The sequence below is a fragment of the Salvelinus namaycush genome, chromosome 11 (assembly GCF_016432855.1).
Source record: "Salvelinus namaycush isolate Seneca chromosome 11, SaNama_1.0, whole genome shotgun sequence".
NCBI classification, from domain to species: Eukaryota; Metazoa; Chordata; class Actinopteri; order Salmoniformes; family Salmonidae; genus Salvelinus; species Salvelinus namaycush.
Window position 1 is genome coordinate 17538735 of NC_052317.1, and position 63861 is coordinate 17602595.

Here is a 63861-nt window from a genome sequence, read left to right on the forward strand (position 1 = left end):
CACACAGAGATCAGAGAGGCAGGGCAGCGTGCTGTTTGCACTCTTGTGGCTTTGGGCTCCCCCCTAAAACAGGCCCCTGCAGAGTTAGGGCAGTCACCCACACGGCCAGCACCAGACACGCACACAGATGAATGTCCACTTGCTAGCACTCATAAACACACACGCACATACACATAGAGCACAGACGCACACACAATCATACCCCTAGAGGATAAACTATAAAGCGTGATGATGTGCTTATGTTTTAGTTACATACTTTAGATTTTGCTTTATAAACCACAATTGGTGCCAGAGGAGGGGAATTTCTGTTGGAACGACCAAGGAACAACCTTCATGTTTTTAAACAATTATAAAACCCACAACATACCTCCCCTTTCCCGGCTCACCCTCATCCATGTTTGGGTGGGACTTTTACTGTAAATCCAGGCGCTACATAAGGTAAAGTAAACTCCTATCTCTTCTTCTCTCTGCTCTGTTTTATATCAAGCTAGCCGAACTACAAACTGCCCAGAGTTATGGGAATCATTAAGCACTAGAAATATGAACAGTGCCAGACATGTGTAAAAAAGTCAAAGACTTGACACATGCACTCACCAGGCATAGCACTGCGCACAGACATGCCAGGCCCTTCCGACAGGGAGTTGCCCACTGTTTATTGCTTTGGCTCATCAAAACCATGCAGTCTAGATATTTCCTGTGTCTGGAACCCGTGTCTTGGACCTTTTCGTGTTGGAGCAGAAGGTGCTTTACAAACGCAAATGTGAAAAGAATGTATCCAAGAGGAATGTTTTATGAAGCAGATCATTGAAATGACAGTAATTATAATTACCAAACTCTAGAAAATATGATACACATCAACTGCTAAAAGGATCAGCTAAAGCTGTGGTTCCCAAACTTTTTATAGTCCCGTACACCTTGAAACATTCTACCTCCAGCTGCGTACCCCCTCTAGCACCAGGGTCAGCGCACTCTCAAATGTTGTTTTTTGCCATCATTGTAAGCCTGCCACACACACTATACGATACATTTACTAAACATAAGAATGAGTGTGAGTTTTTGTCACAACCCAGCTTGTGGGAAGTAACAAAGAGCTCTTATAGGACCAGAGCACAAATAATAACATGATAATAATCAATCATTTTGCTCTTCATTTAGCCATCTTGCATATGAAACCTTATTTGTTCATCAAAAATGGTGAATAAGTCACCACAGGTTAATGAGAAGGGTGTGCTTGAAAGGATGCACATAACTCTGCAATGTTGGGCTGTATTGGAAAGTCTCAGTCTTAAATAATTTTCCACACACCCCAGGTCTGTGCCTGTATTTAGTTTTCATGCTAGTGAGGGCCGAGAATCCACTCTCACATAGGTACGTGGTTGCAAAGGGCATCAGTGTCTTAACAGAGTGATTTGCCAAGGCAAGAAACTCTGAGCGCAGCACAATCCAGAAATCTGGCAGTGACTTCTGTTAAAATTAAATTTTCACAGAACCGCTTGTTGCAATTTCGATGAGGCTCTCTTGTTCAGATATCGGTAAGTGGACTGGAGGCAGGGCATGAAAAGGATAATGAATTTAGTTGTTTCTGTCATTCGTTTCGGGAAAGTACCTGCGTAATTGCTCACCTAGCTCACTCAGGTGCTTCACTATATCACATTTGATATAGCTTGAGTTAATTTGCACACAAAAAAATCATACAGTGATGGAAAGACCTGTGTGTTGTCCTTGTTAATGCAGACAGAAAAGAGCTCCAACTTCTTAATCATAGCCTCAATTTTGTACCGCACATTGAATATAGTTGCGGAGAGTCCCTGTAATCCTAGATTCTTTCATTCAGGCGAGAAAAAACATCACCCAGACAGGCCAGTTGTGTGAGAAACTCGTCATCATGCAAGCGGTCAGACAAGTGAAAATGACGGTCAGTAAAGAAAGCTTTAAGCTCGCCTCTCAATTTAAAAAAATTTGTCAATACTTTCCCCCTTGATAACCAGCGCACTTCTGTATGTTGTAAAAGCATTACATGGTCGCTGCCCATATCATTGCATAATGCAGAAAATACACGAGAGTTCAGGGGCCTTGCTTTAACAAAGTTAACCATTTTCACTGTAGTGTCCAAAACATATTTCAATCTGTCAGGCATTCCCTTGGCAGCAAGAGCCTCCCGGTGGATGCTGAAGTGTACTCAAGTGGAGTAACGGACATATACCAGGAGCTGTGCCAGGCCCGCCACGTCTGTTGACTCATCCAGCTGTAACGCATAGAATTCACTGGCTTGTATGCGAAGTAGTAATTGTTTCAAAACATCTCCTGCCATGTCACTGATGCGTCGTGAAACAGTGCTGTTTGTCTGTATAGTTTTTTGGTTATTTTCCCCCAGCATTGTCCAAGCCATATCTGCGGCAGTAGGAAGAATGAAGTCCTCCACAATAGTATGGGGCTTGCCTGTCCTAGCCACTCGGTAGCTCACCATATAAGACGCTTCTAGCCCCTTGTTATTAATGGTATCTGTTGCTTTTATACATGTCTTACTACTCGAAAGTTGTCTTTATTCTCGCTCAAAAAACTCCCGTGGCTTATTTTTCAATTTGCATGTTTAGTTTCTAAATGTCTGCGCAAAAGCGAAGGTTTCCCGTGAGAGAGTAACGGTTAATGTGATTGGGATGTTAATTATTTGACTAGGCTACCTGTATTTGAAATTGTGTTGTTATTTCCCTGAACACTAGATGGTTTCATTTTATTTTTGGCAGTGAAACGAGGCTACTGAGGCGAGAAAAAAACCTCACCCAAATGTATAGCCCCGTTGTAAAAAAAGAAATAAAATAAAATAAATATACAGTATATATATTTTTTATGTGAATCACGTTTTTATTTGGCGCACCCCCGAAATACACCCTCCTTTTCTCAAGAGTAAAATAGTTATATAGTTAACCTACATATCACTTGTCACTACTTCTCCCATAATCCTTAATCTTTCGGGCAGAAGATAAAAGGAGTGTTTTCATACTGCTCAGCTTGTCCAAACAAGAATCTCACGCTTTGTGCTATGCTATCATTTCGGGGAATCCTGTGAACGACACATGTCCTTTTGCTGCTGCCTGTAGGAGAATAAAATTTGAAAAGTGTGGACGTACAGACAGGCTCAGAGAGTATGTTTATCTATGTCATCGGTGGATGACCGTGAATGGGCCTGTTTTTGTTTCCATGGCAGCTGTGGCCCCAACGCTGGCCCTGGAAGTGGCGCAAACACAAACCACACTGAACATGTTGTGCTTCAACCGCACTGCAACTCAGAGGGAGGCGGAGGTTGCCCGAGACAAACTCCCTGGGTGGTCTGTCCGGTGAATGTTTATGATCTAAACCAACCTAATCCAACTGGCTTGTTTAAGGGAATCGAGAATGATTTACAAGAGCTGCTAAAGCCAGGAATAGGAAATCTGAGGAAATCACGGCAGCCTTATGGATCAGGCAGGGCTTTTGCTCTATCTCTTTATTCTTATTATGGCCCTAAAAGAGTTATTTACATCAATGCCTTTGATTGCCAAAATGGTCAAGCTTTGATTGTCATGATCTAGGGCTCAGTGGATTTGCAATGGGTTATGAAGTTATGAAGTTTTGCACCTGCATTTCCATGGTTTCGTATCTATCAAATTACCCACAGAAAGAGGAACGACAAATCTTATTAGCGGCTAGGTTTTTTCTTTCTTTCTGAAAATACAATGACATGTGTTGAGTCTGTGCAGAGTTTGAACTTGATCGGTAAAAACCACAACTTTAGTTCTAACACTCCCTCTTAAGTTGCACATTCTAACATAGTAGATCTAACAATTGGAAATTAGATATTAAATCATTAGCCTAAATGTATAGGAATCATTGCCCTCTGGCCAGGGTTACTACAGGATATTAATAATATAAAAAATACATCTGATATTTTCAAAGCACTAACATTTGTTTCGGAGGTATAGCAAAGCCAGAAAATAGTATGGTCTCATAATACCTCTAATAAACGTTTGTTTACCCTTTAAAGACACTGCCTTGGTCTGTACTTTGTGCCACACTACTAAGAGCACATTTTCTGCTACTTATATTATTATGAGATTTCAATTGAACCTCACAGTTGCCTCTTCATGTTTGGGGGCCAGAAATGTCATGCGAATGTTGTAAAAAAGGAAAGGGGATAATCTCACAGTGTCAGTGCTATGGGTTGACTTTTATGATAGCCTTAGTTTTAGCCAGAACCCCTTTTTATGACAAGAGTAATGCCATCTGCATGTAGAAAACACCTTGTAAAGGGGTTGATGGTGAGGACCAGAAGAATATAAAGAAACCATTTGTAGTAGAAGCATGTCATGTGAGCTAGATTTGAATAATGAAGATCTTTGGTCCATGGCTTTTATTCCATCTCAGATTAATACATGCTGCCATATTCTACATCAATCAACCATTGTGAATGACAGGATCATCAGGGCAAATACAAACGTTGTACTTGGATGTTATGCATGGCTCTTCTCTATTTCTTCAATTATACTTGAACGTTTTGGTTGAAACAAGTTTAAAGTGAAAGTTCACCCAAATTACAAAGTTACAAATTGGGTTCCATACCCTGTAGGCAGTCTATGGACAAGGTATGACAGGAATAGATGCTTTGGTTTTGTTTACCTGGCCACTGTTTCAAATGCTAACTTCTTAGCATTTGTGGCACAAATCCAATGGAAGTCAATGGTACCAATAAAAGCATTTTCACGCTTCATGTCCAAATCATCTATAAATAACTTAATTGAGTTACACAATCAGTTTTTCGATCCTTTAGGTCAGATGATTTGGACATTAAGCATGAAAATGCTAATTTAATGTAGGTACCATTGACTTGCATTGGATTTGTGCCACATATTCTCAAAAGTTGCCATTTTAAGTAGTGGCCAGGTAAACAAAAACAAATAATGTATTCTTGTCATATCTTCTCCATAAACTCTTTACACGTAAAGGAAACCAATATGTAATTTTATAATTTGGGTGACCCTCCCTTTAACCTTTCCCTTTTCTTTCTGATAGGCTACCATGCAGTGATTTCAAATTCATTTTTAAAGGATGAACTAATGATTTCTGCCTTCCATATAATAAAAATAAAATGTGTGTGTTTAGTTGGTTATAAAAATGTTAGTACTGTACAACTAATATTTATTTGTGATCATTAAGTGGGATTTCATTGGCAAAGTGTCAGTGGACCAGTTATGTACCTTTGTATTGAGGAGGTAAACTACTACAGTCCCTGCCAGTTGGCAAACTTCGCTCCCATCATTAACACATGATTATCCTGGTGGTCTAACTGCTGTTTTTCACCACAGTAAACATTCTTGTGACTAAGCAGCACTATGTCAAGGTGACCAGAAGGACTTTAAAATGCATTCTCATAGTTGTGTCAGTGAACATTTACACAGTTCTCCTCTTTCCCTTCCCTCTCTTCAGAGTGAACTGTGACAGCTTGTCTTGTTATTTCAATGCTTCCACTACAGGCAGCTACCAATGAAGCTCATCTCCAGTCCAGAGAAAACAAAGCCACGCCACATTCCCAGAGTTAAATTTGCTGTTACATCGGAGGTCTGAGAATTGGGGTTTGGGCTCTGTCTGGAGGAGCTGGGTGGCTGGTAATCTGCACTGGTGGGGGCCTCAGCCCAGCCTGGAAATTGCTGGTGTGAGTCATTAGGAATCTCCCTGTAAAGACACACAAAGTTAATTTTCAGCTTTCCTTTCCTACATTTTTTTATGATAAAATCATTATAATAAACATCATGAAAGCATTTTTAAACGTCAACGTTTTCAAATGAGCATGTCAACCAAACAGCAAATGAACATGGTGATAGCCTAAATAAAAATATGTGATAAGAATAAAATGCAAAACAGCAGACATGAAAAATACAAAAGTTATTTAATTCTCACAACAAATAAACAACAAACATATTGATGATGATACTGATAGTGTTGGTTTTGTTGAATGTTTAAATCCTGAAATTTTTAATTCTGACCAATGACTGTATGAACAAAATATCTGATTTTAGATCTAGTTTTCTCCCCGACCGATTTTTTGATGATGATGATGATGATATGGATTTTGTTGTTTTTGTTGACTGTGTAAATCCTTGAATTGTTTCATTCTGACCAATGACTGTAGGAACCAAAATATCCGTTTTTAGATATAGTTTTCTCCCGGACCGATTTCATCAACGGTAGGAAGTGTCATCATACAAGTTAGCATGGTACTAGTCAGTTTATCGAACTGTCTCTAATACTATTTTATTGTTTCACAAAAAGTTGTTACCACGTATTGGTGAAGGTCTGTACATATTATAATAAGCTCATTAAACTTTTGATCTCGTTTGAGACTGTGGAACATTTCAGGATAGCGAACTATTGGTTAGCTTGTTAGCGAACACTAGTGACAGCACAGCGCTGTCATATTGTGGACAAGTATATTGCTGCTGAATAAACCCGTTGACGTTCTCCAAAAGGTAGGTCACGTGATTTGCTTTATCTACTACTGGGAGTCAACCTGACAATTGGTATTACTGCTTGCAAGTACTTAATCCGTTTGTTAGCGATTGAATTGTTGGCTTGTAAGGTAGCTAACGTTAGCTAACTGAACATGTTTGTGTGCGTCACGTTTTTGGGATAATGTAGGAACTTACTTACTGTATGACGTCAGCAAGAGAGCAAGCACAATCATATTGATGTGGTCATATAAATTGGACAGCTGGTGTGTGTATGTATAACAGAAGATGGAGCTGCAGGCGGTATTGATGGCTGCTGGTGGTGGTTCTCGTATGATGGACCTGACCTACAACACCCCCAAACCTCTGCTACCTGTAGGGAACAAGCCCCTCATCTGGTACCCCCTCAACCTGCTGGAGAGAGTGGGGTTTGAAGGTAATATTCTCTACATTTATGGCTCGATCCAATCAAACCCACTTTGGTGTATTACTTTTTTTCATGTTCAAATAAAATCCCAGAATCATGGTGTTGGATACTACAACTACCAAGTGGACTCCCTCTGGTAGATGCTTCCTGTTTTCAGAATAAGAGGTGTGTGTGTGTGTGTATGTGTATGTGTATGTGTATGTGTGTGTGTGTGTGTGTGTGTGTGTGTGTGTGTGTGTGTGTGTGTGTGTGTGTGTGTGTGTGTGAGAGACACTTTCAAGGTAACACAAAGGAGCTAAATACTTCAACAATGTAAAAGATATTCACATTTCTTTGTGACCTGAATGCAACAGATACCACTTGTCCATGTTATTTAAGACTGTATGGGTAACACCGCCAGTGCCACCTCACCTCATCCCACATGACAGAGCAGCCCAGCATGGGAATGCAGTGTGACCCAATAACATCCCCATTCATGCCATATTTCAGGGTTCCCCAACTGGTGGTTTTTCTGAGCAAGAAAAAACTGATTTTAATTTTGGAAATCTCTTCCCAAGTATTCCAACGCATAATAGAGACACGTGATCGTATACAAATGTGAGCAAGGTTTGAAATTATTGTTTTAGTCCAATATTATAACTTATATTCTTGCTATCAATTTGCAGTCTACAAATTATTTGTAATTATGTTCTGGCCCCCTTGACCATCCGCTCAATACAAATTGTCCTGCTGCTAAATTTAGCTGATGACCCGTCACATATTTGTTGATGCATGAACCAATGGCGCAATAAAGGTCACTTAGGGACTGTGAATTAAAAAGTACTGCTCTAGTGCTGTCAGTGGCAAAGCCATTATTTCTAAAAGGATGTATACCACCTTTACAACACCATGGCCTCCTACTCCTATGTATGTTTCTTAGTATTTGTTTCAGAATATAATGAGTTGGCTTATAGCCTAGCTAACATGTTTTTTTGGAATACATGAGTCTAGCTAAGAAACTTGCAGATAAGACAAAGTGAATGCATGGGTAGACCTATTTACAGTGTTTATAGGTCCCTGCAGTGGAGTCAGTTTGCTGCCAGGCCTCTATGTAGCTCAGACAGTCAGGCTGCATTTGGGTAATGATAAGTCAGAGGTAATTATTGGGGGTTAAATGACTAAGATTGTTATAGAGAGCACAATTTTCTCCTCTAATCATGTGGCCCAGGGCTTGATATAGGACTCCTCTCGGCCTAGTTGTAATAGCCACCACTGTGGTCTGAGAAAGCTGTTCTTGGCCACCTCTTTGCTTCAGTAAAGTGCACATGAGGGCCCTCCACTGGAGTGTCAGTCTTCTGGAAGGTGTGGTGTGTCTGGTTAGGAGTGAGTGGATTTTGGGGGATTTTTAAAAATTATTTCTTGTTGAGTTCCTCATTATCCTTAGTGTTGAAGTAGCCTAAGGTAATTTCCATGTAAAAGGAGCCATGAGCACCAACGTGAAGTTCACAGGAGCATGTCAAATTGGGTGTCAGATGAAAGCTAAGAGTCTATATTTTTGAGAAATGAAATTATATGTACATTTTCAACCATTTTACATCCTAAAAATCTGGAATAAGCAAAGGCTTTGATTTCTTGTCAAAAGATGGAAAATAGATAGAAAACATCTACCATAAAAAGTCTTAGACGTTATTTGAAATACATGAAAACAATAATGTTGAAGTAAAGACCCCTGCCAACTAATATCAACACTTTTATGTTTAGTTTAGGATCATTTTTTCTGCCTTCTGTATGTTTAAGAAACATTGCCTTGTGCTTTGAAATTCCATGACCAAAAACCCACATCTTTCAGATATTTTCTAATTTCTCTTCCTCGTGAGGAGGGAGGATAATGACATTTCACAGAAGTAACAAGTAAAGGTAGACCTATCAGTTAGTGTTTTTATTGATATCAAGTAGAGTACAGTACACAGTAGAGCACACTAGAGTTGAGTACACTGTACTGTTCTGTGTTGTACTCTACTGTACTGAGCTCTCCTGTGCAAATAATACCCAAATATGCAAAGGAGAATATTGCATAATTTTACCTTTTGTGTACCTATTTAGGATACATCACCATGAAGAGAATGACATTCATATCCATAATGATGTATTTCTGTGTAGTATAGATCAGGGAACTATGATGAAATTCCTTTACCACAATTCTGTTACCTGATATAATTCAATAACCAAAATTGTTTTCAAACTCAATGTGTCATGCCATAGCTGACACCATTCTTTCTCAGACATCTTGAATCTTAATTCAGAGCAGATATTTAAGAGTTTTTGGGAAATGTGTTCACATAAAACTGAGGGAGATTTTAAATCTGCATCTGCACAGTTCTTTCAGTAAATGTGTTTAGTAAAATTTTCAGTGTAAATTGTCAAAGTAGGCCTTGTGCATAGAATTGTATGGTTTGTTAAACTTTGTTTGGCATACATTTTTAAGTAAAAAATCTGATTCTTCCTTAACCATGGAATTGCCCCTATAGCGGGATTGCCCCTTAAAGCAAGGTTTTATCATACACATTATGGGAATTTCAACATAAAAAAAGCTAACTGCTATTATTGTTAATAGAGTCCAGTTTCACTAATTAGTGCATAGAAGTATGCGATACAGAGTTTTCAAATGGAGATACTGTAGTTGAGGTTAACATACTATTCCAAAATTGTGTAGCTGGTCCACACTCAAAGTTTATTTTTAGTATTTATTTCATTCAGGGGTAGGTAGATATACAAACGTTTCGGCCTAAACCTTCGTCAGTGTCATTAGCGTCTCCTCTGAAGGTGTGCTTCTTTACTGTGGGCTCGTTAAGGGTAACGACTGACAAGTGCACACACATGACAATAATGCATCTAAAAAAACAACTATTTTTATAATAACGCATTGCAAAAACATCGGGCTTTAGGCTGCTAATACACCTATTTCTTTCAATATTGTCACCTCTACGTTTAGCCCAAATCTTTTCTATACCAATACACTGCAAGTAATCAGTTATATGGCCCGCTTCCATAACATGTCTGGAAACAGGACAAAAAGGAGGAAATCAAAATCCAAAAACAAATCACGGCCACCAAAAAAAAAATAACATTTTAAATTAAGTGCTTAATAAAAACAGCGCCAATGTAACATTTGTTTTTGCAGGGAAACATTAGCAAATAAACTACATGGGTAGTGTTGCAGGTTATACAACAGTTTATATTATATTTACGGTTGGCGATGGGACACATTAAAAAAGGGTTGGTGATTGGGTTTACAGTGCCTTCAAAAAGTATTCATACCCATTGACTTATTCCACATTTTGTTGTGTTACAGCCTTTTTTTTCTCACCAATCTACACACAATACCCCATAATGACTGTAAAAACATTTTCATTTATTGAAAATGAAATACAGAAATATCTAATTTACATACAGTTGAAGTCGGAAGTTTACATACACTAAGTTGACTGTGCCTTTTAAACGGCTTGGAAAATTCCAGAAAATGATGTCATGTCTGTAGAAGCTTCTGAAAGGCTAATTGACATAATTTGAGTAAATTGGAGGTGTGTCCTGTGGATCTATTTCAAGGCCTACTTTCAAACTCAGTGCCTCTTTGCTTGACGTCATGGGAAAATCCAAAGAAATCAGCCAAGACCTCAGAAAAAAAAATGTAGATCCCCACAAGTCTGGTTCATCCTTGGGAGCAATTTCCAAACACCTGAAGGTACCACGTTCATCTGTACAAACAACAGTACGCAAGTATAAACACCATGGGACCACGCAGTCGTCATACCGCTCAGGAAAGAGACGCATTCTGTCTCCTAGAGAATGTACTTTGGTGCGAAAAGTGCAAATCAATCCCAGAACAACAGCAAAGGACCTTGTGAAGATGCTGGAGGAAACGGGTACAAAAGTATCTATATCCACAGTAAAACGAGTATTATATCGACATAACCTGAAAGGCCGCTTAGCAAGGAAGAAGCCACTGCTCTAAAACTGCCATAAAAAAGCCAGACTACGGTTTACAACTGCACATGGGGACAAAGATCGTACTTTTTGGAGAAATGTACTCTGGTCTGAAAAAACAAAAATAGAACTGTTTGGCAATATTGAACATCGTTATGTTTGGAGGAAAAAGGGGGAGGCTTGCAAGCCAAAGAACACCATCCCAACCGTGAAGCATGGGGGTGGCAGCATCATGTTGTGGGGGTGCTTTGCTGCAGGAGGGACTGGTGCACTTCACAAAATAGATGGCATCATGAGGCAGGAAAATGATGTGGCTATATTGAAACAACATCCAAGACATCAGTCGAGAAGTTAAAGCTTGGTTGCAAATGGGTCTTCAAAATGGACAATGACCCGAAGCGTACTTCCAAAGTTGTGGCAAAATGGCTTAAGGACAACAAAGTCAAGGTATTGGAGTGGCCATCACAACGCCCTGACCTCAATCCCATCGAGAATTTGTGGGCAGAACTGAAAAATCGTGTGCGAGCAAGGAGGCCTACAAACCTGACTCAGTTACACCAGCTCTGTCAGGAGGGATGGTCCAAAATTCACCCAACTTATTGTGGAAGGCTACATGATATGTTTGACCCAAGCTAAACTATTTAAAGGCAATGCTACCAAATACTAATTGAGTGTATGTAAACTTCTGACCCACTGGGAATGTGAGGAAATAAATAAAAGATGAAATAAATCATTCTCTCTATTATTATTCTGATTTCACATTCTTAAAATAAAGTGGTGATCCTATCTGACCTAAGACATGGAATTCTTACTAGGATAAAATGTCAGGAATTGTGAAAAACTGAGTTTAAATATATTTGCCTAAGGTGTATGTAAACTTCCGACTTCAACTGTAAGTATTCACACCCCTGAGTCAATACTTTGTAGAAGCACGTTTAGCAGCGATTACAGAGTCTTTCTCGTTAAGTCTCTAAGAGCGTTCCACACCTGGATTGTGCAACATTTACCCTCTATTCTTTAAGATATTCTTCGAGCTCTGTCAAATTAGTTTTTGATCTTTGCTAGACAATCATTTTCATGTCTTTCCATAGATTTTCAAGTAGATTTAAGTAAAAACTGTAACTCGGCCACTCAGGAACATTCACTGTCTTGGTAAGCACCTCAAGTGTAGATTTGGCATTTTAGGTTATTGGCATGCTGAAAGGTGAATTTGTCTTCCAGTGTCTGGCGGAAAGCAGATTGATCCAGGTTTTCCTCTAGGATATTGCCTGTGCTTAGCTCTATTCCTTTTCTTCTTCTTTTTGTCCTGAAAAACTCCCCAGTCCTTAACAATTACAAGCATAACCATAACATGAAGCAGCCACCACTATGCTTGAAAATATGGAGCGGGGTACTCCGTAATGTGTTGTATTGGATTAGCCCGAAACATAACACTTTTTTTATATTCAGGACATAAAATGAATTGCTTTGCAACAATTTTTGCTGTCTTACTTTAGTACCTTGCTGCAAACACAATGCATGTTTGGGAAAATTTTATTCTGCACAGGCTTCCTTCTTTTCACTCTGTCAATTAGGTTAGTATTCTGGAGTAACTACAATGTTGTTGATCCATCAGTCTTCTATCACAGCCATTAAACTCTAACTGTTTGTGACTTGTTAAGCACATTTTTGCTCCTGAACTTATTTAGGCTTGCCATAACAAACGGGTTGAATACTAATTGACTCAAGACATTTCAGCTTTTCTTTTTTAATATATTATTTTTCTTAGAGATGGGGTATTGTGTGTAAGTCAGTGACAAACATTCTTTATTTTAATACATTTTAAATTCAGGCTGTAACACAACAAAATGTGGAAAAAGTCAAGAGGTGTGAATACTTTCTGAAGGCACTGTAGTTGATTTGGGTATGTAGCACACAAATGCATACTATCCCACCTGAAAGACGTAGTCTAGTCAGAGCCCTCCCCGTCCCTATAGTAACTTCATGTGTGGCAGTATTTACTGTGAGCAGCCAACTAGCAAAGCCCTGCAATTAGCTTTTACAAGGCTAAATACAGCAACAGTAAGCAAACTACTTTGGAAGGAAAATTTCTGCAGTCAAGACAACCCTTACAATGTTTTCGATGTGTAAAGAAGCAAGTATTACGTTTTAAGTGTTTTGAATGATTTTTTTAATACATATATTCTGCCATCTGTCCCATATGAGTGACTGGGTTTAGTATTCCTAAACGTCTTTGTTGGTCCTCTATAGAGGTAATTGTGATCACAACCAAAGAGGTGCAGAAGATGATTAGCACAGACCCCAAGACGAAGCTGGATGTGAAGATGAAGTTAGACATAGTGTGTATCCAGGAGGATGCTGACATGGGCACCGCAGACGCCCTCAGACACATTCAACAGAAAATCAAGGTGGGTCACAGACTCAAGACAGTTGATCTCATAAATTGCATCTCAAATGGCACCCTATTTCCTATGTAGTGCACTCCTTTTGACAAGGGCCCATAAGGAAGATTAGATGCCATTTTTGACACATACACAGACAGTTGACCTCATAGCCAGATTGTCTGCTCTCTCTGCCGATGCATTGGCTGGATCTAATGTGGGAGCTCCTGGGGGTTAAATCCTAACCTTGACTTATGGGTGTATTACTAGGAAGTTGACGTAAATCATCCAATGAAGTCAATGGGAGATTTGCCCAAAAAATAATGTGGAGTTGAATAAACTGATTTCAGGTTGAGATTCGACTTTCAGCAGTAAATACTGTTTAATGTATCATCCCTATTGTAAACTGGAGATTTTAATTTGTTTAATGTCATTTTGAATGTGATATATCTATCAATATACTGTACAGGCCTATCAATGCAGACCACATGAGTGTACTGTATGTCCAAGACAACATGGTCTCATAGTAGAGCACCTTGTTGATAAGGTGGAATCAATGATTAATTGCTTTGGTATTTGGGGGGCACAGAGTCAGCTGATAATGGCTGATCATTTGAAAGAATGAGAAAATGGGAGAAAATGCCTGGACAAATGTTCTCAGTGTGTCAGTGTGGGTAGGGCTGTAGCTGGTGAAGGTGGTTCATCCAGTGAGGGAGCGAGGGTACTACTAGAATGAGCCTATAGAAGACAGGCGCCCCATGTTTCACCTGGACACGGTATGGAAAGACTGAGGTCAGCGAGGCTATTAAAGCAGGAGATCCTGTGTGCCTCTGGGTGACCACTGACCCGTGCGTTCCTGGCCCCGGCTAAGCGAAGGGCCTCATTTCACCTGCTGCAAACCTGCCTCCCCCACTCTCTCCCTACAGCCGTTCCCCTCTCTCCCCCTCCCCTTGCTGCTCTTCAAACAGATGATGTCAGAAGCAGCCCGGTGCTGTCCAACGCACGGAGTGGATCACTGAAACCCACCCTGGTCTGTAGCATTCTGGAGCCAGGACAAGGAGACATGTTGAGGGGTCTGGGATCGCTGGGGTACAGAGGGGAGGGATATGGACTGTTGACTGGATGGCCTATCTTTCTATATTTTGTAATTTTTTTGTTGTCCAAATTAGATCATATTCAATGATTTTCGTTATGGTTTTATACACATTGATTTATTCTAGTAAGGAGTAAGTAAACCAGAGATGTTGTATTGTAACTGTATAAAGTATTAAGACAAGTTCAGACTCATGAGCCCCTATTCAGACTCTGTTTGCATTAAACTTACAGTAAAGCCACATTACAAAAACACAGACATATCCATTGACTGTCTGGGTGCAAACAGAACCAAGCGGGCTCAGCTGGCCTCCAGGGAGAGAAGGGGGCTGGCTCCAGCATGCTCCCTCCCTCAGTGCCTCCACATGCTTTTATACCTAATCCAGCACAGTCACGTAGATTAAAAGCATTGAATTGCACAGTCCCCCAGCACACAAACCGACCCTGAGGTGATGAGAGAGGAAACCCGGCAATGGTGCTCCAAATCCCCGCATAGGAATCACTCTGTTGTCTCTCCACTCCCAGACCATCCCATCAACACGAACACACTGCACCTGGGGAATGATGGGTGTATCTGACTAAATACTGTAAATTCCATTTGCCTAAAGTCACATATTGAGAAAAAGATTAGTGTACAAGGACTTTGTGTTCAGTGCAGTGATTAAGCATTAAGCCACATTGATGTCTGTGATTTGGGCAGTAGGTGAGTGTTATTGAGTGGGGACACAGGAGACATGGTGGAGTGAGAGCGGGAGGTCAGGAGTTCTTGCTATTCCCTCCCATACATACATACACACACACACACACACACACAGAGCTTTTGGTAGAGCTCCCCCCTCTGTCATAAGTGCATACAATAAAATAGACTACTCTTGAATAAGACTAAAACAAGTTTGAACCAGTCTATATTTTTCTGATATTTCATTTTTGGGCAAGTGTTGGTGATGAGGTATGAATAAGAATGATTAGAAAGTAATTGTATTGTAACTATTGTGGGATATCATTAGCCTTAACTACGGGACAAAATGCATATTGAAAAAGGCATCCCTCCGTGTTATTATTCATGCACACATAACTGTTAAATCGAGATCAGTTGTCACTGGAATGTCTCAACTGTAAATGCCAAGTTAAGAGTGCTCAGCAGAGACTTAGCCTTATGAAACCAGAGGTGTCTGGCTGATTGATTAGTCCGCTCAATGAGCATGCGTGCGTGTTGTGTGTGCGTGCTCCGTGTATGTGCTCAATGTGTGTGTTTGTGCGTGCCGTGTGTGTCCGTCTATGGACTGTGTAGAGACAGCAGGAATCGAGCGGGCAGGCACTCCTGACAGATAGATGGATAGAGAGAGCACACCCTCTCTCCTCTCTAAAGTGCTGCGTGCAGGGTGGTCTCACCTGGCTGAGAGTGGAGGGAGCCTGGGAGGGGGAACAGGGCCTTGGGGCAGCCAGGCAGAACCAGGCAGGGGAGGCAGGCAGTGTGGGTGGCCCTGACCTAACCACCAGAGATCAGGCCTGCTGAAAGGCCACAAACCCTGTCAGATAATCCTCCAGCTGACACCATTCCAGTGTCACATTTTACGTCCCAAAGGGCACACTACTCACTATCTAGCGCACTACTGTTGACTAGGGCCCATAGGGCTCAGGTCAAAAGTAGTGCACTATATAGGGAATAGGGTGCCATTTGGGACAGCCACAGAGTTGCCTACTGACTGTCTGACAACCCTCAGCCCTCAGTCCGCCTCCAACCCACCATCCGACCGCCCGACCGGACAGCGTGTGGGGCGACAGACAGACCGCTCCCTATTGACCGGCAGTAACAAAGGGCTTTTTGCCACTTTTGGTGGTTGGTTAACTTGGGACTCAGAAATAGAAATGAGTGCTGTGTGTTTAACCATTAGGAGCTGTCTAGCAAATCAGTTTACTCTGATATTGTGACTTCACCTAATGGGGTTTATCCCCGCTGTTGACAGTATACAACATTGTACAGCCAGATGTATTAGATGCATATGTAGTTATGTGACCTGACCTGAATATAGTAAGTGTAGCCTATTTCTATTTTCATCGTGGTAATTTAATTTATGCCTCAAAGAGACACTCAACAGGATATATTTCAAGCAAACGTTATTTTGTCACGATTTACTGTGAAAAGTTTTACAGTGCTTCAAAGTCTTTCTTGACAATATATGTTGAAACCAAACCCTCACCCCCACACATGTCTGTTCTAACAATTAAAACCGGTCTGAAAACCTTAGTGTTGGGATTAACAATAGGAGAAGATGCTCCGGTAGTCTTTCTCCAGTAGCACAGAGACAGACAGTGGGATTGGGGCCCCTGGCTCTGGCCTGGTTGTTATCTGTTGACCATGTGTGCTGTGGACTGTGGAGCAGAGCAGAGCAGAGCCTGACTGCTGAGCTGCGTGCCCCTTGTGCAGAACGTCACGGCAGGGCCTCTCCCCAGGCCTCCCCAATGAGGCATGCAGCCTTTATAGAGCCAGGCATGCTTTAACAGGCCTCACTCCTCACTTGCCTTCCCTGTTTATTTATCCACAGGCCCAAGATGGCCAGTGCAGATGGGAACCAGACATCTCAAACAGAAACAATGGCAAATGCAGCGCAAGATTTATCGCTGGATTCCCCTGTGCCCCTTGCTACACTATGCTAGGCTGCCTGGGAGTTAGGAGAGCACAATGTTTATCAAGGAGGTTCACCCTCCTTTAACGCTCCTTCTCTCTCTCTCTCTCTCTCTCGCTTTCTCTCTCTCCACCTCCCTCTCTCTCTCTCTCTCTCTCTCTCTCTCTCTCTCTCTCCACCCTCCCTCCCTCCATCTCTCTCCACTCTCCTCTCTCTCTCCCTCCACTTTGCCCACCCCTCTTATGAACCCATTTTTATTGTGACTGTCGTTAAGAAAAACATGGCCAAACTTTTCATGCACTAAGGACTTTTTGAGCATCGTTGGCTCATATGTTCATGCATATATGCACGTCGTTTGAGATGAATGTCACAGCAGCGAAGAAGCTCGGGTGTTTTGAGCATAAACGTGAAGCTGGGCGGAATAAAGTGTATTTCAAGGCTGGAGTGCGTGATAACTTGTTGAGCATTGGCTAGGGACAGCTAAATGTATTTTCAATTTCATTTGAAGGGTGTTCCTCCTATTAGGCAGAATAATGTCACAGACTCTGATGTGAAAGGGTCCTGGGCATGCTGTAGAAAAAGTTTAAGAGGATATTGTCCTAGGTCATCACTGTCTTTCTTTGTTTCCTTTTAGAGATAAATGAATTATAACTTGTATGCCCGTTTGACTAGTGCCAGCTGTGATATTCTCCTATCCAAGTCATGAACTGCTATGTGTTCTGAGTTCTCTGTTGTATCTGTGATCCAATACAACTGTTTAGTGGGGCCTGACTGTCTTGAGTGAAAACCCATCCTCCTCTTCTCAAGCCACTAACTGTCTTAACATTAGTGTTGTTTAGGCTTGGGCGATACCCCAGTATACAGTATAAACGGTATATTTCAAAATACCGGCGGTATGATTTTCAATACCGTAATTTTGTAAAAATATATTATAAATAAATGATATCCAGCTCAGCGCTCCAGCTATGCATTTGATTTGCTAACTTGCTAGCCAACCAAGCTTCTTGGTTACAGCAGAGACATTTAATCTCCTCCTGTATCAAGATCCCTGTTGCCTAAATTGTTTTGTGCGTCAAAAAAAGAAAATCAAGGTAAAGACATGATGCTTATGAATCTCTGTGGTCCTCCTCCATGTCTCCCTCCAGACGGACATCTTGGTGGTGAGCTGTGACCTGATAACGGACGCTGCTCTCCACGAGGTGGTTGACCTGTTCCGGGCTCACAATGCCACCCTCTCAATGCTGATGAGCAAAGCCCACGAGTTCACGGAGACTGTCCCCGGACAGAAGGGCAAAAAAAAAACGGGTACACAAGATTCACAAAATTACACAACTGCCAGTATTACACCAGATCTGCACAAAAAAGTGACACACTGCACTACCTCGTCATATAATCTGGCAGTAGTTTTATGGATGACATCGTAACTTTCGAAGTTGCATTTCCAAATAAGGCTATTCCTCGGTTAACTGTTCATTTGCTTGTAATATTCTACAATCAAACTCTTTAACGTTTTTTAGTAAATCTGTCGTATTAAACCCAGTGAACATCCATAGGCCTAGATGTTAGTTTACAAGCCGGGCAGATACCAAGCTTGTTAGCCGTGTGGTGAGATCTTAGCCATTGCTGTGTGATTGTTCATCTGGTGTCTTCCTTCTCCCAGGGGAGCAGAGGGACTTTGTTGGGGTGGACGGAACAGGGAAGAGGCTCCTCTTTATGGCCAACGAGGCCGACCTGGACGAAGGTCTAGTCATCAGGAAGTCCATCATGAGAAAGTGAGTATTACTTGAGCAGCACAACCAATGGTTAACATTGGTTATTACTCAAATGCATTGCTCAGAGCCATAATGTAGACTCCATAGGCTATATTGCTCTGATACTGCTCATTATCTACCAGGTGATGTATTTACTCTAATGAGATGTTATTGGATGCCTTGTAGGATTTTCATTCAAATCTTGTCGTTGCTGTGTTGAATCAAGTACTTTTCACACGATGAATGACGTTTCAGATCATTTTTAAATAATGCGACCTGGAACTGGGAAGCACAACAACTAACACCTCTCCGGTTTAGCAATTCAGGGATACATATTTTATATCTACTCCTCTTCTGACTGCTAGCTTGCTATTTTTCTCCCAATCCGTATCAAGCCACCAGGGTGTGTGTGTGTGTGTGTGTGTGTGTGTGTGTGTGTGTGTGTGTGTGTGTGTGTGTGTGTGTGTGTGTGTGTGTGTGTGTACAAGGTAAGACGTGGGAGTGGAGGAGTGTTGGAAGGAACAATGCAAACTTGCTCAGCTCTGACCCTTCATTTGTGTGGGATTGCTAATAAAAACACAGCACTCCCCAGTCTTGACTGTCATGAGACTTGCCAATTACTCCAGCTATACAGGGATTTGCTCCTGCTTTGGCTGTGTTCTGCTGTTTTTCCACGGCAGACCCCCTGTTCCAGCTGAGCGCATGCTGTGGCCCTTTTTCTTTTCTTTCACTTGTTCTCTCTCATTTTCCAACATCCATTTAGATGTGTTTTTTCAAGAGGCTTTAGGGTTGAGGTGTGTGCTTTCTTGCATTTGGCTGTTCCTAAGCCTTCTAGTTAAGGTCTTATTCCATCACCACCCTAAGTCTTAAAAGATTTCAAGCAGAATTAATGTTTGTTCAATTGCCAAAGGTATAGCCTAAATCCTACATGTATACCTGGCCAGATGGATAAAATGACATATTGATGTAAAATACTTGTAGATGTGCTGCCCACCATGAAATACATCTTGGCATTAGGCTGTTTAGAGCTGATAGAACACCATAAGCTATTTATTTAAAAAAAATAATGACTATCTCAATAATCATCAAATACTGGTGCGAACTAGTGTGCGCAAAACGTATCATGAACCCCTTTTTAGCATTATGTTGCGTCCTCAGTGTGGCATGTGTGTATGATGTCTGGGCTGCAATAGGAAGAGGCTGTGAAAGCTGTCAGCACCCTACCTGGTCCTGGACTGCAGCCCTGGGCCCGGATTCACACAGCATCTCAGAGTAGTGATATAGGATCGCTTTTACCTTCTAGATCGTAATAAGTTTACGTGGACAGGTGGGGACTTGATCCTAGAACAGAGCTCCTACTCTGACACTATACTATAGATGCGGCCCCTAATCCTAGATCAGTACTCCTACTCTGACACTATAGATACGGCCCCTGGTCCTAGATCAGCACTCCTACTCTGAGACACTGTAAATATGGGCTCTGGTCTTAGGCTTTGGCTCTGGGTTATGGTCTGTGCTTTGGTCTTGGGGTGCTGGTATTGGGCTGTGGACTCAGGTCCTGGGCTCTTGGCTGGGCTGTGGGAGCTGGTCTGTTGGGAGCTCGTAAATACTTCAGGGAGCCAGAGCCACTGTAAATCCTGCCCAATAAGAGAGGGGCCGCAGCAGCTGCAAGCACGCTTCCCTGCAAAAGGAAATCAGCCACACACACACACACACACACGCTAATGTGGAGATACACACACGCACACACACACACGCTAATGTGGAGATACACACATGCAAGCATGTATGTACATACTAGAGCTGGGACAATAAACCAAAAATTATCGACACCGACCATATCAATCACTTATTGTAAGCACTTTTCTGATATTGTTCATTACGATAAGTAGCCTATACTAGAGAAATGTCAAGTTTGAAGTTAATATTTTGCTAATATGGGTGATTGTGCAGTGCAGTCAAAAAGGTGATTTTCCTGTGTTTTATATATACAATGCCTTCGGAAGTATTCAGACCCCTTGTCTATTTCCACATTTTGTTACGTTACAGCCTTATTATAAAATTGATTAAATAGTTTTTTCCCCCCTCATCAATCTTTTCAAAATACCCCATAATGACAAATCAAAAACAGTTTTTTAGGAATGTTTGCAAATGTACAACCCCCCCCAGAAATATCACATTTAAATAAGTATTCAGGCCATTTACTCAGTACTTTGTTGAACCACTTTGGCAGCGATTACAGCCTCGAGTCTTCTTGGGTATGACACTACAAACGTTGTACACCACCTGTATTCGGGGAGTTTTTCCAATTCTTCTCTGCAGATCCTCTCAAGCTCTGTCAGGTTGGATGGGGAGCGTCGCTGCACAGCTATTTTCAGGTCTTTCCAGAGATGTTCAATTGGGTTCAAGTCTGGGCTCTGGCTGGGCCACTCAAGGACATTCAGAGACTTGTCCCGAAGCATAGGGTTGTTTTCCTGTTGGAACGTGAACCTTCGCCCCAGTCTGGGGTCCTGAGCACTCTGGAGCAGGTTTTCATCAAGGATCTCTCGTACTTTGCTCCGTTCATCTTTCCCTCGATCCTGACTAATCTCCCAGTCCCTGCCACTGAAACACATCCCTACACCATGATGCTGCCACCACCATGCTTCATTGTATGGGTGGTGCCAAGTTTCTTCCAGATGTGATGCTTGGCATTCTGAACAAAGAGTTCAATGTTGGTTTCATCAGACCAGAGAATCTTGTTTCTCATGGTCTGAGAGTCTTTAGGTGCCTTTTGGCAAACTCCAAGCGTGCTGTCATGTGCCTTTTACTGAGGAGTGGCTTCTGTCTGGCTACTCTACCGTAAAGTCCTGATTGGTGGAGTGCTGCAGAGATGGTTGTCCTTCTGGATGGTTCTCCGATCTCCACAGAGGAACTCTGGAGCTCTGTCAGAGTGACCATCTGGTTCTTGGTCACCTCCCTGACCAAGGCCCTTCTCCCCAGATTGCTCAGTTTGGCCGGGCGGCCAGCTTTAGACTGCGTCTTGGTGGTTCCATACGTCTTTCATTTAAGAATGATGGAGGCCACAGTGTTCTTGGGGAACTTCAATGCTGCAGAAATTTTTGTGCCTCGACACCATCCTGTCTCGGCGCTCTACGGACAATTCCTTCCACATCACGGCTTGTCAACTCTGTGACCTTCATATAGATAGGTGTGTGCCTTTCCAAATGATGTCCAATCAATTGAATTTACCACAGGTGGACTCCAATCATGTTGTAGAAACATCTCAAGATGATTAATGGAAACAGGATGCACCTGAGCTCAATTTCGAGTCTCATAGCAAATGATCTGAATACTTATTTACATAAGGTATTTCTGTTTTAAATTTGTAATACATTTGTCAATTCATAAAAACCTGTTTTCGCTTTGTCATTATCTGGTATTGTGTGTCGATTTTAATGAGTAAAAAAAAAAGAAGAGTATCCATTTTAGAATGAGGATATAACGTAACAAAATGTGGAAAAAAGTAAACGGGTCTGAATACTTTCCAAATGCACTGTATTTCCACACTAGTTGGAATAATACTGTGAAATTGTGAACATGATTTTCATGCCCTTTTTAGTGTAAGAGCTGCTTGAAAAGACCACCTGAAATTTCAGCCTGTTTTGGTGGGATGGAGTTTTTTGGTCTGCATCACCAGGCGGTAAATTAGTTAATAGACCAGTAAGAAAGAGTTCCAAACCTCTCTGCTAATAAGTAATTTTTTTGTTTTCCCTTCCCCACTCAGACCACTCCTAGACAGTAAGGTACTTAATTGTTACCCAACAATTATTTGATATTGAGATAAAAACGGCACATTGGACCTTTATTGGGACCATTGATGGCTACAACCATCAAATTAGTAGTTTAAAGGATAATGAAATAAAAACTGTTGTGCATGTTGTTATAAACGTATCGTTCTATTTATCATTATCACACCAATTCAGGCTATTTTATCGAAATATGTTTTTTGTCCATATCGCCCAGCTCTAGTAAATAAACACACATGTATTGACACACACCAGGACGTTACATGCTGAAATACTTGTGTATATAGGAAACATTTGAACATCAAGGCCTACCCAAGATGTAAATTGTATCCACACATAAACAGGCACAAACATGCACAACTTCAAAAATCTTTTATAGGACTGCAATTTTATTTGCATTTTTTTAAACATTTGAAACCTACCCAAGTTGAGCTTTAAAAGAGAAGTTGTCAATGAGCGCTAGACCACTTATTGAGAGACTGAGGTGTAGTGAGTTTTATGATATCTCAAAGCTGTCGGCTAGCCTAACTCTTAAGCTAACCTAAGTATCGACGCTTTGTCGCTTATTTCAGCCTAAGATGTCAAAAGTCTCTGTTTTGACTCCGTTTCCCTCATTAACCCTCTTTTTCCTGAGAGTAGGAAGTTTGAACACGGTGTTAGACGTCTGAAAGTCTCCAGTCGTTCCCTGGCTGTTTGTCTAAGCTGTCTCCAGAGTCTTTACTTGTCTGCCGTTGTATTTATACAGACATGGGCCGCGTGACGTATGGAATGGGAACGCTAGGCTGCTGTCACACATGCTGCTGTCCTGTCCTGTGGTACTGCTAACCTGGGACCTTTGATATCAATGCATGAGTTATGTGAATGGGCAAGTTACAAACGCTGATCTTGTGTTAGGATCTTAAGTTAGTATCCAGCCCTTAAATATAACGATCTCTTCAGTTATCTTACCGGTATTTGTTTTTTTGCAGTCCTCAAACTGCATGTTCTTGACCCCTGTCCTAGATTACCACCACATTTTCCCCATGCTAGTTGTCTGAGTGGTGACACCTATCACTACCCATTTCCACATGTGAGCTGAAATGGAAGCTGAAAACCTTCTACACATGTGATATGAGTTGGCCCCTGAATTGATTCGACAGTGTGAAGGCTCCTGCAGATTCCTCTCGCATACAATGTTGCTCCACTGTAAACTCTGCAGAGGTGAAGTCATAGTCTTTATACAGTATGTACTACCATACAGTGGCGTAGCTTCAGCCGGTGCGGTTGCACCAGGACCCGCGATGTACATGGACCCGGATCTGCGGTCCCCCTATGTAATTTGAATACCGCCCCACCATGCCCATGTATTAATTGTTGACGCCGGTCCATCATGTCTAGAATTTGACGAGAAGATCTGTCTTTAACCTAGGGTATGATAAATGAACCCTCTAATGGTTTCACCAACAAAATGTTTTTTGCCACTACATAAGTCAGCATGATATTTTAGTGTATTGATGACAATAAAAACATTTTAAAAATTGCGAAATAAATCATATTATTCGATAGTTTCAATACCATCTTAAGATAATGAAATGCATTCCTGGATTCATTATGCAAATACTCTCCAAAGCATTGTTGTTTTTGTCATCGTTTTAAGCAACAGTTGAGCTAGCTATCAAGAGATAACGGACAAAAGAAAGAAAGAAAGAAAGAAAGTCGAGAATAGAAGATTGCTGATTTTTAAATCCGTAATGTATCAACACAAAAGTGGAGTCCAAAAGAGGAAGGCCAAAAATGAGAAAGCAAAGGAGGGACAGTATCACAATTTGTTTAATTAGATTCCTTTTTCAAGTGCAGTTCATGTGCAGCCATTGCTAGCACAAGCAATGTAGCAGGACCAGAAGAGGATGTAGGTTTATCATCGCCAGCAGCAGCTTTTAGCGGGTCAAGTGAACCAAGGCCAAGCTGTTCCATCGTGCCAGAGAAGCAACTTTGACAGAGGATACAGGCTGTCAGGTATCGGCGGATACGATCCTGAGCACAAGCCAGGCCGGACAAGCTATCCCCGGGCGGGGAGGAAGAGGAGCAGGGCGAGGCTAGAATCGTGGCGGCTGAGGAAACAGGTGGAAGTGGGACAGACAACCCACTTCCACCATTCCCAAGAGATGACAAAAGGCAGTCTTTTTCCGTGTCGTATTACACCACTACAACCAAGGCTGGAATCAAATTACCACGTACATGGCTATGTTATTCGGCCAAGCTAGATTGTGCATATTGTGAGCCTTGCTGTCTGTTCGGAGAATGGAGTGCCCCTTCTCTGACGCGTGGGTGAATGGGGTGAGAGATTGGCGCCATCTAACATTTAAAATGGCATGTCATGAGACATCCCAGATTCACATGGGTGCCTGTTTGGTATATGAGCAATGGAAGCTCAATGGCACTATTGACGCAGAAATGGAGAGAGGCGTGCGTAACGCAGCACATTTCTGCCGACAGGTGTTGGAGTGCATAGTTAATGTAACTCGCACATGCATCGTGTAATTTGGCGTTCAGAGGGCACCGTGAAAAGCTGGGGCAGGCCAACAGTGGGAATGTTCTCAGTATAATTGAACTGCTGTCATTTTACGACCCAGTTCTGAAAGAACTTTTAGAACGCCCCGCAAGATCTGTTAACTATCTCAGTCCTTAACCGAGCGAGTGAAGTGTGACATTCAGAGAGAGATGCAGGAAGCCCCACTTGTTTTCTTCTTTATATTATTATGGACACCATACCGGATGTATCCAAAGTAGACCAGTTAAGCCAAGTTTATCGCTATGTGAAAGTGATAAGGGATGCAAATAATGTCGCCACAGAGCTGACCATCACAGAGTCGTTTTTGGGATTTCTGGACACTGCTGACACATCAGCAGCTGAGCTTCAACATAAAATCCTGGGCAGCATAGAGGATAATGGGCTGGATGTTTCAAAATGTTGTAGGCAGGGGTATGATGGAGCTACTAACATGAGCGGGGTCTATTCGGGTGTGCAGGCCAGAATATCCGAAAAAGAGCCGCTTGCTGTTTATGTGCATTGCGCAGCGCACAATCTTAACCTGGCTCTCAACGACAAAAAAATGTGCCAGAGATTAAACAGTTTTATGATACTGTTATACGCCTTCGGGCATAGCATAAAGAGATGGTCAATGTTGAGTGGTATATTTGATTTTGAACTAGAAAAAGAAAATGTAATTCTAAAACGACTGTGTCCCACCCGCGGGTCATCTAGATATGAGTCCCTTGCCCCCCTGAGACACATATGTGGACGTAATGAAGGCCCTCACCAAGATTGTGCTTTTAACCTTTCTGGCGCAGGCGTTCCGCTAGCGACCCACCTCGACAACATCCGGTGAAATTGCAGAGCGCCAAATTCAAAATACAGAAATAGTCATAATAAACATTCATAAAAAATACAAGTATTATACATCTTAAAGATGAACTTCTTGTTAATCCAGCCGCTTTGTCAGATTTCAAAAAGGCTTTGCGGTGAAAGCATACCATGTGATTATCTGAGGACAGCGCCCCGCTTACAAAAGCATACAAACATTTTACAACCAAGTAAAGGAATTATAAAAGTCAGAAATAGCGATTAAATTTATCACTTACCTTTGAAGATCTTCATATGGTTGCAGTCACAAGAGTCCCAGCTACACAATAAATGTTTGTTTTGTTTGATAAAGTCCCTCTTTATATCCCAAAACCTCTGTTTTGTTGGCGCGTTTTGTTCAGTAATCCACTGGCTCAAAGGCAGTCAAAACATGCAGACGAATACATCCTAATAGTACCGGTAAAGTTCGTCGAAACATGTCAAACGATGTTTAGAATTAATCCTCAGGTTGTCAATTGTCTAAATAATTGATAATATTTCAACCGGACAATAGCGTATTCAATAAAAAGGAAAAACAATGAAGGGCGCACACTCGGTCACACGTGCAAACCAGCTCTGCATTCTTCCTCAGTCCACTGACCAAAAGGTCTCATTCTTCTTCATTTTTCAGAAAACAAGCCTGAAGCAATGTCTAAAGACTGTTGACATCTAGTGGAAGCCGTAGGAACTGCAATCTGGGTCCAAACCCATTAGATACTCTATAGGCATTCAATTGAAAATACCCACATCAAAAATAATCCACTTCCTGGATGGATTTTCCTCAGGTTTTTGCCTGCCATATCAGTTCTGTTATACTCACAGGCATTATTTTAACAGTTTTGGAAACTTTAGAGTGTTTTCTATCCAAATCGACCAATGTGAACGTCGTCTTCAAAATGCTACAGGCCAAAGACGCAGACCTGCACAGAGCGGTTAGCCTACTCAAGGACATGATAGAGGTCCTGTCCGGATTCCGACAGGATTTTGAGAAGGCCAAAGTCACTGCAAAGACCCTTGCCGATAAATGGGGAGATCAGAACGCATTTGAAGACACTCGGAGAAGGAAGGTGAGGCATCATTTTGATGAGCTATGCGAGGATGAGTGACTGTGTGATGGGGAGAGTAGTTTTGGAGTCAACGTCTTTAATGCAAACCTTGACATCGTTATCCACCAGCTGTCAAACAGATTTAAAAGTCTGCGGGCAACATCGAGTCTGTTTGACTCCATTCATCCCACTACCCTGGCCAACGCAGATGATGATGATGCGCTCTACAAGACCGCCAGGCGGTTGGCTGAACATTACAGCAAAGGTGTATCAGCAAGCTTACATGGCTAATTAATCTCTTTGATGGCCTGTTTTAAGAAGGAAATTGCAACGCACACTACAATGAGAGACCAGGCCAAGATGCTCATTGTGGATTACAATTCAGTCACTGCTACATTTGGGGAAGTAGTTACAGCGACGCTCCTTTTTATGACTGCCTGTAAAACGGTAGCCAGTGCCAAGTACTCCTTTTCCAAACTGAAAATAAAAATTAAAAAAATTAAATCATACCTGAGGAGCAGCATGTGACAGGAGAGACTGAGTTGGCCATTCTGTCCATTGACAACACCAGGGCCAGGACCATGGATTTAAATGCCATAGTCAACGACTTCGCAGAGTGGAGACAGAATGTCCTGTAAGGAACACAGTAGTCCAGCTTGTCTGTTGATAGCTCCTCTTATCATTTGTTTCACACTTGCACCCTGCTTACGTACTAAAAAGGAACAAAAGGTCATTGTTCTAATTCTGACTAAAACTACACACATCATCAGATTTATAGTTTTATGATTCTAATAGATGTCATACAATTATATGGTTTCAGGGTGGAATATTCTAATCATTACCTTTAAGCATATAATTCCCTTATCAGGTGAACAAAAGGACGTCTCGTTGATCATAAGGCATACACCCCCGCCCTTCTTACCAGAGAGATGCTTGTTTCTGTCGGCGCGATGCGTGAAGAAACCAGGTGGCTGTACCGACTCAGATAGCGTGTCTCGAGTGAGCCATGTTTCCGTGAAACAAAGAACATTACAGTCTCGGATGTCTCTCTGGAATGCTACCCTTGCTCGGATTTCATCTACCTTGTTGTCAGGAGACTGGACATTGGCGAGTAGTATGCTCGGGAGCGGTGCGCGATGTGCCCGTCTACGGAGCCTGACCAGAAGACCAGACTGAGTACTGGGTCATTAGCTGTTTTTCGGTGTTTCTGTCAAGAGATTGATCTATATGTTTAGGTTTTATAATATAGGCTATTGCCTATTATTTGCAGATAAAATAGGGTGTTTTTTGACCGCTTTGTGCTTTCCTTGGTGCTGATCGACTTATACGGGTTAATTTCTGACCGCCGTCCATGGTGCTGAATGTATTGGCTATATTGCGGCTTCTTTGGTAACCGCTTCAATTGTGCCCATAGATTAGGTTCTGCTCTGCTGTTACAATGCTTAACAATATTAACACACAGCATTACCAACAAAATGATTTACATTTTAAGGGAAATATGGATGGGGATAGGGTCCCTTAATTTTTTGGGGGCACCTGGGCCCGTCATGATTAAGCTACGCTACTGCTACCATAGTTTAATTCTCTTTCCGGATGAAACCATGGATTTAGTCAATCACTTGAGGTCTACAGTACCTGGTTCCCGCAACACTAAATATATTTGAAGAATGTAGTACCATTGCAAAACTAGTAATACAGTATGTGTCTTGTCCCCTGTGTGCCATGAAGCACACTCCTCAAACATTCCTCTCTTTAAATAGCGTCAATGTATTGTCCGATGGCAAGGAATCTATACATTTAACTGCACATTTTCCCAGCTAACTACCCAAGTCTGGACATTTTGGGGCCGTTTGTATTTACCTTCTCTGCTCAGACACGAGAGAGGACAAAGAGCCAAGGTTTTTATAGTAAAGCGAAATGTAGCTGGATGCGTGAGCAAATTTGTCTGGGCCTTGCAGTGGTGTTGACTAAAGGTCGACCAATTATGATTTTTCAATACCGATACCGATTATTGGAGGGCCAAAAAAAGCCGATACCGATTAATCAGCCGATTTAAAAAAAAAAAAAAAAAAGATATAATAATAAAATAAATAAATAAATAAAAATACAAAAAAAAGTGTAATAATGACAATTACAACAATACTGAATGAACACTTATTTTAACTTAATATAATACATCAATAAAAATCTATTTAGCCTCAAATAAATAATGAAACATGTTAAATTTGGTTTAAATAATGCAAAAACAAAGTGTTGGAGAAGAAAGTAAAAGTGCAATATGTGCCATGTAAGAAAGCTAACGTTTAAGTTCCTTGCTCAGAACATGAGAACATATGAAAGTTGGTGGTTCCTTTTAACATGAGACTTCAATATTCCAAGGTAAGAGGTTTTAGGTTGTAGTTAATATAGTATTTATAGGACTATTTCTCTCTGTACCATTTGTATTTCATATACCTTTGACTATTGGATGTTCTTATTGCCAGTGTAACAGTATAGCTTCCGTCCCTCTCCTCACCCCTACCTGGGCTCGAACCAGGAACACATCGACAACAGCCACCCTCGAAGCATCGTTACCCATCGCTCCACAAAAGCCGCGGCCCTTGCAGAGCAAGGGGAACAACTACTCCAAGTCTCAGAGCGGGTGACGTTTGAAACGCTATTAGTGCGCACCCCGCTAACTAGCTAGCCATTTCACATCGGTTACACCAGCCTAATCTCGGAGTTGATAGGCTTGAAGTCATAAACAGCGCAATGCTTGAAGCACAGGGAAGAGGTGCTGGCAAAACGCACGAAAGTGCTGTTTGAATGAATGCTTTCGAGCCTGCTGCTGCCTACCACCGCTCAGTCGACTGCTCTATCAAATATCTAATCATAGACTTAATTATAACATAATAACACACAGAAATACGAGCCTTTGGTCATTAATATGGTCGAATCCGGAAACTATCATTTCGAAAACAAAACGTTTATTATTTCAGTGAAATATGGAACCGTTCTGTATTTTATCTAACGGGTAGCATTCATAAGTCTAAATATTCCTGTTACATTGTACAACCTTCAATGTTATGTCATAAGTACGTAAAATTCTGGCAAATTAGTTCGCAACGAGCCAGGCTGCCCAAACTGTTGCATATACCCTGACTCTGCTTGCAATGAACGCAAGAGAAGTGACACAATTTCACCTGGTTAATATTGCCTGCTAACCTGGATTTCTTTTAGCTAAATATGCAGGTTTAAAAATATATACTTCTGTGTATTGATTTTAAGAAAGGCATTGATGTTTATGGTTAGGTACAGTCGTGCAACGATTGTGCTTTTTTCGCAAATGCGCTTTTGTTAAATCATCCCCCTGCGTTGCATCGATTATATGCAACGCAGGACACGCTAGATAAACTAGTAATATCATCAACCATGTGTAGTTAACTAGTGATTATGATTGATTGATTGATTGTTTTTTATAAGATAAGTTTAATGCTAGCTAGCAACTTACCTTGGCTTCTTACTGCATTCGCGTAACAGGCAGGCTCCTTGTGGAGTGCAGTGAGAGGCAGGTGGTTAGAGCGTTGGACTAGTTAACTGTAAGGTTGCAAGATTGAATCCCGGAGCTGACAAGGTAAAAATCTGTCATTCTGCCCCTGAACAAGGCAGGTAACCCACCGTTCCTAGGCCATCATTGAAAATAAGAATGTGTTCTTAACTGACTTGCCTAGTTAAATAAAGGTGTAAAAAAAAAAATCACACACAAAAAGAAAGGCAAAATCGGTGTCCAAAAATACCGATTTCCGATTGTTATGAAAACTTGAAATCGGCCCTAATTAATCTTCCATTCCGATTAATCGGTCGACCTCTAGTGTTGACACAGACTAGGTCCAGAACAGCAGTTAGCACTGTCCCCTCAGAGAGAAGCACAAGGACTATTACCTCACAGCACTGCTGCCATGTGGAATGTGCTCATTTAAGAGGTACTACATGCTGAGGTTTTTAGTAGTCAGTCATAACGCTTGGGAGTGAATCACCATAGCCTGAGGAGTTTTGCAACAATGTTCTGTTTCACTCTTCAGCCAGGCCCCCTAGACTACCAGGAATCACACATTAGACTTGTTTGGGAAATGCAGTGGCTTATGGCCAAACGATGTGTATTGTATTTCTACTAAAATTATCACCCAAATGGGGATCCTTCCATCAGCATGTAGGCCGTCCCATTGGACGGACAGACTAGGCCTGTAGCCGCTCCTGCTTGTGTTTAACCATGGTGTCCTGCTCCATAAAGGGCACTTGTCGACCCTCCCCCCAACCGCTCCCATCCTCGCCACACCACACCTGACCCCCAGCCACCGTACACTGATCCCTGGGTATCTCTCCTGCTTGGCCTCCCTCCCTGCCTGCCTGCCCGGCCCCACAGGTGCCAAACAAGGATGTCAGAAGCTGGGTGTTCCAATAAATCTTGTTTCCTTCTATCTGCATTTGGCGTACAGTTCACACACAGGATATGACAACCTGTTTGCTCTGGTCTGTGTGTGGACCGGAGGACCACATTGGGACCACATGTGGGTGGTGTGATGTGCTAGAATATTCCTGTTTTCAGCCTCTTGTTGGTGGATTCAACACATGGCCCCTCTGTGAGCTGGTTAATGGAATGGCTCAAAGTTGTCATAATTTACCTCTTGCCTGTTTACCCTCCTCCCCCTCACAATGTGATTTATACGGCCCAGCATCTGGTTCTGAAATCTGCATCGCCAAACAGACCTCCTGACTTATTCTCAATGTTTTAAATCGCATTCTTCACCCAAGAAAAGGCGGAGAGGGGAGGCTCTCACATAAAGCTCCGGAGATGAGATGGTGTTCTTATGGTTTCGCTTCATAAATGTCACATTAAGGGGAGACGGGGGGTATGGGGGGCTCAGTTGAATGTGACACCACCAGGCAGGCTGGATAGCCAGTTTGTTATGGTGGTGCTTCACCACTCTGATCATGGTGGGTGTTAGGTGGAGGTTTCATTTGTTTCACCTGGTGCTCTGATCCAGAGGTCTTATAGAATATAGACTATTGAGTGTATGGATATGGCCTTTTATGATCCATTGCCTTGGTTCTGTCCAAGGAACTGTTTATGGAGTCGGGTCTCCTGGCCACTATGTGAGCAGTGCTTACAGAGGCCTTCTCACAGGATGAGGTCTGCTTTCACCATGGTCATATCTACTGTGAATACAGTGCTAGCTTTGCTAACTGACATCACTGTTTTAGAGAATTGATGTTGGCTTCTGTAGGCATTTTCGACTGTAGGCTTAGATTTAATTCTGTAACTAACCACCATTCGGCAAGTATAGAACGTTATATTATCATGATCATTTTACCCGAGGACTTCAAAAATAAAACCCAAACAGCAATTATTCTCAATTAAAGCGTTTCTACACGATACCACCACAATCTCTGATCCTGTGAGTTTTTCCCATCTCTTTCTTCCTGCCTGGTGCAACAACCTTTGGTTTGCCTTCAGCTGCAACTCAGAGACTTCCCACATCACTCAGACAGCCTGGCTGCTGCAGCTCTCAGATGAATTAGACTGGCCTCCAGGGCAGGCAGGCAGCCGCCTCTGGCCTGTGTCCCAAATGGCACCCTATTGCCTATTGTAGTGCACTACTTGTAGTGCGCTATAAAGGAAATAGGTTGCCATTTTAGCCCTGGGCTCTATAGCAGCCTGCCCTGCCTGAACACAGAGGATCTATACCCAGAGCATTGTCATGTCAATTGCATGCTGTAAAACAATTGGGGGGTCCGCTGGTGTTGGCATCTGACCAGTTAACGCAGCACTCACTGCAGTTCAGACTGGACACGGTTGCCATGACAGCCATGTTTCTGGGGCAGGGCCTGTGGACAGAGGCTGGCAGGGGACAATACACAGATGCAGGACTTTTATATCACCTCTTTTTTTTTATCATAACAGATGTTCTGTTCTGTCACATACTGCTTTCAACAGAGTAATTAAGGAGGTAGAATGAAAAGCTAAATTAAAGACTAGTTATTTTTACTCTTTGTCATCTAATTAAAAAAACATCTGGAGAAGAAAAACAAAAAGTGGTTTTGCTCATGTAAAGAAAGAGGCTTGGTGCCTCAGTGTCTGCTACAGGATACTTTATAGTGTGTTGTGCCATGAACAGTGACATTAACTGTGGTACTGGCACCACCTGTGTTCTCAGTAGCCAGTTACGGTTCCCCTTAAACCTGTGTAGTAACACTGTTATTACTCTAACAGTTGACCTACAGAAGTGAAATAGGGAATAACCCTAAGCCCTCTCGGGTGATAGCAAGAATTGCTCTCGACTCCAAAGCAATTGCTAGAGTATGTGATAAGACATGTTAGTACAATGTTTCTATAACAACTACCATGTTACGACACAGTGATAGAGGTAATGCAATCTAAAACATCCCGTCTCCGCTGGCTTTTTAGTTAACATGTGATTTGATTTACCCCCTCCGTCTCTCTCTCTCTTTCATTCAGACATCCAAGGATGCACATCAAAACTGGCCTTGTGGACGCCCACCTGTACTGCCTGAAGAAGTCTGTGGTCGACTTCCTGGCTGATAACAAGTGAGGTCATTTTACTTTGGTTGCTTCCTAAATGGCACCCTATTCCCTGTAAAGTAGTGCACTGTGTAGGGAATAGGGTTCCATTGGGATGTGCATGTCATTTTCTCACAAATGTGCTCGTGTTTTATGTTTAATGTATATCAAATTAGTTTTTAAAAGGTACCGATAACCATCCACATAAATGTGAATACAGTGTATTGGTATACAGAGGTGAAATATTGAACAGCACCTTTCTTGCCAAGGTTCATGCGTGTTGAATTTGAGTTAATATGAGAACAGGCTGTGACTATGGAGGCTTTGAGGCTGGTAGGTATTCTTGTCAGGTGTTAATTTGTTTTACAATGTGCCACTTGAGCAGTTTATTAGGCTTTTAGCCCCCTTGTGCGTTAGTATCAGAGGTACACCTCAATCACAACTGTGTTGATCATCTCACTTCCTCATACTTCTGGTTTTCTTTTAAACTGCAATCACTTTGGACCAATCAGAAAGTCTTGTTTATTGTCCATTGTACTTTTTTGGGTTACCGTATATAATAGGACCACCACCATAGACTGACATATATCTACCAACATATTGAAGTCATTTAATGGATCTCTGTGGTCACCACCACCACCAGATCAAATGGTCCTCAATTTAAAAGATGTACTGGATCATTAAAATCAAGGCCAAGCAATTGAAGGCAATGTTAGATGCTTAGACCACTTAGTTGAAGTGCGTCCCACTTTGATAAATGTACATCCTATTGATGTAGCCTATATTTCTAGTGGTGTTGCATTCATCTACTCACATTCTCCTGCCCATACATCCTAGGCAGGGGATACTTCAGAACTGGGAGGGGGACAGAACAGGGCTTGAATGAGAAATGGGTCTAGTAATTGCTAGCCCCCGCCCTCCTGTTCTTACCCCCCCTCCCGCCACCACCAGCAAGACCAAAAGCAGCAGCACAACCTCTTCCTCCACCCACCCCCCAGTCCAGTACCCCAGTTAGTCCCCCCGTCCCTTTTGTGCTTGTTAAACTGGCATTGTGAGGAAACCCAACAGCTCCTTTAAGTGGTGTTGAAAATAAGTGCAGGTGGCATTAATTGGGGAGTGCATTGACTCACTCACTCGCCCGGCCCACTTTCCCTCCAAATAGGAATTTTCTACTGGGGGTTTACATAAATACTCTGCATTGCAGACGCTTGTTCCTGCTGCTTCCCATTGCTTTAACATTTGAATTCACCAGTCATCCTGATATAAATATCATTTAATGTTATCTGCCACCCAGACTCGGGAGACCTCAAAAGCACTAACCACTTCTTTCTTTCTCTCCCGCATCAAAGTAGGTGGACTTTTTTTTTGTCCCCCTTTTTTTTCATGTTCGCCCCTTTTTCTCCCTCCCCTCCTCTCTCTCTCTCCATCTCTTTCTCTATCTCTCCCTCTTGAAGCTGCTCTGCTGTGGAGCGCTCAAGGAGAAAAATGGACAGAGTAACTGTTGTTTCTTTCTCTGCATTCAGATGGAAATTCTAATCTCCCTTAAAAGAAACTAAAAAGAGAGTGAGAGATGGAGAGGGACATTGAGTGCAGTGCAGGAGAGCGGAGAAGGAGGAGAAAGTTAAATTGCCTACTGGGCTTACATGGTAGTTTGAAACCATGATTCAGCCTAATCTTTTTTAACCTGTTAGGAAACCCATGAACGTGTACACTGTGAAATGATCGTGGTTGTTTCTTTCTTTTCTGATTAGCGGTAACCCTCATGAGCAGAGATGGCCTAGAACTTGTGAAAGCGTTCAGTACATTAGCCATGTACACTCAAAGGCATTTCCCCCCTTCTCTCCCTACTTCCTACTTCTATCGTTTTGATTGGCCATGAGGAATTACCTGAATCAAAATAGAAATATTATGAGTAGAACGGGGGTCCACATGCAGGTCAATTACCACGGTCAAATGTTGTCCTCGTTCTTATTCTATGCTATTACTTTTCAAAAGAGTTGGGGGCAAATGTTAGACTTCATGAGAGTAAAATGTATTTTTTACTTTCAGTGAATGTACCTATTTCAACAACTGAGTAAGTATTGTATTTTTCTCTCAAAGATCTGTCTCTTCGATTCGGGGAGAGTTAGTCCCGTATCTCGTCCGCAAACAGTTCTCTAAATCCATGACCTCTCCGAATGTCAATGATGAAGCTGATCAGAACCTTAAGAAAAAGGATGGCAATGCAAACTTAGGTAATGAAACTATACTTGAACATTTTAAGAGAGTTTTCATAGCTAGGTTGTAACTCACTTCATGCACACACACACACATACACACTCAACTGTGTCTATCTGCTGTCTGTGTGTGTAGAGATTCAGATCTTGTCCAGGGATGAGGTGCTGCTGCAGCTAACCCGGGAGAGGTCCTGTTGGAATGACCATCGTGGGGACATGAGTGAGGCCTACCATGGAGGACGCCTGCGCTGTTACGTGCACATCATGGACGAGGGCATGTGTTACCGCGTCAACACGCTAGCGGCCTACATCGAAGCCAATCGCCTGGTAAGTGAGAGAGTGAAACTATATGTACTAAACATGTATTAATCTGTTTCTGACTGCTTCATGGCTAGCATGCTCTTCTCGTACACTGCTTTCTTTACCTGCCACATCAAACTAATAGCCGGCTCTGTTAGTAACCCTAACTTACAACTTTTAGATGTGATTAATATGACCTTTTGTCTGGTGAGGAACATGCTCCCTGTACATTACTGGCATTATTGTTTTATCCTCTTCTATGAACATGTATGCCTTATTGTCTTGTGTTCCAGGCCCCTAAGCTGTTTGATGAGCCTGCAGTCCATCCATCAGCAGCGATATCTGTGCGCTGTCTGGTGAGTGGGTAGCCTAGTAGCTGGATGGGTGGTTCTCTTAGATATCTGGTACGATGTGTATTTTCGGACTGCATCCATGAGTCTGTGTCTGAGTCATTAGCAGGTTGTAGTAGAATGAGCGTTGTGAGTGAGGATGCCATTAGAGTGAGTGTGCTTTGGTGAGTCACATGCTATTCTTGTTAGTTGTCTATGAGGGTAGATGCTCTAGATGTGTGTCATAGGGGATTAAGGAGCATAAGAGGCAGGGGAGGCCACTAGCGGAGGCCCTCAGCTCCTCTTGCCCTGTTCAACAGTTGGGGACTTTTGGCCACTACACCTCTTACAGATGTAGGACCTTAATTTGAGACAGTTTGCTACAGCAGGAAAATAATCCTGCAGCAAAAGGAAATGTGAATTTATTATGTGGATTATAATTACCATTTCAAAGTGTAAATTACAAACTTTAGAAGCCTTTTTAAACCTCAAATACACTAAAAGTTCCTGCATTTCTGGAAAGTTCTGCAACAGGATGATCAAATGAAGATCTTACAACTGTAGGTTGCCTCTCCACTATCTTTATGATCAAACTGCTCTCCAAACTGTCAAACTTTTGAGTTCTGAAAGTATAATCTAAAGTATAATCCTACTGTTGTTCAAAAAAAGGAACGTCATCTCACTGTCAACTGCGTTTATATTCAGCAAACTTAACATTTGTAATATTTGTGTGAACATAACAAGATTCAACAACTGAGACATAAACTGAACAAGTTCCACAGACATGTGACTAACAGAAATTGAATAATGTGTCCCTGAACAAAGGGGGGTCAAAATCAAGTCCGTATCTGGTGTGGCGACCAGCTGCATTAAGTACTGCAGTGCATCTCCTCCTCATGGACTGCACCAGATTTGCCAGTTCTTGCTGTGAGATGTTAGCCCACTCTTCCACCAAGGCACCTGCAAGTTCCTGGACATTTCTAGGGGGAATGGCCCTAGCCCTCACCATCCGATCCAATAGGTCCCAGACGGGCTCAATGGGATTGAGATCCGGGCTTTTCGCTGGCCATGGCAGAACACTGACATTCCTGTCATGCAGGAAATCACGCAAAGAATGAGCAGTATGGCTGGAGGCATTGTCATGCTGGAGGGTCATGTCAGGATGAGCCTGCAGGAAGGGTGCCACATGAGGGAGGAGGATGTCTTCCCTGTAACGCACAGCATTGAGATTGCCTGCAACAACAAGCTCAGTCTGATGATGCTGTGACACACTGCCCCAGACCATGACGGACCCTCCACCTCCAAATCAATCCCGCTCCAGAGTACAGACCTCGGTGTAACGCTCATTGCTTCGACGATAAACGCAAATCTGACCATCACCCCTGGTGAGACAAAACCGCAACTCGTCAGTGAAGAGCACTTTTTGCCAGTCCTGTCTGGTCCAGCGACGGTGGGTTTGTGCCCATAGGCGACGTTGTTGCCGGTGATGTCTGGTGAGGACCTGCCTTACAACAGGCCTACAAGCCCTCAGTCCAGCCTCTCTCAGCCTATTGCGGACAGTCTGAGCACTGATGGAGAGATTGTGCGTTCCTTGTGTAACTCGGGCAGTTACTGTTGCCATCCTGTACCTGTCCTGCAGGTGTGATGTTCGGATGTACCGATCCTGTGCAGGTGTTGTTACACGTGGTCTGCCACTGCGAGGACGATCAGCTGTCCGTCCTGTCTCCCTGTAGCGCTGTCTTAGGCTTCTCACTGTACGGACATTGCAATTTATTGCCCTGGCCACATCTGCAGTCCTCATTGCAGCATGCCTTAGGCATGTTCACACAGATGAGCAGGGACCCTGGGCATCTTTCTTTTGGTGTTTTTCAGAGTCAGTAGAAAGGCCTATTCAGTGTCCTAAGTTTTCATAATTATGACCTTAATTGCCTACCGTCTGTAAGATGTTAGTGTCTTAACGACCGTTCCACAGGTGCATGTTCACAAAGAAGATCTGTGAAGTTATTTGGATATTTACGAATTATCTTTGAAAGACAGGGTCCTGAAAAAGTGTGTGTGTGTGTATGTATGTATGTATGTATGTATGTATGTATGTATGTATGTATGTATGTGTGTGTATATGTATGTATATATATATATATATATATATACACTGCTCAAAAAAATAAAGGGAACACTTAAACAACACAATGTAACTCCAAGTCAATCACACTTCTGTGAAATCAAACTGTCCACTTAGGAAGCAACACTGATTGACAATACATTTCACATGCTGTTGTGCAAATGGAATAGACAACAGGTGGAAATTATAGGCAATTAGCAAGACACCCCCAATAAAGGAGTGGTTCTGCAGGTGGTGACCACAGACCACTTCTCAGTTCCTATGCTTCCTGGCTGATGTTTTGGTCACTTTTAAATGCTGGCGGTGCTTTCACTCTAGTGGTAGCATGAGCCGGAGTCTACAACCCACACAAGTGGCTCAGGTAGTGCAGCTCATCCAGGATGGCACATCAATGCGAGCTGTGGCAAGAAGGTTTGCTGTGTCTGTCAGCGTAGTGTCCAGAGCACTACCTCATCAGGAGCATGCCCAGGCGTTGTAGGGAGGTCATACAGGCACGTGGAGGCCACACACACTACTGAGCCTCATTTTGACTTGTTTTAAGGACATTACATCAAAGTTGGATCAGCCTGTAGTGTGGTTTTCTACTTTATTTTTGAGTGTGACTCCAAATCCAGACCTCCATGGGTTGATAAATTTGATTTCCATTGATGATTTTGTTGTCAGCACATTCAACTATGTAAAGAAAAAAGTATTTAATAAGAATATTTCATTCATTCAGATCTAGGATGTGTTATTTTAGTGTTCCCTTTATTTTTTTAAGTATTTGATACAATGCCGATTTTGCAGGTTTTCCTACTTACAAAGCATGTAGAGGTCTGTCATTTTTATCATAGGTACACTTCAACTGTGAGAGACGGAATCTAAAACAAAAATCCAGAAAATCACATTGTATGATTTTTAAGTAATTAATTTGCATTTTATTGCATGACATAAGTATTTGATACATCAGAAAAGCAGAACTTAATATTTGGTACAGAAACCTTTGTTTGCAATTACAGAGATCATACGTTTCCTGTAGTTCTTGACCAGGTTTGCACACACTGCAGCAGGGATTTTGGCCCACTCCTCCATACAGACCTTCTCCAGATCATTCAGGTTTCGGGGCTGTTGCTGGGCAATACGGACTTTCAGCTCCCTCCAAAGATTTTCTATTGGGTTCAGGTTGGAGACTGGCTAGGCCACTCCAGGACCTTGAGATGCTTCTTACAGAGCCACTCCTTAGTTGCCCTGGCTGTGTGTTTCGGGTCGTTGTCATGCTGGAAGACCCAGCCACGACCCATCTTCAATGCTCTTACTGAGGGAAGGAGGTTGTTGGCCAAGATCTCGCGATACATGGCCCCATCCATCCTCCCCTCAATACGGTGCAGTCGTCCTGTCCCCTTTGCAGAAAAGCATCCCCAAAGAATGATGTTTCCACCTCCATGCTTCACGGTTGGGATGGTGTTCTTGGGGTTGTACTCATCCTTCTTCTTCCTCCAAACACGGCGAGTGGAGTTTAGACCAAAACGCTCTATTTTTGTCTCATCAGACCACATGACCTTCTCCCATTCCTCCTCTGGATCATCCAGATGGTCATTGGCAAACTTCAGACGGGCCTGGACATGCGCTGGCTTGAGCAGGGGGACCTTGCGTGCGCTGCAGGATTTTAATCCATGACGGCGTAGTGTGTTACTAATGGTTTTCTTTGAGACTGTGGTCCCAGCTCTCTTCGGGTCATTGACCAGGTCCTGCCGTGTAGTTCTGGGCTGATCCCTCACCTTCCTCATGATCATTGATGCCCCACGAGGTGAGATCTTGCATGGAGCCCTTACACAGCTCTCTGGTCTTGGCCATTGTGGAGAGGTTGGAGTCTGTTTGATTGAGTGTGTGGACAGGTGTCTTTTATACAGGTAACGAGTTCAAACAGGTGCAGTTAATACAGGTAATGAGTGGAGAACAGGAGGGCTTCTTAAAGAAAAAGGAACAGGTCTGTGAGAGCCGGAATTCTTAATGGTTGGTAGGTGATCAAATACTTATGTCATGCAATAAAATGCAAATTAATTACTTAAAAATCATACAATGTGATTTTCTGGATTTTTGTTTTAGATTCTGTCTCTCACAGTTGAAGTGTACCTATGATAAAAAATGACAGACCTCTACATGCTTTGTAAGTAGGAAAACCTGCAAAATCGGCAGTGTATCAAATACTTGTTCTCCCCACTGTATATGTGTATATATATATAAAGAATTAGATTTTTACACTGGAAATTTGACTAATATAGTAAAGTGTGGGAAGGGAACAGAGGGAAGTGTACATTCTTGTGTGGTCTTTTCGGCTTATGATCTCTTTTTCCTGACATCGTTCTACCACATCTGGTTATTGTCTGCCAGATTGGTGCTGACAGCATAATAGGAGCATCCTGTCAAATCTCAGACAAGGCATCCATCAAGAGATCAATGATCGGCGCGTCCACCACCGTCAGAGAGAAGGTCAAAGTAACCAACTCCATCATCATGCACGGAGTCACCATCGAGGAGGGGTGAGTAGAGCCTACTGTATACAGATTTGGACCATTTCTACCACTGTGTCCTTAGACTTTAGAAGCTGTGATCCCAGGACATTTTACCAGGTAGTCACAGATGACACTTTATGGTAGAGAGAAAGCAGTGTAAGCAACACTGTTATTTCCATTTAGAAAAGACCGGGTAGTAAACTCCCTTCTCCAATTATGCCCAGTGTAGTTTTAAACCACAAAGGGGAACCATTAGGTTTTAGAGGCCAGAGTGTATGGATGACTCCGGAGTATGTGTGTGTTTTGGTTTTACTATATTTGTGGGGACCAGAAGTCCTCACAAGGATAGTAAAACAAGGAAAATTTGCACAAGTGGGAACATTTCACCAGTCCCCACAAGCAAAATGCTTTTTTAGGTTTAGGATTAGAATTAGGAGTTAGGGTTTGGGGTTAGGTTAGGTTAAATGTTAGGGTTAGGGAAAATAGGATTTGGAATGGGAATCAGTTGTTTGGTTCCCACAAGGATAGTAAAACAACCGTGTTTGTGTTTGGGTGGGCTGCAGTGCGAGGAGGGGACTGACTGCCTGAGGCTTGTTTTATGTGATATGTGGGGGAAACAGAGAACACTATGTTGACAATGTTCATTGGTGTGCAGTGAACCAGAGCACGCTTACAATGGCATACATAAACACATAGGTGATTAATATACATGGTTAAACTATGCTGTAGCTAGATTCTCAGCAACAACGTATTTCACTTCCTTCATATAACTCACAAGTGGAATTTATTTAAATTAGATTTTTTTACTTTTACCTCAGTTTTCTACCTTTTTTTAAAGTGCCATATTCAACTATTTATTGTGGGTGGATTGCTGACTATGTAAACCTACTATGAATAGTTTTTTTTTCTTCTTCAGTCTAGCATTGGGAGACATTTTTAATTAAAGTATTTTCACTCGTGCTGGCTGGTTGAAAGGATGTCCTGGCTGGTGATTGAAAACTGCAAGCATGACATGACTCGCAGGAGAGAGGCCACTGAGAAGTAGAAAAGGGCCCTGTTATTTTAAATTCAGACATCCTCAAATCCTGGGGAAGAGCTTTATCTGGCAGAGTTGGGCTTTAGCACTGTCCCTCTTAAAGACAGGGAGGCCTGAGCCAGCGGGGGTACCCTCATGTCCCAGTTAGTGCACGCATAAAGAGAAAGAAAGAAAGAGAGAGAGAAAATAGGAAAATAAAGAAATGGCAATTATTTCGCAACATAAAAAAATGTAAGAGGGGATTAGCAAATCCCTGGCATGTTAAAGAAGGCACTTGCATTTTTTGGCCCCTTTGTTTGCATGTAGGAGTGCTTGTTTACAAAGCAGAGGCTATTTGGGGGGGCTGCGGTCGAGGTCGCGGGGAGGCAGGCGGAGGATGTGGGTGGTTGAGGTGTGGGGGTGGGGGGGTCACAGCGAGGAGGAGCACAGTGTCAGTAATTAGTGGTGTTTCAGTTGGGCTTCTTTGGTGGTCTCTCTGTTTAAAACTCCAATCCTTGTAATCTCCCATTGCCATCAACCCCCCAGCCGGTTCCCTCCCTCCCTGCTCACCCCCCTTCCTCTCCCTCCAACCCCACCCCACCACCACCACCTGAATAGCCCCAGTGCAGCAGCAGCCAATACAAACCTGCCTGTGTTAGTGGCTGCAGGGCCAAGCTCGTCAGTCTCTCTAGGAGGGAGAGACATACATGTTGCTCCCCAGCCCGCCCCACAGAGCTCACTCTGTTTCTATCCTCCAGAGGAGACTTTATGGTGGCCTTAGTCCGGACTGCCAACCCAGGTGGTGCAGAACATCAACTATCTCCGGGCAGGGTTGTCGGTTCCCCAGCTATCCTAAACTAACCCCAACACAGCACCACCACCTCACAGACTTTCCATCTGTTGATATTCTGATTGTTAGCATGCCTTCGCCTGCCACCCAGGGTATGGAGTTTCACTATGACAGTTACACGGGGTAAAATGAGATTAAATCCTGAATTGAGATTAATTGATTAATTCGGGGTTTTCTCTATTATTGATCAAATAAAATCATACCAAACTTTAGTTAAACATTTAACATCTCAGTTTAAATGTAGAATAGACACAATCAAGGTAATGAAGGAACAATTAAGATGTTTAAAACATGATATTAACAGTTAATGAGGAATTTGAAAGATCACGGTCTACTTACCATAGAGAATTTTTACCCCACTCAAATTAATGAGTATACTGCCTACCTAGACATCACATAAGCCTAATGTCTGAAACCCACTATTTAGACTGAGCTCAGTACCCATAATAATTATAACATAGGGTCCAGAATGGGGTTTTTAGTTCGACATGGGGCGTGTGCTTGGTCTCAGCCTTGATGAACACCTGTCTATAATGTTTCGTCACCCCCTGCCCTCAACAAAATAAAAAATAAACCTGACGATATCGAATACCTAATATTCTAAATGTTGATGATAGTGTATCATTTGCACACACAAGGTAGAGGCTGGTGTTTTTCTTTAATATGTATGCTAATCTAGTTTCTTGAGGAAAATAAAACAAGACAGCTGAAAACTCTGAGGGGTCATGTTTCCTTTAAGGGAGGGGTTAGAGGCAGGAAAGGACAAGGCCCTCCCTCTGCTGTGCAATTAGCTGAAGACATGAAAGAGAAATTTCATTGTAAATATGTTCTTCATGCACCAAGAAAAAAAAGCTGGCCTGGCCCAGGCATGTTAAGTAAACATCAAACTGTGCACATGAAGTTACAAAGTTTTATGGTGCCAAAGTGATCCCATGAAAGAGTGTGTGTGCGCGTGCATGAATGAAAGCCTGTGCAGTTGAAAGCATCTTCTCAAATATTGCATCCAGAAAATGTCGTCCTTGAAAATGAAGCCTGGTCGAGTAGATGTTCAAATATAATACACAAGAGCAGGATTTTAACTTTGCATTAGGTCAGAGAGCAAGTGTCCAATGGCCAGAAATCAACTCCTCTGCGATGTCTTCGCAGGTACCCACAATCTGCACAGAGTGATAGTGTACTAGTTCTCAAGGGGAAGTCTGGTTGATGGTGCTGTGTGTTTGTTCTACAGGTGTAACATCCAGGGCAGTGTGATCTGCAGTAATGCTGTGATCGGCCGAGGTGCAGACATCAAATATTGCCTGGTAGGGAGTGCCCAGCGCATAGAGCCAGAGGGTGAGCATACTACTGCCTCACCTTGCCATCACACACTCAAGTCCCACTCACCTCCACTTTATCCAGCAACAGTAGGGTTGCAAAATTCCAGTAACCCAAAATTCCTAGGTTTTCCAGAAATACTGTTTGTAAGATTCCTGGAATAAGGACGTAGAGAATACGTAGGAAATCTGGGAAACTTCCCAACTGGGATTTCTGAAAAATCTGGGAATTTGGGGAAAGGTACCTGAGTTTTGCCACCCTAAGAAGCAGGAAATAACACGTTACTAGCCAAAGTAGCATGTGTGAACTTGTGTGGGTCAGTGTTTATGTGACTGTGATACGTTTTATTCTACGCTTTCTTAGATCGCATTAAAACTGAACCCTCTGTGTATAATTGAGCTTTTACTTTTTTTATATTCCTAATCCCCTTGTCCATACTCCCTAGATGGAGCTGGGGGGGGGGGGGGGTTGTGTGTGTGTGTGTGTTCCTGTGTTTTTAGTCAGTGTGTGTTTTTGGGATTGGGGGGTGGTGTGGGGGAGGAGGGGTCTGGGGGCTGTTGAATTCCGGGTGGTCCTGGCCTGTTCTCTAACCTCTCCATCAATGACACTGCCAGAGGCGCCCCTAAAATGTCCAGGGCCTGCTCAGCCTAATTGACTGAACAACAGGGTGTTGCTACACCATGGCCCCCTGCACCAAATACTGCAACATTTACCCCCCCCCCAACCAACCCCCTTCCGTCCCTCCCCATCCATGTTCCAAGTTCTCAGCCCGGCCCAGTTATCAGAGTGCGACTGGACCTGATTAGCCTGCCGTAACCTGGAAAGCACTGGCTTATGGAGCGGCTCCCAGAAATCCCAAATTACAAGCTAGACCCTTGTACTTCCCACACATTCAGCCCCACAGCCCAGCTCAACACAGCCCAGCACAAATCCCCCACACAACTCCTTTTAAGTTTAAAGCACAGAAAGAGCACAATTCAAAGATATCCCCGAAAAAAGGCTAACCGAGTCTGTAACAGAGCAGAGGTTAATGTAACCTATCATTATAAAAGCATTACTTATAATAACTGCAATAAATGTCTCGAAATAGCCTGGAGGATAACAACAACCGCTGTCTTTAAGTTCTACACTCAAAAGCCCTTTGATTTCATCATGTCAAAGCTCCAATTTCCCGTTCAATTTGAATGTTATTAATCTTAATGAATTAAATAGTAACATCTTTTTTTCTACGGACTGGCTGCGATTCCGGATTTTTTGAAACCTGGAAGTTTTCTGCGCATGTTTGGGATCCGCTGCGCGCTTCCCCATCAGAGTCCTTTCAGCTACTGCTTAGTGCTCATTTTCTCTGTGACTCCGTTGCTGCTTCCACGAACAAACTTAGTTCTTTGTCTGTTGTAGCAGTAATCAAAGCAGACATAAGCACGACACAACAGGCAGTCTAGCGATTTCATGTTCTTTTTTTAGGAGGGGAGTTAGCCTTCATGCAGCTATTTAGGCAAGTTATATGTACACAGCATATCAACAAGCAAGACGCAGACAGGCAGTCAATAGTGATTTAAAGTGCAAACATTAGCTATTGTAGTTATTTTTTCAGCAACTCTGACTATATGCCAGCATAACTATAAAGATTACATCACACAGAAGGCGGAGTTTTGCCCCAATGCAATGTGTAGGCTGCGTCTTGCTTGTGCTATGGCAATATCTGTAACAACAGCCTTCATATACAGTACCAGTCAAAAGGTGACTACCTCATGAAGTTTGTTGAGAGAATGCCAAGAGTGTGCCAAGCTGTCATCAAGGCAAAGGGTGGATACTTTGAAGAATCTCAAATATAGAATATATTTTGATTTGTTTAACACTTTTTTGGTTACTACAATGTTCCATATGTGTTAGTTTAGTTTTGATGTCTTCACTATTATTCTACAATGTAGAAAATAGTAAAGATATAGAAAAACCCTTGAATGAGTAGGTGTGTCCAACCTTTTGACTGGTACTGTGTGCATACATATAAACTCAGCAAAAAAAGAAACGTCCTCTCACTGTCAAATGCGTTTATTTTCAGCAAACTTAACATGTGTGAACATAACAAGATTCAACGACTGAGACATAAACTGAACAAGTTCCACAGACATGTGACTAACAGAAATTGAATAATGTGTCCCTGAACAAAGGGGGGTCAAAATCAAAAGTTACAGTCAGTATGTGGTGTGGCGACCAGCTGCATTAAGTACTGCAGTGCATCTCCTCCTCATGGACTGCACCAGATTTGCCAGTTCTTGCTGTGAGATGTTAGCCCACTCTTCCACCAAGGCACCTGCAAGTTCCTGGACATTTCTGGGGGGAATGGCCCTAGTCCTCACCCTCTGATCCAACAGGTCCCAGACGTGCTCAGTGGGATTGAGATCCGGGCTCTTCGCTGGCCATGGCAGAACACTGACATTCCTGTCTTGCAGGAAATCACGCAAAGAATGAGCAGTATGGCTGGAGGCATTGTCATGCTGGAGGGTCATGTCAGGATGAGCCTGCAGGAAGGGTGCCACATGAGGGAGGAGGATGTCTTCCCTGTAACGCACAGCATTGAGATTGCCTGCAACAACAAGCTCAGTCTGATGATGCTGTGACACACCGCCCCAGACCATGACGGACCCTCCACCTCCAAATCAATCCCGCTCCAGAGTACAGGCCTTGGTGTAACGCTCATTGCTTTGACGATAAACGCAAATCTGACCATCACCCCTGGTGAGACAAAACCGCAACTCGTCAGTGAAGAGCACTTTTTGCCAGTCCTGTCTGGTCCAGCGACGGTGGGTTTGTGCCCATAGGCGACGTTGTTGCCGGTGATGTCTGGTGAGGACCTGCCTTACAACAGGCCTACAAGCCCTCAGTCCAGCCTCTCTCAGCCTATTGCGGACAGTCTGAGCACTGATGGAGGCATTGTGCGTTGCTGGTGTAACTCGGGCAGTTGTTGTTGCCATCCTGTACCTGTCCCGCAGGTGTGATGTTCGGATGTACCGATCCTGTGCAGGTGTTGTTACACATGATCTGCCACTGCGAGGACGATCAGCTGTCCGTCCTGTCTCCCTGTAGCGCTGTCTTAGGCTTCTCACAGTACGGACATTGCAATTTATTGCCCTGGCCACATCTGCAATCCTCATGCCTCCTTGCAGCATGCCTAAGGCGCGTTCACGCAGATGAGCAGGGACCCTAGGCATCTTTCTTTTGGTGTTTTTCAGAGTCAGTAGAAAGGCCTCTTTAGTGTCCTAGGTTTTCATAACTGTGACCTTAATTGCCTACCGTCTGTAAGATGTGTGTGTGAGATTAGTGTCTTAACGACCGTTCCACAGGTGCATGTTCATTCATTGTTTATGGTTCATTGAACAAGCATGGGAAACAGTGTTTAAACCCTTCACAAAGAAGATCTGTGAAGTTATTTGGGTTTTTATGAATTATCTTTGAAAGACAGGGTCCTGAAAAAGGGATGTATTTGGTTTGTTTATATATCAGTATTCATGCATACAGTGCACTCGGAAAGAATGCAGACCCCTTTACTTTTTTCACATTTTGTTACGTGACAGCCGTGTTCAAAAATGTTGTAAATATTTTTTTCCCCTCATCAGTTTACACACAGTACCCCATTAATGACAGTTATAAAAAATAAAAACTGAGTATCACATTTCCATTAATATTCAGACTCTTTATTCAGTACTTTGTTGAAGCACCTTTGGCAGTGATTACAGCCTTGAGTCTTCTTGGGTATGAAGCTACAAGCCTGGCACACCTGTATTTGGGTAGTTTCTCCCATTTCTTCTCTGCAAATCCTTTCAAGCTCTGTCAGGTTGGATGGGGACCGTTGCTGCACAGTTATTTTCAGGTCTCTCCAGAGATTTTTGATCAGGTTCAAGTCCGGGCTCGGGCTGGGCCACTCATGGACATTCAGCGACTTGTCCCGAAGCCATTCCTGCATTGTCTTGGCTGTGTGCTTAGGGTTCTTGTCCTGTTGGAAGGTGAACCTTCGCCCCAGTCTGAGGTCCTGAGCGCTCTGGAGCAGGTTTTCATCAAGGATCTCTGTCCTTGCCGCTGAGAAACATCCCCACAGCATGATGCTGCCACCACCATGCTTCATCGTAGGGATGGTGCCAGGTTTCCTTCAGACGTGACGTTTTGTATTCAGGCCAAAGAGTTCAGTCTTGGTTTCATTAGACCAGATAATCTTGTTTCTCATGGTCTAAGATTCTTTAGGTGCCTTTTCGCAAACTCCAAGCAGGCTGTCATATGCCTTTTACTGAGGAGTGGCTTCCGAGTGGCCAATCTACCATAAAGGCCTGAATGGTGGAGTGCTGCAGAGATGGTTGTCCTTCTGAAAGATTCTCCGATCTCCACAGAGGAACTCTGGAGCTCTGTCAGAGTGACCATCGGGTTCTTGGTCACCTCCCTGACCAAGGCCCCATTCCCCCGATTGCTCAGTTTGGCTGGGCGGCCAGCTGTAGATAGCGTCTTGGTGGTTCCAAACTTCTTCCATTTTAGAATGATGGAAGCCACTGTGTTCTTGGGGACCTTCAATGCTGCAGAAATATTTTGGTACCCTTCCCCAGATCTGTGCCTCGTCACACTCCTGTCTCGGAGTTCTACGGACAATTCCTTCGACCTCATGGTTGGGACCTTATATAGACAGGTGTGTGCATTTCCAAATCATGTCCAACTAAATCAACTAAATGTATTGAAAATGTCTTAATTTTCCGAGGTTTACCATAAGACATGAACAGAAAGCATCAGTGATTTGTGTTTCCTACAACTTTCTGAAGAGGCAACGAGAATGCCCCTTGTCTGTCTGTGTGCGGTGTCTACCAATTTGTGTAGCCGTTAGCTAATGAAAACAGTCTCTGGTAGATAGAAAGGCTTTCCCAAAAACCTTAAATTTTATTTGACTTAAATGTTAGCTATAACGTATCCTATGCTTAACTGGCAGAATGATATCATGATTATTATTATCAATCCAGTGGTATTTGGTTTGTAAACTCATGTGTGCTACAATAACACTGCTAAACACAGCCTCTTGTTTCGTGCTCAATTGAATTAAAGGGTAAAAAAAATCTACATTCTCAGCTTTTTCCCAGACCTCAAAAGTGGTGACCTGATGTGGTCTAAACATTGTTTTGCACTTAGAACATCTAGTGTGGTTTTTGTGTAATTTTGAGAGTGGAAACCTAAAATAACTGGGAAAAACAGAAACCTGGGAAAATGTGGGCTATTTACTTAATTTTTCTGTTTTAATAAAATAAATAAAACATTTATGTTTTAATAAAATACATCAGTCAATTGAAATAAATAAACTAGGCCCTAATCTATGGATTTAAAATGACTGGGCAGGGGTGCACCCATAGGTGGGCCTGGGAGGGCATAGGGAGCCAGGCCCAGCCAATCAGAATGAGCTTTCCCCCACAAAAGGGCTTTATTACAGACAGAAATACTCCTCAGTTACATCAGCTGTCCGCGTGGCTGGTCACAGACGATCCCGCAGGTGAAGAAGCCAGATGTGGAGGTCCTGGGCTGGCGTGGTTACACATGGTCTGCGGTTGTGAGGCCGGTTGGACGTACTGCCAAATTCTCTAGAACGACGTTGGTAGAGAAATAAAAATTCAACAGCTTTAGTGGGCATTTCTGCAGTCAGCATGCCAATTGCACGCTCCCTTCAAACATGAGACATCTGTGGTATTGTGTTGTTTGACAAAACTGCACCTTTTATTGTCCCCAGCACAAGGTGAACCTGTGTAATGATCATGCTGTTTAATCAGCTTCTTGATATGCCACACCTGTCAGGTGTATGGATTTTCTTGGCAAAGGAGAAATGCTCACTAAAAGGGATGTAAACAAATTTGTGCCCAAAATTTGAGAGAAATAAGCTTTTTCTGCGTAAGGAAAATGTCTGGGATCTTTTATTTCAGCTAATTAAACACGTGACCAACATTTTACATTTATATTTTTGTTCAGTATAAATTGTAAAGTCATGACTTTCTACACAATATAACAACACATTTTGCCAATCTGGGTGGTGAAGTCGATAAAGTATTCAATAATTTCACTGTATTTTGGATAGAATCATGGCGTTAGAATGTACCAGAGGCCACTAAAATAGAGCTAATGCAAAAAATGATCCTGGCTATCTACTTTTTCTGGTAACACTTTACTTGACACCCTGCGTCATGTCATAACAGCTGACATACCTTATAACCTGTTTATAATATGGTCATAACACTGTCATGACACATATTTAGACCTGTTGTGACATCTATTGCATTATTTTATGGCTGGTTATGACACCTACAGTACCCGTGAAAATGTTGAACACACCTACTCATTTCCAGGGTTTTTCTTAATTTTGATTGTTTTCTACATTTTTGGATAATTGTGAAGACATCAAAACTATGAAATAACACATATGGAATCATGTAGTAACCAAAAAAGTGTTTGAAGAATCTCAAATATATTTTTATATGTTAAAGTAGTCACCTGGAATGCATTTCAATTAATAGGTGTGCCTTGTTAAAAGTTAATTTGTGGAATTTCTTTCCTTCTTAATGCGTTTGAGCCAATCAGTTGTGTTGTGACAAGGTAGGGTTGGTATACAGAAGATCGCCCTATCGGGTAAAAGACCAAGTCCATATTATGGCAAGAACAAGTCAAATAAGCAAAGAGAAACGACAGTCTATCATTACTTTAAGACATGAAGGTCAATATGGAAAATTTCAAGAGCTTTGAAAGTTTCTTCAAGTGTAGTCGCAAAAACCAAGCGCTATGATGAAACTGGCTCTCATGAGGACCGCCACAGGGAAGGAAGAACCAGAGTTACCTCTGCTGCAGAGGATAAGTTCATTAGAGTTATCAGCCTCAGAAATTGCAGCCCAAATAATTGCATCAGAGTTCAAGTAACAGACACATCTCAACATCAACTGAGAGTAGACTGCGTGAATCAGGCCTTCATGGTCAAATTGCTGCAAAGAAACCACTACTAAAGGACACCAATAAGAAGAAGAGATTTGCTTGGGCCAAGATACACGATATTAGACTGTGGAAATCTGTACTTTGGTCTGATGAGTCCAAATTTGAGATGTTTGGTTCCAACCGCCGTGTCTTAGTGAGACGCAGAGTAGGTGAACGGATGATCTCCGCATGTGTGGTTCCCACCGTGAAGCATGGAGGAGGAGGTGTGATGGTGTGGGGGTGCTTTGCTGTTGACACTGTCCGTGAATTATTTATAATTCAAGGCACACTTAACCAGCATTGTTACCACAGCATTCTGCAGCAATACGCCATCCCATCTGGTTTGCTCTTAGTCCCACTATCATTTGTTTTTCAACAGGACAATGACCCAACACACCTCCAGGCTGTGCAAGGGCTATTTGACCAAGAATGAGAGTGATGGAGTGCTGCATCAGATGACCTGGCCTCCGCAATCACCTGACCTCAACCCAATTGAGGTGGTTTGGGATGCGTTGGACCGCGGAGTGAAGGAAAAGCAGCCAACAAGTGCTCAGCATATGTGGGAACTCCTTCAAGACTGTTGGAAAAGCATTTCAGGTAAAGCTGGTTGAGAGAATGCCAAGAGTGCGCAAAGCTGTCATCAAGGCAAAGGGTGGCTACTTTGAAGAATCTAAAATATATTTAGATTTGTTTAACACTTTTTTGCTTACTACATAATTCCATGTGTTATTTCATAGTTTTGATGTCTTCACTATTATTCTACAATGTAGAAAATAGTAAAAATAAAGACAAATCTTTGAATGAGTAGGTGTGTCCAAATGTTTGACTGGTACTGTACATATTATATACAACCTGAGAACAGTGATTTTATACAGAAATGCTATCCATATGAAGCAAAGAGCAGTTGCTTTATATACACTGCTCAAAAAAATAAAGGGAACACTAAAATAACACATCCTAGATCTGAATGAATGAAATATTCTTATTAAATACTTTTTTCTTTACATAGTTGAATGTGCTGACAACAAAATCACACAAAAATGATCAATGGAAATCAAATTTATCAACCCATGGAGGTCTGGATTTGGAGTCACACTCAAAATTAAAGTGGAAAACCACACTACAGGCTGATCCAACTTTGATGTAATGTCCTTAAAACAAGTCAAAATGAGGCTCAGTAGTGTGTGTGGCTTCCACGTGCCTGTATGACCTGAGGCATCTCCTCCCAGACCTGGACTAAAGCATCCGCCAACTCCTGGACAGTCTGTGGTGCAACGTGGCGTTGGTGGATGGAGCGAGACATGATGTCCCAGATGTGCTCAATTGGATTCAGGTCTGGGGAACGGGCGGGCCAGTCCATAGCATCAATGCCTTCCTCTTGCAGGAACTGCTGACACACTCCAGCCACATGAGGTCTAGCATTGTCTTGCATTAGGAGGAACCCAGGGCCAACCGCACCAGCATTATGGTCTCACAAGGGGTACCTAATGGCAGTCAGGCTACCTCTGGCGAGCACATGGAGGGCTGTGCGGCCCCCCAAAGAAATGCCACCCCACACCATGACTGACCCACCGCCAAACCGGTCATGCTGGAGGATGTTGCAGGCAGCAGAACGTTCTCCACGGCGTCTCCAGACTCTGTCACGTCTGTCACGTGCTCAGTGTGAACCTGCTTTCATCTGTGAAGAGCACAGGGCGCCAGTGGCGAATTTGCCAATCTTGGTGTTCTCTGGCAAATGCCAAACGTCCTGCACGGTGTTGGGCTGTAAGCACAACCCCCACCTGTGGACGTCGGGCCCTCATACCACCCTCATGGAGTCTGTTTCTGACCGTTTGAGCAGACACATGCACATTTGTGGCCTGCTGGAGGTCATTTTGCAGGGCTCTGGCAGTGCTCCTCCTGCTCAAAGGCGGAGGTAGCGGTCCTGCTGCTGGGTTGTTGCCCTCCTACGGCCTCCTCCACGTCTCCTGATGTACTGGCCTGTCTCCTGGTAGCACCTCCATGCTCTGGACACTACGCTGACAGACACAGCAAACCTTCTTGCCACAGCTCGCATTGATGTGCCATCCTGGATGAGCTGCACTACCTGAGCCACTTGTGTGGGTTGTAGACTCCGTCTCATGCTACCACTAGAGTGAAAGCACCGCCAGCATTCAAAAGTGACCAAAACATCAGCCAGGAAGCATAGGAATTTAGAAGTGGTCTGTGGTCACCACCTGCAGAACCACTCCTTTATTGGGGGTGTCTTGCTAATTGCCTATAATTTCCACCTGTTGTCTATTCCATTTGCACAACAGCATGTGAAATTTATTGTCAATCAGTGTTGCTTCCTAAGTGGACAGTTTGATTTCACAGAAGTGTGATTGACTTGGAGTTACATTGTGTTGTTTAAGTGTTCCCTTTATTTTTTTGAGCAGTGTATAAATCACCTGAAGCAATTGCTCCTCAAGGGGCTCAGTATGCCTCTGAGCACCATCCGTATCAGGTGGTTCGCCTCTCTCATCAGAGGATAAATGAAGAGCGTGGCTGGTAAATGCATTATGCCTCCACTCACGAAGCAGTTAGATGGAAGTGTCTGTCTTCTGTAGAGAGAGACCACCCTGTCAGGCAGCCACAGACAGACTTACGTCTGCTGACTGCGCAGACAGGCAGGCAGTCTGGTGGTGGTGGGACTGCAGGTGTTGCTGCTGCTTCATAAAGAAACCAGACTGTTCTCCAGGCTTCTGGGACACAGACACGCTCTTCTCTCCTCCACCTAGCCCTCTCCCTCACTGTCTTTTGGAAATACACTGCTCTCCTAGTGTTCCATGCTCTATTTCTCTTTCCTTCAAACTCTGAATGCAAAAACAGAGCCTTTCGGATTCCTTCACACTAAAATATGTCTTTATATGGATCATGAATCACTTTCCCCACAGTTTAGTTTGGATTAGTTGTCTTTGTCTGGATGGATAGCAGGCTCGCCTCGTGTTTGTGTTTCAAAAGGCTGTTATGCTTCGTCCTTATGTGAAGCAAGGAATTATCTGTTTTCACCTTGTTTTTGTCCTAAAATCCTAGTCCATCTGCCATATTGAAGTGTAGATTTGGCACATCGTGAAGATATATACTTTTTGTCTGAGTTGAGCATGTTAACTACCTTATGACATTTAATTTCTGCTTGAAAAAGCACTTCAAAGACCAGGTCATTCCACCTTAAAAAGCACAAGAAATAGGATTTTGACACCCATCATCTCAGATTGTTTTTAAATCGTTTCTGTTAGAAATGGATAAGATTAACATTCTTGCAACATTATTTTGTTGAAATATAATTAGTTTTCTGAGAAATTAAGCTAATTGATTGCACCCAAATGGCCCATTTGATCCTATATTTAGGATTAGGATATAGGATTCTCTGGTCTGATGAAACCAAGATTGAAATCTTTTGCCTGAATGCCAAGTGTCACATCTGGTGGAAATCTGGCACCATCCCTACGGTGAAGCATGGTGGTGGCAGCATTATGCTGTGGGGATGTTTTTCAGCGGCAGCAACTGAGACTAGTCAGGATCAAGGGAAATAAACAGAACAAAGTACAGAGAAATCTTTTATAAAAACCTGCTCCAGAGCACTCAGGACCTCAGACTGGGATGTGGGTTCACCTTCCATCAGGGCAAAGACCCTAAGCACACAGCCAAGACAACGCAGAAGTGGCTTCGGGACAAGTCGCTGAATGTCCTTGAGTGGCCCAGCCCGAGCCCGGACTTGAACCCGATCGAACATCTCTGGAGAAACCTGAAAATATCTGTGCCGGGACACTCCCCATCCAACCTGACAGTGCTTGAGAGGATCTGCAGAGAAGATTGGGAAAAACTCACCAAATACAGGTGTGCCAAGCTTGTAGCGTCATACCCAAGAAGACTTGAGGCTGTAATCACTGCCAAAGGTGCTTCAACAAAGTACTACATAAAGGGTCTGAATACTTATGTAAATGAGATATTTCAGGGTTTTTTGTGATACATTTGCAAAAATGTCTAAAAACCTGTTTTTGCTTTGTCATTATGGGGTATTGTGTGTAGATTGATAAGGGGGGGAAACAATTTAATCAATTTTAAAATAAGGCTGTAATGTAACAAAATGTGGAAAAAGTCAAGGGGTCTGAATACTTTCCGAATGCACTGTAGATACCATTGACTTGCATTGGGAATTGTTTTACAAATGCTATAAAGTTATCATTTGAAACAGTGGCCGACTGCATACACGGTAAGGAAACCATAATGTAATTTGGGTTAACTATCCCCTTTACATGGGGGGGGTATTCAATGTTTTTTCAATGTATAGCAGGAACAGAATTATCTAGTGGTCAGACCCTGGTAATGCCAGGATGTAATAAACCTAACAACAAAGACAGTATTGGTATTTATTACCAGGGGGAGAAAATATCACCAAATTCACTGAGAACAAATTAAATAGGATGAAGAAACATTACTCTGAGCCTCAGCTCCATACTACTTTTCAGACCGAGAGAACTGTTGGGATTTGATTAGTGTGGGGTGTGGGAGTCCGTGGGTGGCTTTTGACTTTCTTTGGATTCCTCATGACTTACTCGTTGTTAAAATAAAAAAGTTTTCTGGCCTCCCGGGTGGCGCAGTGGTCTAGGGCACTGCATCGCAGTGCTAACTGCGCCACCAGAGTCTCTGGGTTCGCGCCCAGGCTCTGTCGCAGCCGGGAGGTCCGTGGGGCGACGCACAATTGGCATAGCGTCGTCCGGGTTAGGGAGGGTTTGGCCGGTAGGGATATCCTTGTCTCATCGCGCTCCAGCGACTCCTGTGGCGGGCCGGGCGCAGTGCGCGCTAACCAAGGGGGCCAGGTACACGGTGTTTCCTCCGACACATTGGTGCGGCTGGCTTCCGGGTTGGAGGCGCGCTGTGTTAAGAAGCAGTGCGGCTTGGTTGGGTTGTGCTTCGGAGGACGCATGGCTTTCGACCTTCGTCTCTCCCGAGCCCGTACGGGAGTTGTAGCGATGAGACAAGATAGTAATTACTAGCGATTGGATACCACGAAAATGAGAAAATGGGATTAAAAAAAAAAAAAAAAAAAAAAGTTTTGTCCAAATCGGATGTTAGGTACTATATTTATTGAATATTATATAAATCCTATAAATTACAATTGCCAATTTGGGTGCCATCAGTTAAATGATATTTCAACAAAATGATGTTGCAGCAAGGCTATTCTTATATTTCTATTATTATTATTTTTTTGGTACCGCCTTTTTCTCCCAACTTCTTGTCTCCTCGCTGAAACTCCCCAACGGGCTCAGGAGAGGCGAAGGTCGAGTCATGCGTTCTTCGAAACATAACCCGCCAATCCGCGCTCCTTAACACCTGCCTGCTTAACCCGGAAGCCAGCTGCACCAATGTGTGGAAACACTGTTCAACTAATGACCGAAGTCAGCCTGCAGGCGCCCGGCCCGCCACAAGGAGTCTCTAGAGCACGATGAGCCAAGTAAAGCCCCCCCACAGCCAAACCTTCTCTTAACCCGGCTTATATTTCTTACTACAGAAACAATTTCAGAACAATCTGAGATGGTGGGTGTCCTGGCTTGAGTAAATGACATGGAACAACTCGAAACCAATTAACTAGTCTATTGCTACACCTGCTAAATACCAGGTTCTACAGAAGGACAAGGGGTCATAATCTTCTATCTCAAATGTCTAATTGTGAGTGCTTTCTTCTCACTCTGTAGCGGAAAGGACTAACGAGGTGATTGTTGGAACTGACCAACTGATGGAGATCTAGACCAGGGGGAGACTGACCGAACGACCAGTCCTACACATTGCTGACAGATCCAACAGAAACCACAGCAGTGAGGCAAACTAACTGACCAACAGGCAGTGATGGTCCATTGTCTAAATAAAAGCAACTTTGTTTATCCCTAGGCTCAGTTTCAGTGGTGTTCTTTGTGTGAATCTTGTCTGTTGTTTCTGAGTGATTCTATTAAGTTTTGTTAGGTGTTTGTTCAGTCAGTGTGTTCTCATCTATACATACATTCCTCCACACAACTATTCAGCCTAGGAGTCTGTGTGTTCGTGCTGTGTGGTGCAGCAGAGGACCAGAGAAGCACAATGGGGGTGAAGTTTATTTGTACACAAAAATGGTGGGCCGGACCACCCAGTGAGATCTCATCAAGTAACACACAATCCCTCCCACTTTCACAAACTGATAAAAACAAAGAGAGCAACTCTTATGTTTCTAATTTTTCTTCTTACTCTTTGCTGTCAAAGATTTATTGCATTCTTTTGCCAGCTCATTTCTTAAATTACAGGTCTGAAGTTCCTTATTGACGAACGACAGATCTCCAGGAAGATGCTCTGTCTACATCGTGTGGTTTAGTGGCCTTCTTTATTGTGTGTCTGTGACCAATAGAAGTCATTTAGTGTCATTGGGAGAGTAGTTAAGTCTCTTGTCTTTTCTCATCTTTCCTCTTTTGGTTTTGTCATTGGTGAAGCTAGAATAATTACTTAACTTTTAACTCATTGTTGTGTTTTCATTTTGTCATCCAGAAAATGGATTCAAGTCCCGAAATAAAAGTTATTGTAAACTTTATTTCTGTTCTAATCGAAACTGCCAACCACAATCTTAAAGACCCCTGTTTTGTGGCCATTTGAAGACATAAATAAATAAATGGTTATTCATAAAATAAAGATCAAAAGTGCCATACAAACAATATAATTATCACAAAACATTTTTTGATTATTTTTCTTCCTGCTTTAAACTTTAACCCCTTGAGCAGCCTCTGACCTGAGCATCAAGTCAAGTTTATGAGATCTGGCATGGGTTGTTTTGGAAAGCCAGGTTTGTATATTTATACAGCAGCCTACTCTGAGTCCCTGTGGCTGTGCTGGTTTGGTTAGGGGCTATCCAGCGCTGTGTTCATTGTCAGTCCCCACCCCTCTGGGCCAAATGTGACAGATGCTTGTGTTTTCCAGGGTTCGGGATCAGATGTCATCCAACATATCATATATCAGCTGTCTCTGGGTAGATCTGGGTTAGTCTGCAGGCCCAGGCTGGGTTAGTCTCCATAGGGCTATTTGTTACTATGATATAACAGGCCCTACCACCATGGACAGACTATAAAGGGTGAAATTGATCAGAGTGGTCGTTCAACAGAATTGGGGGACTTTTTTGAAGTGATGAAATCAAATGTCCATGTTATATGTTTACTAGATCTACCACTGTAATTGTTTGTTTGTTGATTCCCTCTCTCTACACCTCTGCACCTCTGTGTCAGCTCAGCTGCATAGTGTGAACGTTGGCAGGCTCTCTCATCCAAATGAAGATGCTAATGTTAACAGACAGGCAGTGGTTCAATGTGCCTTTGGCAGTTACTGTAAGTAGTGTAAGTGCAGTGGTACTTGTGAAGCCCATGGTGGCATAAATCATGAATACATGATATAGACAGTGATATAAATACTGCCCAGGAGCTGGTCCAAGAGTCTGTATCCCAAATGGAACCCTATTTAGTAGTGCATTGGGGACACACCTACCACCAGCTCTGGTGGAGCAGTACCCTGCCCTGGCTTACTGGGTGGTGGTCACACTGATCACTGATTGCATGGAACTGCCTTCCATCTCATAAAGCGCAAATTAACAGCAAACCTGGTAAAAAAAATGCCTCTCCCCCATGTGACCTACTTTTTGTGTGTATGTATTGACATGTGTAACTGAAAGCTGCATACTCACACACGCACACTACATGTTAATGTTTTTAAATGTGCTGTATGTAAATTGTAAAGTCTGTTGTCTGTAATGTATTTTTTGATATGAGTAGCTGTCGCCATTGGCATCGGCTAATGAGGATCCTAATAAAATACAATAAAACCAAATGACAGCTTGGGGAGAGAAGTTTCAGAGCTTGGAGCAAAAGAGGCCGTCACCCGCTCTGCTCAAAGGGAGGAGTGTGTGGTGGGGTGGAGTTTGGGACTTTGAGGGTGGGTTCAAGGTAGGTGGGTGGTTTTGGGGCTGGAGGGCTGAGCGTGTTGGAGGGTGAGAGACTGGTTAGGCCACCCAAGTGGCAAAAACCTGCGTGTTTGTTGCTGACCCCTACACATTAACAGAACACTTCCTCCGTTTGTCTTCTGTGTTCTTGAGGCACAAACCAATTTCCTCCCTTTTTGCTGCACTATCATTTAAGACACTGCTGCGTCCCCCATGCCTCCCTCCAGCCCCACGCCCACCGCCAACGCACAGACACACACAGTATCTTTAAGCAACTCAACAGAAAGTACACTTGCATATGCTACTTTTACAAAGGCTGTGTGTGGAGGAAGTAAGAGATTCATGTAGGGGATAATAAACTATAGGAACATGTGAGGCACACCTACTCAGATATCTCAGTAGTACACCACCGTGGCTTTCAACTAGCTACTAAACAAGGCAGTAGGTTTGATCATTATCAACACCACAGTGCACAGCTTTTGTCACCAGCTAATGTCTTCAATTGAGTCAGACAGACTGCTAGTCTGGATCATTCTCTGTTTTTGTAAATTACTATTTTTATTTAGTGCTACCAGATCAAATGCATTCCCCAGTGTGATATGTTGTTTTCTTTTATGGATGCAAAGGTCTTCTGAGTTACTTAACTGTTACTGTCTGGTGATAGATGATATATGCTCTTTGCTTAAATGTACCAGCCCTGAACTTTAGTCAGTGTTACTAGCCAGCTACCACCCGGTACTCAACCCTTAGAGACTGCTGCCCTATGTACAGTCATTCAACACTGGTCACTTTAATGTTAACATACTGTTTTACCCACTTCATACACTGAGTGTACAAAACATTAAGAACACTTTCCTAATATTGAGTTGCCCTCAGAACAGCCTCAATTCGTCGCTGCATGGGCATGGACTCTACAAGGTGTCGAAAGCGTTCCAATGGGATACTTGCCCATGTTGACTCCAATGCTTCCCACAGTTGTGTCAAGTTGGTTGGATGTCCTTTGGGTGGTGGACCATTATTGATACACACAGGAAACTTTTGAGCATGAAAAACCCAGCAGCGTTGCAGTTCTTATCACAAACCGGTGCGCCTGGCACCTACTACCATACCCCGTTCAAAGGTACTCAAATCTTTTTTCTTGCCCATTCACCCTCTGAATGGCACACATACACAATCCATGTCTCAAGGCTTAAAAATCCTTCTTTAACCGGTCTCCTCACCTTCAGCCACATTGATTGAAGTGGATTTAACAAGTGGCATCTATGGGATCATAGCTTTCACCTGGATTCACCTAGTCAGTCTGTCATGTAAAATATTAGCTGTTCTTAATATTTTATACACTCGGTGTATACTGTATTCTATTGTACTAAATGTATGTAGTTCTGTCCTTGAGCTTATCTATTGATGTTCTGTATAATGTCATTCTGTATTATGTTTCATGTTTTGTGTGGACCCCAGAAAGAGTAGCTGCTTTTGCAACCGCTGAGGATCCTCATCAAATACCAAGGCTCATACTATATAACTACTGCTGTACACACCTTTTCTATTCCTATACTATCCATAATGTCTATACACACCCTCATATACATATATATTTATATTCCAGACTCTTGACATTGCTTGTTCTGATATTTCTTAATTATTTTCTTAAAATGTTGGGGATTTGTGTGTATTGTTAGGTATTACTGCACTGTTGGAGCTAGAAACACAAGCATTTTCTCTGCGATAACATCTGCAAAATATGTACGCGGCCAATAAAACTTTATTTGATTTATGTTTCAATGGATCATGATACAAAGATATGTCACAGTGCACTGACAACACATGTCAAAGCATTTGATCTATAGTCTGTTCTCCTTGCTTTCTCTCAGTTCAACCCACCTCACAATATAGTCACATAATGGTTCTCAGATTCATAAGTGATAAGTTGATGAGAGCCCCATAAACAAGCAAAGTCTGATTCTGCCTTAGTTGCCACATGCTAAAGTCTGACAATACCTTTTTGTTAGAGAAACACAAATAAAGATGAACAGAAAAGTGTTTTTCTTTTCTTTAAGGAAACCATTCACTACAATGACAAAGGGGGAAAGAAATACATTATCATAATGAATCTTATCTCTGGCTGTGTGGCAGGTCTCTTCTTTTATAGACTGACAGAACCCTTACAATACTGATCTGTACACGTCATTCTGTTACAATGCACTGTTTGGCTTACGAATATTTATGAAAGCCTTTTGTAAACATTCATTAAACCTGCACTCACGGAATATTGGTTTAGTTTGTCTTTTTGTTGCTTCAAACAGTAGGCCAACAGTAGAACCATGACTTAAGAGTAAATGGTAGAAGTAAACATCACTTAAAATAAGGTGATTTAAGAGTAAATAGGTCCCTCCATGGATTAAACACATGTATATTTGTGTTGTGTGCTTATTACTGTGTGTAAATATACTACTGTATATTTACTGTAAGAGTACTGTTATACTCTTATCACTTGTTGATTCAAATACATGATTGCCATATGTTTTTTCAAGCCAGAAATCCATTTAGTTAATAGTGATTGTAATAGATTATGGGTTCTGTTTAGACAAATATTGTTTTAAAGTGGACAATTTGTGTAATGTATCTGATGCGTAAAGGAAAATAAGTTATCCTTATACCACGGGCAACATTGTAATTACTTTGGCTACCAAAGTCCTGTATTCACACATACGGTAACAGCAATAGATTTACACATTGCCCATCAGCCAAAGGAAGTTACAATTAGTTGCACTATTGTTAAGAAAATGTAAAATAATGTATCTATAGAGCTTTAAAGTTACTTATTTTGTTGACTTTCAAATGATGTACCAAAAAGGCACAACATGTCAATAAATACTCTTATGGGGTGGTTTCACGGACACAGATTAAGCCTAGTCCTGGACTAAAAAGATAACTCAATGGAGAATCTTCGTTGAGGGCCAGTTTCCCATACACAGATTAAAGAGATTCTCCGGTACTTCTCCGGAATATTTTTTAGCCAGCAGTTCTATAAGTAGTGCTCATGAGCCAAAAGTGGTCCCCGAAAATTGCATAGTACGTCACATATGTGCAGATATGTGCACCACGTCATTGCTCTCGCTCTCTCACTGTTGTTGGTGCATCTTGCTAGCTGTCACTCAAATGGCGAGGGGCTGAAACTCATTGTCTAGAACTCGTATTGCTAGGGGGCTGCCCACTTGGGGGGAAATGTAGGGAAAATGGCACAGCACAGCTTCCAGAAAAAACGTAATTTTCAAACTAGGGATCATGTCTAATTAAGGTAAAATAGTAATTCTGCTCATAGATTATGCATGTATGAACTACACATTATCATATCCAGCCCAAAGTGGTAGGTTTAAAAAGAATGTAGTCGCCAAAGTTTCAGAGCATGTCTTTAATCCTAATCCTGGAATAAAAACCTATTTTCAGGGAGAATTTCCATTGAGCATGCTTTTTAGTCCAGGACTAGGCTTAATCTGTGTCCAGAAAATCAGCTCTTCTTAGGGTTTAAAACTTGAACTTCTCTGCATATACTATTTCTCAAAATTGTTTCCCACTTTGTATGTGCTAACTTCAACTGCAAATGATTTAACCCTGTTAGTTCATGTGAACTCTAACCTAGTAAAATGTGTGCCCGTCTCCACTGGGCCATATGAAAAAGAAATGCAAGCACGCCTAGGTTTACGATAAATAAACACATGGTCGACTGCAGCACAGCTCAGCTGTCATGTGATGCGTAAGTGTGAGAGTGGTTCTGGACTTTGCAATTGCACATACAGAACCAGGGCTATGCAGGCATGGCCAGGGCCAGAGAGAAAGCAGTTTATGTTGGGAGGCCGTGTGATGGCAGATATCTGGACAGCGCATGGTCATCTCTGGGGTTTATTTATCCAAGGCCTCTAGACCTCGGACCAGACCTCCCTCAGTTTGTTAGGCTTCAAGGGGCCACACAGGGCAATTCCTCACATTCCACATTAGCTCCAATTTCCAGCTGCCTTTTCCCCTCATCCAATTCAACAAATTGAGAAACTAGCTGATCATTAGTACCACCCCTGCCTGCCACCATGATATGAAATGAATATTGGGCTGAGTGTGTCCTTTCCCACTCATCTCTGTCCACGCTCACACAGTATTCTAGACTAGGCACGTAGGTAAATGATATTGTTGCTATTGCACATATATGCTTCTCAAATATCAAACATTTGAAAAAAGTGAATCTAAATACAGTAGAGCACAAATATGTATTTGATGCACAAAGCTATTCTGTTTATTGTTTTTTGTGTAGGCCTGCACCAAGCTGGTGTATACATGTTTGTTGTTCACTCTTTAATAAACGATATTGCCTTGAGACTCAGGTAAACAAAATAAAGTACTTGACAATAGGCTGTGACAGAGAGGAAACAAATAACTACCTGGTTTAATGCCTTACACCAGGGCTAGTAGACCTACAGCTGTCAATGTTAAAGACCCACGCCACACACACTCATCACAGCTGTTTGGCAAACTGCACAGTGGAATTAAACATGTGTCAGTAAGTCCTTAGCAATTAAGTATAAATAGACAAGACAACTACACAGATAATACAGTAACAAAGGGATTACATTGTTTAATGAAATAGTGAGATTGGTATAAATTAGTCCAATCAATGAGCAAAGTCAAGCAAATTAATTACCGTTGAAAGTGTGAATGATTAGCTACTTTAAAATTAACCTTGATTGTAGTACAGTTAATAATACTGCGTTTGTTTGTGAAGTTCTTGCCAA

At 42.5% G+C, this 63861-nt stretch overlaps 1 protein-coding gene across 3 annotated transcripts; it reads left to right on the forward strand.

Moving 5' to 3' along the window:
- The first annotated feature begins 6226 nt into the window (after positions 1-6226).
- On the forward strand, positions 6227-57022 carry LOC120055873 (translation initiation factor eIF-2B subunit gamma-like). Of its 3 annotated transcripts, none has more exons than XM_039003902.1 (12): positions 6227-6500; positions 6743-6915; positions 13120-13277; positions 18115-18274; positions 18630-18741; positions 33433-33522; positions 35596-35729; positions 35848-36038; positions 36305-36367; positions 40833-40981; positions 44048-44151; positions 56829-57022. In XM_039003902.1, exons 2-12 carry the CDS (start codon positions 6768-6770, stop codon positions 56879-56881), a joined length of 1362 nt encoding a protein of 453 aa, XP_038859830.1. In that variant the 5' UTR covers positions 6227-6500; positions 6743-6767; the 3' UTR covers positions 56882-57022. The 3 variants fall into 3 exon arrangements, with proteins under 3 accessions (XP_038859830.1, XP_038859829.1, XP_038859831.1); XM_039003901.1 differs by having other exon boundaries at positions 6765-6915; XM_039003903.1 differs by lacking the exon at positions 56829-57022 and adding an exon at positions 51491-51537 and having other exon boundaries at positions 6765-6915.
- Positions 57023-63861: the final 6839 nt, after the last annotated feature.

Bases quoted from the DNA above. Each gene is read 5' to 3' on its own strand.
- LOC120055873 (XM_039003902.1), top strand. From the start codon at position 6,768: ATGGAGCTGCAGGCGGTATTGATGGCTGCTGGTGGTGGTTCTCGTATG. The intron at 33,523-35,595 runs GTGAGGTCATTT...TTTCTCTCAAAG, and splicing joins GACTTCCTGGCTGATAACAA to ATCTGTCTCTTCGATTCGGG. The intron at 36,039-36,304 runs GTAAGTGAGAGA...CTTGTGTTCCAG, and splicing joins ACATCGAAGCCAATCGCCTG to GCCCCTAAGCTGTTTGATGA.